The 72,089-nt window shown below is 41.2% G+C and overlaps 1 protein-coding gene and 1 pseudogene across 1 annotated transcript; one reads left to right on the top strand and one right to left on the bottom strand.

Annotated features, from left to right (window-relative positions):
• Window positions 1-3,743: 3,743 nt before the first annotated feature.
• Window positions 3,744-6,429, bottom strand: LOC137231177 (nucleus accumbens-associated protein 1 pseudogene; annotated as a pseudogene).
• Window positions 6,430-26,696: 20,267 nt separating this feature from the next.
• On the top strand, window positions 26,697-37,313 carry REXO2 (RNA exonuclease 2). Its single transcript, XM_067751087.1, has 7 exons — window positions 26,697-26,898; window positions 27,859-27,942; window positions 31,554-31,631; window positions 32,148-32,259; window positions 33,590-33,698; window positions 34,919-34,972; window positions 36,874-37,313. Exons 1-7 carry the CDS (start codon window positions 26,752-26,754, stop codon window positions 37,001-37,003), a joined length of 714 nt encoding a protein of 237 aa, XP_067607188.1. The 5' UTR covers window positions 26,697-26,751; the 3' UTR covers window positions 37,004-37,313.
• The last annotated feature ends 34,776 nt before the right edge of the window (window positions 37,314-72,089 follow it).

A 72,089-nucleotide genomic window follows, 5' to 3' on the forward strand; every position in this document is an offset into this window, starting at 1 on the left:
CAGATCTGTTCCTGTTGATTCACAGGTGACCCTGGTCCAGAATAATTTTTTTCTTTTTTAATGGTTTTTGGGACACCCTTCTGAGGTTCCAGTGAATCTTTCACTTCACCCTCATCCAGTTGAAAGTAACCAGACTAAGTATATGTACTGTGTAAAGAGAGAGAACAAGACAGCCACAAAGAATTGAATATAGCTGGTGAGACAATTCACCGAGGTATTGAGAGCTGCAGGAGTAGAAAGGAAGAGATTGTTTTTATGGAAAGCAGTTTCTCCCAGAGTGTGTTCCATGAAACAGTACTCTCACAAGGTGTTCTGCAAAAATAACAGGGTTCTGAAGTCAAATGTATGGTGAACATTATGTACTATCTAACACCGTGACTCTCAATGAGAAAATGCCAGAAAGCTGACAAGTGCTGCAGCAATGTTTATACCTAACAGTATTTTTTGAACTTACTTGACCCTTTCTTTACCCTTTTATACATAATACATTAAGATCCCCCCAAAGAATCTCTGACTCCACCCTTTTCCATCTAGTCAATCATCAGAAAATTTTATACCACTTTCTGATTACGTTGTGTAGGCCCATCTTATCTGTATCCACGGCCACCATCCTAGAATGGGCAATCACCATTGCAACAGGGTTATTCCAACAGCACCCTAATGTTTGCGTGCTAATTTATGTATTCCTATAGTATTCCCTGTATTTCTCTTACAGCCTTTTTATTGTATTAAAATTTTATTTTTATTTGTATCTCTCTAGATGTCTCCATGAAGTCCAGGACCTCATTTTTTCACCACTGAATTCCTATACATAGGAATATGTAGGAATATATATAATACATGGTAAATTTTTGCTGAATAAATGAAGGAACGTTTGTCAAATAATTGAAAAAAGGAGGCTTCAACACTGAAAACGTCTTTGGTATAGATTTCCGAACCCTGAACCATCATTGCATCCTATTATAAAAATTGTATCACAACATACTGTGCCTCTAATACCCTCTAGAATTCTATTTGTTTTTCAGGTTGTTAAGAAGTTATTGGATCTGTATTCATTAAGGTTTTCTTAAAATAATTGTTTACCTTAGTTGGGTTTTGGAATTGTGGTTCTGTTAGTTTTGTAGAATGAATTTATATCTTTTTTTGTTTTTTTGTTACAAAGGCATTTAGTTTATTCTCATCAGTATCACTGATATTCTCATGGTTCACATTTCCCAGGGCGGCTCCTCTTCTTACAGTAGTTAATGTTTAATCTCACTTATGGGCCGGAGGAGGGGCTGGGCCCAGGGCAGGGAGGGTGTTGGCACTCCCCGCGGACGAGGCGGGTGATCTGTGCTTCGTGAAAGAGACATGGGTGAACGGGCGGCTGGGGGACGTGGAGGGGGGCCCCCAGAGTCTTTTTTGCGTTGGTCAGTGATTCTCCATTCATGTTCCATCCTGGCTGCCCGGGGGTGGGGGTCCATGCAGCTCAGGGCAGGGCAGGGCCAGGGGAAGGGAAAGCAGGAAAAGCAGCAGGCCGCCCAAGAGCGAGGAGGGCAGGGCGGGAGGGCACAGGGGTGGCTCCTGGGGTAAGGCACAACCCTGTCTTTGGCTCTCCTGGTGAGGAGTTTCCTCCCCTGCGCCCCTGCCCCGCCCCTCTCCCCCGCCCCCTCCCCAGACCTATACACACAGTCCAGGTAGCCAGGGGCACCTTCTGGAGTCCCTGAAACAAGAGCGCTCTGCCACCCAACCCCGTGCTGCAGGGGCTCGGAGGAGGGACGGGGCAAGCCCCACCCGAGGACAAGGCCAGGAGGGGCTGGACAGGGGCCTGCCCAGGACAAGGGGGTGGGGAGGGAGAAGACCTCAGTCCCACACAGCTGGCCCCCGCTGAGGCCTGGAAGGAGGGGAGCGCCTGGGGACTCCTGCTTCCTTTGGGGGTCTGGCTGGAGCCCCAGCCCACCCCTCGGCCTTGGTCGGCCCGGCAGCTTGCCAAGTGACCAGGATGTTGTGCTTTGGGATCTACGCTGGGGTGCGGTGTCAAGGCCAGGATGAGGGGGCAGGGGAGGTGCGACTAAGGTGCTCGTGCTTTAGCTGGGGCTGTCGACCCCCACCCCCCCGCCCCACGCCCTCGGGCCGGCTGAGGGCTAAGGCACTGGGGCTGGGCCAGGAAAGCAGAGCGCCAGGGCCCCCCGCTGTACTGACCCTGCCCCTTGCAGCAAGCAGATGTCAGGAAGGACCCGCTCCCCGCAGGCTGGCAGGGGCTCCTGGGGGGGGGGGCACAGGCCTCCAGGTCAGATCCCAGTGGTCCAGCTGGCCCCCACCCCACCTCCTGTAATCCCCTTGCCTTTGGAGAGAGAGAGGCTGCTGGGAGCAATGGGCTAGTCAGACTGCTCGGAGACAGAGGCCTTGAGAACCAGGGCTGGAGACAAAAATGTGAACTGCAAAGAAATGACATCCACCGTGTGTGGGGAGGGGTGCGGGGGGGGCGGTTAAAAAACAAAAAGAACCCTCCAAGTTTACACAAAGAACTCAAAAAATCCACAAAACCACTCGCGGAGCTAGGCAAGGATAGAAAGAGAGGAATGGTAAAAGAAGATTCGGCAAACGATCTGTAACCATGAAGCGGACCCGGCCCTGCCAGGAGCTGGACTCAGCCAACCGGACCTTGCAATGTAGCCCTTGGGGGGAGGCCCTGGGGTTGAGTGGAAGCCGGCCAGACCCACGGGAGCCCAGGCAGAGCGGGGCCTGGGGGGCCCCCCTCGTCAACGCGCGCCCCCACTCCACACACACGCGCACATTCAGCCTGCCCCCGGCTCCCCACTCCGTCCTGCCTTCCACAGCCCCGAGGACCGAAGGGGACATCAGACACGGTCCCGTTGGTTTGAAAAATAATAGGAATCTTACACTTCAATATTTCATTAGCTAAAAACATGTTTTAAAAAGTACGTACAGGGGCTGGGGGCTGGGAGCCCTGCCTTGGGGGGTCGGGGGTGGGGTGGGGAAGGAAGGGAAAGGCAGCAGCTCCCCAGCCTGCTCCCCTGGGTTCCACCCCTGGTCCTACTGCCTCTCACGTCTTCATCTGTTTAAAAGCAAAACTTCCACACACGCACGCCCGCGCACACACACACACGCACACCCACACGCTTCTGCGAGCCCCGGAAACCTCTCCTTCTATCCTCAGAGACTCTCGGTCTGACCCCAAGGGCCCCCCTCTCAGGACCTGCCCCTCTCAGGCCCCAGGGGGCTGGTGGCGGCAAGAGAGGCTGAGCACAGGTGGGGGAAGAGAAGGGCGCTGGGCCTGCCACCGCCCGCCACCTTAGGTCGGTTATGGAGTTTCTCTGAGCCCGAGTTTCCTCAGCTGTAAAACGGGCAGTCCTCATGGCCGCGCCTACCCCAGCCCCCAGGCGCAGGGCCAGACGAGGGAGACAGGAAGGTGCTTTTGGAACGTGGAAGCACTGGGAGGTGGTGGCGGGAGGGGTCCTGAGAACCCGGGGCCCCTGTGAGTCCCAAGGGGCTGCAGGGGGGCAGAGGCTGAGGAATGCTCTGGCTAGGTGGCCCAGCGTCTGGGAAGGGGGTCTTCCCAAGCCCCCCAGGCCAACCCCTCCCTGTGCCTGGCCTGGTGAGTGGGGAGACAGTTGCTCGGGGTTAGAAGAGGGGGAGCAAGAGCCCCCCGACTGTGCACGAGTGTGTGTGCTAGAGAAGGCAACGCAGATCTCGCACCACCTGCCGTCCTCTCCCAGCCCGGATCCCTGATCGGACTGGAGTCAGGGGGTGGGACGGGGGGTGGGGGGTGGGCAGAGGGGCCGGAGCATGCAGTGCCCCCCGCGGGTCCTGGGGAAGGACAGACAGTAGCTCGTGCCCAAGATGGCGGGCGGGTGTGACAGGAGGGGGAGTGTGACGGCCCCGAGGGAGAGTCCGGTGGGGGGGTACTGGACGGCTTCCTCGGCCGAGGGGCCAGCCTCGCCGTCATGGCTGGCCGTCTCGAAGCCGTGCTCCACACCCCTCATGTCCGGCTCTGTCTTGCCTGTGTAGCTGACGAAGGTGGTGTAGGCGTCACCCTCGGCCATAAGCAGCTTGACCTTGGGGGTCCAGCTCTTCCTCACACTCGGCGGGCGTTGGTGCACATGTCGGCTGCGATGGCGTTCATCTCGCTCTCGTTGAAGCTGGGAGCAAAGTTCTGGCAGTAGTACTTGACAGCGTGGAGGACGCGACCATCCAGTGGTTTGCTGCTAGAGCTGTTCCTGGAAGAGCGGACGCCGGTGCCACAGCTGTTGGCCAGCGTGTTCCGGTCAAAGAAGGAGGCCAGGAGGCGCCACAGCAGCACCTTGTGCCGCGTGCCCGCGCTGACGTGGCAGTTCATGAGCTGCGCCCGGGTGACGTACACGCTGGTGCCTGTTACCAGCTCCAGCTTCTCAGAGGGGTCACCCTCATCATAGAGCCTGGGGTGTGGCAGCGGCTACCGAACTGGTTGATGAGCTCAGCAGGGAGAGACGCCAGGTCTTGCCGCACTCGGATGTGATTCCGGGACTCGGTGGGCTACCTGCTCAGGGAGGGCCTCCTCCACCTTCTCGGCGGTCTGGCCTACATTCATCATGCGGTACGTGGCGGACATATAGCACATCTGCCGGTACTGCTCCTCTGTGCCCTCCTCGCCCGCGTCCTCCTCCTCCTCCTCGTGGTAAGAGCCGCGGCTGTCGCTGGTGTAAGCGCTTGAGATGCCCGGGCTGGTCCGCTCCGACGTGCTGGAACCACTCACCACTCCGCCTGCCGCTGCCGCCACGGCCCCCGCCGGCTTCCCGCCCCCAGCCACTCTGGCGCGCTGTGCCGCCGCCACCGCCTGGGCCTGCTGGGGCGGCCGGTTGGCGACCAGGTCCGGCGCGGAGAACTTGGCCATCTTGCGGCTGCCGTTGCCACTGCAGCCACCGCCGGCCTCCTTCTGGCTGCTGTCCCACAGCCGCTTGGCCACGGGCGTGCACTGCACAGAGTCCGACTCCTGCTGCTCCGTCTTGACGCGAGACACGAGGGGCAGTGGGGTGCCGCAGGCCGGCCAGCTCGACGTCTGCGCCACAGGGCTCTGGGGCTCGGACGAGGGGCCCTCCTCGGCGTGCAGGCCCTGGGAGTCACAGCAGGGTGAGCTCACTTTGAGGAAGAACTCTGTGCCCTGCTCCATGATCTCCTGGATCTGCAGGAAGCCCGATGTGTACATGAGCAGAAACTGGTCGCCCATGTTAATGCTCAGCCGGCCCGTGTAGCGGAAGCTGAGGCTCTGCTGGAAGGACTGGGGCTGCGCAGCCGCCGGCAGCTCCACCGCCGCACTCCGGCTGCTGTAGGACAGGCCCAGGAAGTAGGAGCTGCTGGCGGCCAGCACGGCCCGGTGGACCTTGAAGGCAGGGCCCTTGACCACCAACGAGACATCACAGTATGGGCCCTGCAGCCGCTGCTCCTTGAGGCACTCCAGAATGCTGTGGCCGAAGTTCGGGATCTGCATCTGCAGCGTCTGGGCTATGGAGGCGGCGGCTAAGCCGTGGCCGCGCTCCGGGGACACCCGGCCAGCTCCGCAGCGGCGGCTGGGGCCGGGCCTGGGCCCGGGGCGCGGCCTCCTGCGCCGGAGCTACGGCCCCCACGGCCTCCGCTTCAGCAGCAGCGGCAGCCGCGGCGGCCATTCATTGTGGGCCAGCTGAATTTATATCTTTATTAAAAATCAACATTTCCTCTGTCTTTCCAAATTAATGGATATAGAGTTTTACCTAGTATTTCTCATAATTTTTGTAAACCTCTCTCTCGAGTTATAGTCCAGTTTTAGCGCCTGATATATTTTACCTTCCCTCCCACACCCTGTTCAAGCTTGCTAGACTGTACTGTTATACACTTTATATTTGTGTGTGTGTGAGTGTGTGTGTGTGTGCTAATCATCTGAGCCTTCAGCGATTTATAATCTTTTTGCAGGTGGAGGGTCTTGCTTCGATGCTGATGGCTGCTGACTGATCAGGGTGGTGGTTGCTGAAGGTTGGAATGGCTGTGACAGTTTCTAAAAATAAGACAACAATGAAGTTTTGCTGCACTGATTGACTCTTCCTTTCACGAATGATTTTTCTGCAGCGTGCAATGCTGTTTGATAGCATTTTTACCCACAGTGAAATTTCTTTCAGAATTGGAGCCAATCCTTTGAAGCCCTGCTCCTGCTTTATCAAATAATTTTATGTAATATTCTAAATCCTTTGTTGTCATTTCATTAATCTTCACAGCATCTTCACCTGGAGTAGATTCCATCTCAAGAAACCACTTTCTTTGCTCATCCATAAGAAGCAACTCCTGATCTGTGGAAGTTTTATCATGAGATCACAGCAATGTCGTCACATCTTCAGGCTCCACTTCTAATTCTAGTTCTCTTCCTATTTCTACCACATCTGCAGTTACTTCCTGCACCGAAGTCTTGAACCCCTCATTCATTCAGGTTGGAATCAGCTTCTTCCAAACTCCTGTTAATGTTGATATTTTGACCTCTTCCTCTGAATCATGAATGTTCTTAATGGCATCTAGAATGATGAAGCTTTTCCAGGTTTTCAATTTACTTTGCCCAGATCCATCTGAGGAATCACGGTGTCTATGGCAGCTATAACCTTATGAAATGTATTTCTTTTTTATTTGTTTGTTGTTGTTTTTTTGGCCGTGCCCCATGGCATGCGGGATCTTAGTTCCCCCACCAGGGATCGAAGTGGTGTCCCCTGCAGTGGAAGCATGGAGTCTTAACCACTGGACCGCCAGGGAAGTCCCGAAATGTAGTTCTTAAATAATAAGACTTGAAAGTCATAATTACTCCTTGATCCATGGGCTGCAGAATGGATATTGTGTTAAATGGATGTTGTGTTAGCAGGCATGAAAACAACATTAATCTTGTCCATCTCCATCAGAGCTCTTGGGTGACCAGTTGCGTTGTCAATGAGCAGTAACCTTTTGAAAGAAATCTTTTTTTCCTGAACAGTAGGTCTCAACAGTGGACTTAAAATACTCAGTAAGACGTGTTGTAAATAGGTGAGCTGTCATCCAGGCTTTGTTGTTCCACTTATAGAGCACAGGCAGAGTAGATTTAGCATAATTCTTAAGGCCCTTAGGATTTTCAGAATGGTGAATGAGTATTGGCTTCAATTTCAGGTCACCAACTGCATTATTCCCTAACAAGAGAGTCAGCCTGTGTTTTCAAGTTTCAAAGCCAGGCATTGACATCTCTCTAGTTATGAAAGTCCTAGATGGCATCTTCTTCCAATATAAGGCTGTTTCATCTACATTGAAAATCTGCTGTTTCATGTAGACACCTTTATTAATTAACTTAGCTGGATCCTCTGGATAACTTGCTGTAGCTTCCACATCAGCACTTGCTGCTTCACCTTGCACTTTGATGTTATGAAGAGGCTTCTTTCCTTAAACCTCATGAACCAACCTCTTCTGGCTTCAAACTTTTCTTCTGTAGCTTCCTCACCTCTCTCAGCCTTCACAGAATTGAAGAGAGTTAGGGCCTTGCTCTGGATTAGGCTTTGACTTAAGGGAATGTTGTGGCTGGTTTGACTCTTCGATCCAGACCACTAAAACTTTCTCCATATCAGCAATAAGGCTGTTTTGCTTTCTTGTCATTCATGTTTTCAGTGGAGTTCGTTTAAGAACTTTTCCTTTGTATTCACAACTTGTTTAACTGTTTGGCGCAAGAGGCCTTGCTTTCAGCCTATCTCAGCTTTAGACATGCCTTCCTCACTAAGCTTAATCATTTGTAGCTTTTGATTTAAAGTGAGAGATGTTTGACTCTTCCTTTCACTTGAACACTTAGAGGCCATCGTAGGGTTATAAATTGACCTAATTTCAATATTGTTATGTCTTGGGGAATAGGGAAGCCTGACGGGGGAGAGAGAGAGAGAGGTTAGGGGACATTTGGAACCCACACACTTATTGGTTAAGTTTGCCATTTTATATAGGCACAATTTGTGGCACCCCAAAACAATGACAATAGTAACATCAAAGATCACTAATTACAAATATAATAGTCATTTAAAAGTTTGAAGTCTTGCGGGAATTACCAAAATTTGACACAGAGTCATATGAAGTGAGCAACTGTTGGAAAAATGGTGCCAATAGACTTGCTTGACACAGGGTTGCCAGAAACCTTCTGTTTGTAAAAAAAAAAGCAATATCTTTAAAGGGCAATAAAGTGAAGTGCAATAAAATGAAGTATGCCTATATTTTTAAAATGTCCTCTTGCATTTTTTCCTATAAGAAATCTGCTGTCATATATGAAAGAAGGACTCTTTCATAAGGGACTACTATGAACAACTGCATGCCAACAAATTAGATAACTTAGATGATGGGACAAGTTTTTAGAAAGATGCAAACTACTGAAACTGACTCAAGAGGAAATAGAAAATCCGAATAGACATAACAAAGAAATTGAATTAGTACTCAAAAACTACCCCAAAAAGAAAACCCAGACCCAGCTGGCTTCACTGATAAATTCTACCAAATATTTAATGAAGAATACTAATTTTTCTGAAACTCTTCCAAAGAATAGAAGAGTAGGAAACACTTCACAACTCATTCTATGAGGCCAGTATTACTCTCATCACAAGAACCAGAAAAACATATAATAAGAAAATCAAACCACAGAGCAATATATCTTATAAATATAGACACAAAAATCCTTAATAAAATAGCAAACAAAACAACCAGAGGTATATAAATGGATTATATAACATGGCCTAGAAGGATTTATCTTAGCAATGTAAGATTGGATTAGCATCCTAAAATCAATTAATATACCACACCCTATCAACAGAATAAAAGATAAATAAAAAACTCAGAATCATCTCAATAGACACAAAAAAAGCATTTAAAGAAATTCAGCACACTTCATGATAAAACAGTTAAGGTAATAATGAAAAGGAACTTTCTCAAACTGATAAATGTCATCTATAAAACACTCAAAAAAGGATTTGCCTATTCTGGACATCTAAGCAGATTCATATTTGTCCTTTTGTGTCTGGCTTCTCACAGTTATCATGTTTTCAAGATTCATCCATATTGTAGCATTTCAATCCTTTTTATGGCCAAATGATATTCCATTGTATTGCTATACACTAGATTTTCATTACTTGCGGCTTTATTTGTGAATTCCCCTACTCACTGAATTATATTTGTAACCCCAAAATCAAAAGACTGGTGGTGCTTTTGGAGTCATTTGTGAACATGCACACATTATATATACATAATGTGTCAATTTTCTCTAGCTGGTTTTGAGCCATTTGATTATAATGTGCCTTAATGTTGTTTTTTTCATGTTTCTTTTGCTTTGGGGTTCATTGAGCTGCATAGATCTGTGGGTTTACAGTTTTCATTAAATTTGGAAAAATTTTGGCCATTATTTAAAAAAATTCTTTTGTGTCCCCATTTTTTTCTTCTTTGGAAACTCTAATTAGGCTGCTTGATATAGTCCCATAGCTCACTGATATGCTGCTTCTTTTTTAGATTATTTTTTCTCTGTGTGTTTCATGTTGGATAGTTTCTGTTGCTATGTCTTCAAGTCCACTAATCTTTTTTTCTTCAGTGTCTAATCAGCAATTAGTTCAAATATACTCTTCATCTTAGACATTGTAGTTTTTCTCTCTAGAAGTTTTATTTGGATCTCTATTTTTCTCATTTTTTTGGTAAGCTTTATTGAGGTACAATTGATAAAACTATAAGATATTTAAAATGTACAACATGGTTATACACACACACACACACACACACACACACACACACACATTGTGAAAGGATTCCCCCCATGGAGTTAGTTAACACATGATTTGGATCTTTTAATATCTTCACTGCTTTTACTTAAAATTTTCAACATATGGAATAAAGTTATAGCAATTTTTAATATTCTTGTCTGCTAATTCTAATACCTTTTGATATACTGTCTCCTTATTGGATGTATTTTCCTGCTTCTTTGCTTGCCTTGTAATTTTGATTGAATGCTAGGCATTGGTGAAATTTACCATATTGCATGCTTGGTATTTCGTATTTCTATAAATATTCTTGAGTTTTATTCTGGGACACAGTTACTTGTTAACAGTTGCATCACTTCAGGACTTGCTTTTAAGATTTGTTAGGCAGGATTTGAGAAATATTATGTCTAGGGTTAATTCACCCCATCACTGAGGCAAGACGCTTTTTAATGCTCTACTAGGTACCTCATGAATTAGGAAGTTTTTCAGTCTGGCCAGTGATAACAGATACCGTTCCTGGTCTTATGTGAGTGTTGGGTAGTATTACTTATACTTCTGTGGGACAATTCTTTCCCCAGGCTTGGGTACTTTCTTCAAACCTGTATGCTGGTCAGTACTCCCATGAATACTGGAGGAAACTTTCTGCAGATCACTAGTTTTCTCTCAGTACAACTTAATCCTCTTCAGTACTGTGTAATGGACATTCTAGTGACCTTAGTTTCCCTGAACACTCAGCTTTACCTCCTCAACTTGGAGTTTGCCAAGCTCTGCCTGTCTGCCCCCCTACTACACTGCAGCCCGAAAATTTTCTCAAGGCAGTAAGCTGCAGCCATCATAGAGCTCACCCCACTCATCTCCTGTTTCTCAGGGATCTCTGTCCTTTGTACCTGACGTCCATTGTCTTTGCTTGTCTATTGATTGTTTCAGGCAGAAAGGTAATTCTAATCTTTGTTACTCCCTCTTGACTGGAAGTGTAAGTTAATCCATGGGATTTGATATATAGTGCAGTGACCATTCTTCATTTTAAATGGTCTGTATTTTTATGTTTGATTTTTTTTTTCCCCTCTAACTTGAATTACTTAGATTCTATTTAGTTATTTCTAAATGACTTTTTTCTCCATGCTTCTATTGTGACCTCTAATTTTATAGCCTTGTGAACAGAAAATGTGGCCTGTGTGATAAAAACTTGTAGAGAGACAAACCAGTTCACTAGCTGGATGATCACAGGATTTTTCTAGGTTGCCTGGCAGTGAGCTAGCAGGACTGAACCCACAGCCCAGGCCCAGCTCTCCAGGGGCTGCTGAGAGAATCTGAAACCACATCCATCATTCCTGGCTGACCCTCCTGCCTGTCAGTTTCATCCTGCTCAAAGTGATGCCTGCTTGATGTTTCTTTTCCCAGCTCTCATGATGGTTCCATAGATGTCTGAAAGACACTTGTGAAGTATTCAAGTTTTCTAGAATTCACATCCTTTTTTTTTTGTTTTTTTTACAGTTGTCTTGCACACACTTAATCTGACAGGAAGTTTTTATAATGATATATCCTTACTGGATCTTTTCAAAGTATTCAACTTAGTTTTCTAGAAACAACTACTATTTTTCACATTCATATTTTATTGGTTTATATAATATTTAAATTAAGAACATATATTAATAAGAACTAGCATAGGACTTCCCTGGTGGTGCAGTGGTTAAGAATCCACCTGCCAATGCAGGGGACATGGGTTTGGGCCCTGGTCCAGGAAGATCCCACATGCCGAGGAGCAACTAAGCCCGTGAGCAACAGCTACTGAGCCTGAGCTCTAGAGGCCATGAGCCACAACTACTGAGCCCATGAGCCACAACTACTGAAGCCCGTGCGCCTAGAGCCCATGCTCCACAAGAGAAGCTACTGCAATGAGGAGCCTGCCACTGCAACGAAGAATAGCCTGTGCTCACCGCAACCAGAAGAAGCCCATGCACAGCAACGAAGACCCAACGCAGACAAAAAAAAAAAAAAAAAAGCTAGCATAAGCAGGATTGGAACAACTCAACAGATTGGAAGAGCTCAATGCTGGAGAGGGTGTGGAGAAAAGGGAACCCTCTTGCACTGTTGGTGGGAATGTAAATTGATACAGCCACTATGGAGAACAGTATGGAGGTTCCTTAAAAAACTAAAAATAGAACTACTACATGATCCAGCAATCCCACTACTGGGCATATACCCAGAGAAAACCATAATTCAAAAAGACACATGCACCCTAATGTTCATTGCAGCACTATTTACAATAGCCAGGTTATGGAAGCAACCTAAATGCCCATCGACAGACGAATGGATGAAGAAGATGTGGTACATATATACAATGGAATATTACTCAGCCATAAAAAAGAACGAAATTGGTTCATTTGTTGAGACGTGGATGCATCTAGAGACTGTCGTACAGAGTGAAGTAAGTCAGAAAGAAAAAAATACCATATATTAACACATATATGTGGAATCTAGAAAAATGCTACAGATGAACCGGTTTGCAGGGCAGAAATTGAGACACAGATGTAGAGAACAAACGTATGGACACCAAGGGGGGAAAGCGGCAGGGGTGTGGGGATGGTGGTGTGATGAATTGGGCGATTGGGATTGACATGTATACACTGATGTGTATAAAATTGATGACTAATAAGAACCTGCTGTATAAAGAAATAAATAAAATTCAAAAATTCAAAAAAAAAAAAAAAAAAAAAAGAATACCAGACAGTGATGAAGTACCAGAGAGCAGGGAGGTAACACGATCTGATAAAAAAAAAGAACAAGCATGGGTGGACATACAGGAGTAGCTTACTAGCCTCCAGCCTTCAGCATGTCAGGGACTTTGATGTTTATTACAGGAAGAATAGAGAACATCAGTTGTGTAGGGTTAAAGTTAAACATGCTTCTAATATGGTAGGTAAGTCCTGTTAATTATGTTTTTCAAACCTTGTATGTTTTTTTTCTTCTTGATCTTTAAATTCTAAAAGAGATGATTTTAATTTGTTATTTTCTCTGAGTAGGTCTCCCAGTTTTTGTTTTATGTACCCTGAAGCTATGCCAGATAGAAAGAGAAACACGACATTTCTTTACACGTACTATAACTTTTATCAATGTAAATATCCTTGATCCATTTTCATGCTATTAACTATGAATTCTATCTATTATATTACTATATCACATCTTTATTTTTATTAATATTTGCCTGCTATGTCAGTCTATTAGTTAATTTTTAATACTTCTTTATTTTAGGAGTGACTCTCGTATTAAGATATGTTTTGATTTATTTCTGTTATACTTCCTTGTGTGTGTGTAAGATTGATTACCTTTCCTTTGCTTTTTTTCTTCCTTCTAGTGCAGCATTTCATAACCCTGGATGCATACTAGGATCACCTAGGAACCTTTCAGAAAACAATTTAACATCTAAACTTTACCCCAGAATCTCCGGGGAGGAGAGTGGTATCAGCATTTTTTTTTTAAAGCTTGTAGCATGAAGTCAGGATTGACAACACTAGTGTTTCTATTCCTGTAGTGCTTCTTCTTAAGTTCTCAACAATCACATTTAAAATTATAATTTTCTATCAGTGGATAGACTGAAACAGCTGTGGCAGTCAAGGTAAAATCAGAGAGGCAGAAGTAAGAGCATTAATGAATAAGGAACTTATTATAGGGATTCAAGTTGACGCAATTGTGATTGCTGGTGGAACAATTTGTTGCCTGCCTCTGGTATTGGCCTGAAGTCATTATAAGTTAGCCAGCCCAGCAGTTGGGAAGGAAAGCTGAACAAGAACAGGAGCAGGGACAAACTGGAAACTGCTGGGGGGAAAAATAATGGAGCCTGTATCTGTCTGTCTTTCTCTACCTTAGATGACTTGTATGACCTGAAGCCTGCAGGCTGGGTGCTGCCCCACACCAACAAGGTGAGCCAGGAGATCAGCAACAACATGCATGAGGTACCACAGTGCCCGGCACCCTCCACCAAGCTTCCACAGTGTGGAATATATGGCTGCTGCTTCCCTTATGACTTCTGGATCTCCAGCACATTTCTCTTGTTGTGAACTGCATTGTAATTCTGAGACTAACTGCTTGGAGTTAGGCTAACCTTCACAGGTTGAGGGCTTAGTCCTCTGTGAGACTGCCCTCACTTCAGACACAAGCTGCGACTCCTGGATTCCCAGGCCACCTGCACTTCTGAACAACTGGCTACAAATTTGGGGGTTCCCACTACCCCCTCAGGTTTGATAAGTCACTAGAATGACTCACAGAACTCAAGAAAGAGCTATACTTATGGCCACAGTGATAGCAAAAGGCTGCAAATCAAAACCAGACAAAAAAGGAGAGACACATAGGGTAGGCCTTGGGAGGGTCTCAAATGGGAAGTTTCTGTGTCCTCTCCCCAGGCAGTCAGGAAGCGTCACACTCCTGGCATATCAATGTGTATTACCAGCCAGGAGGCTTAGCCAAGCTTCGAGTCCAGAGTTTTATTGGGATTCTATTACCCGAGCATGATGGCTTGAATTCTTGGCCATGTGATCGAAGTCAATCTCCAACCCCCAACCTTCGCCCCCCACCCCATGGAGGTTGAATTGGTAGAATTGGTATGACTTGGCTCAGAGCCCTAACCCTCTAACCACATGGTTGATCTTTCCAGTAATGGCCAGCCCCATCCGGGAACTATCTAGGGGCTCGACAGCCATGAATAACAAAGACACACCTATCCCTTGGGAAATTCTGAGAATCTAGATTCCCTCCCAGAAACCAGGACCAAAGGCCAGTCAAATTCTTGACTATACAATGCGAAAGCTAAATGGAAACTAGACATGTACCGGAATTCTGGGGACCATAGTTCCAGCTTAGATGACCCTGTGCAACACCACCACAACAGTATTATCTCTGACTCCCCTGCACCCCACCAAGAAAACACCCTTAATATACTGCCACTCTCCTTGGTGCTTCTCTCTCACTACCAGCATACAGACCAACTCCAATGCTTTATCACAATCACGTGGATTTTAGTTTTGGATTGCCATTAATATTTTAAAATATTATCCCTTCTCTTTTTAAGGAGTTACTTCTTTTTCTTTTTTCATAAATTTATATATTTTATTTATTTATTTTTGGCTGTGTTGGGTCTTCATTGCTGCACATGGGCTTTCTCTAATTGCAGTAAGAGGGGGCTCTTCTTCATTGTAGTGCGCGGGCTTCTTATTGTGGTGGCTTCTCTTGTTGTGCAGCATGGGCTCTAGGCACGCGGGCTTCAGTAGTTGCAGCACATGGGCTCAGTAGTTGCGGCTCGCAGGCTCTAGAGCACAGGCTCAGTAGTTGTGGCACATGGGCTTAGTTGCTCCGCGGCATGTGGGATCTTCCCAGATCAGGGCTCGAACCTGTGTCCCCTGCGTTGGCAGGCGGATTCTCAACGAAAAGCAAAGGTTAAAGTCAAAGAAACAGATCGAGCATGGAGTCCGATTTAGCTCTTCCCTGTTACAGAAACAACAGTTTAGATGTGGCCAATACAAGTGAAAATAATATATTAATTTTTTAGTCTATTTCTTTTCCCTTTAGAATGGAATGCAAAGGCTAGTTTAGGGTCAGTGCAAAATTAGTTGCTAGGAAATGGAAGATGTCTTTCTGTTTAAGATATTTGGGATTAGTAATCAAAGTGTTCTCTAATGTGAAGTACATACAGTACATATGTCTTATTGTTTTTATAGGAAGCAAAATAGATACAATAAATGCCAAGAACAAGATAGTACTGAGGAATTTGTAGAGATTGCAGTTAAAGTGTTTCAGAAAGAGGGATCCCTTCCACAGCCCAAGAGTGGGCTTTTGTCCAACACTCAGAAATGAATTGTCCAAGGAGACACATGTGCTGACAAAGCAAGAGGCTTTATTGGAAAGGGGCACCCGGGCGGAGAGCAGCAGGGTCAGGGAACCCAGGAGAACTGCTCTGCCACGTTGCTCTCAGTCTCGGGTTTTATGGTAATGGGATTCGTTTCCGGGCTGTCTCTGGCCAATCATTCCACCTCAGGATCCTTCCTGGTGGTGCGCACATGGCTTAATCAAGATAGATTCCAGTGAGAAGGATTCTGGGAGGATGGTAGGACATACGGACTGGCGTCTCCTCTCTCTTTTTGACCTTTCCTGAATTCTTCTGGTTGGTGGTAGCTTGTTAGTTCCTCATTCCTCACCAGGACATCCTGTTGTAAGATGACTCATGCAAGTGTACTATTGTGCCTGGCCAGGGCAGGCGGTTTCAGTCAATGGTTCCCCTAACAAAAGCAATGCATAAATTTAGCAGTATCACTTTGATAATTTTTGTAAAAGAAAATCAAATGTGTGCAATTAGATGAAACAAATAGGTCATTAAAATTTTTAGTTGTGGTACAAGATGACTAAAATTCAAAAGTAAATGATAAGCTCTGAAGAGGGTCTGATTTCATGAACATACTTCTGATATATTAGTTTATTTGTTGTTAATGACAATTTTAAAAAATGGAAGGGCCATTTGATTTAAGCTAATGATACAATATTCCCAACAATTATATTTCCACATGAAGTTTTGTTGTTGTTGCTATTGTTATTGCAAGATTTCTCCCCTTTCAAAATTAAATACTGTGTTGTTATGGGTATTTAAAATTCAATGCAAGGGTTTGAAGATGGTACTTAATTTACCATGTAGAAATAAAATTACTGTTGTCAGCACTTGTGTTTGAAAAATCTTGTCAGGACAATTGAATTATTTTGAAAAACAGTGTTCATTCAAAGGAGAGGATTTCATTTGTTAAAATGATCATTCTAAGGCTCATCTCAACAACTGTGCTTTTATGTTTTGTTCTCCCAGAATCTTTTGCCTGTATCCTTTTCTCAGCTTCACCTCTTTCTCCACCTCCTTCCCTTTAACTTCTTGACCTTTTTCCTATCAGCTTGTACTCTTTAAACAAACCCATTTTCTCTGTTACTACTTCTCTTCCATTCTCTACAAGATATCAAGAAAGGGCCTTTATTACCTACTTTCTCAACTTTCAGATTCTCTTATTTGTTTCTCAAGTTTGCAGCAGAATTTTGTGCTCTAATGACCAAATACAATGACATCTTGCAGACCTCATCCCGAGATTGATACCAATGGCTTCACACCTTCATTCAAAATTTTCTTCCTTTATTTTCTGTGTCAATGAAAAAAATTAATCGAGTCATTCTAAGAAAGAAATAGTTTTATTTGAGCCAACCTGAGGATTATAACCCAGGATACAGTCTTTCAGAAAGCTCTGAGGACTGTTCCACCTGTTAGAGGTCAAAGCATAGTCATATAAGTTTTTGAGACAAACGGATATACATCAAAGGACTATATGTCAAAGTAATATATTGACAGTTTACATAGTCCAAAAAGGTGAGTAGTGATCATTGTGATCCCTTATAGGATTAAGGAAGGAATGTTATCACCTAAGGAGTTACTGTAACAGGGAAGAACAAAATCTGACTCCATGTTGGATCCGTTTCTTTTACTTTGACCTTTGCTTTCCATTGCTTTTATTCTGTCTATATCTATAGGCATACATAATGGCCTGCCTCAGGGAACCCTGCCCCTCTGCCTGAATGTTAAACTAAAGTGCCTTTGTTCAGCTCACAGAGAAACACCCTGACCCTGCTCACCTGTAAATGGCTGCAGAAAAGAAGAAATAACACATGCTCTCCCTGAGGCTGGCCAAAACCAGGAGTATTTTGCAAGACTTATGGCCTTTTTACTTTACTTCCTCACCTCCTCCCCATCTCTGCTCTATAAAAGAAACTAACATCCAGACCCTGATAAGATGGTGCTCTAGGACACTAGTCCACCATCTTCTTGGATGCCCGACTTTCCGAATAAAGTCGCTATTCCTCGCCTCAACAAGCTTCGATTTGGTAACATTACCTTGCTGGCACTAATGAAACAGGAGGGAAGGGGGCAGGGCACAACCTTTGAAAGAATGACATAGTCTGAGGACATGACATAAACTGCTTAGAACCAAATGGGTCCAAGATGACAGACAAGTCAACTTCAACTAGACCTGGAGCCTCAGTACATGCTCATTGTAACACATCAGCAAGCTAAATGACACACCCACATGTCCCATGACAGTTCTAAGGCCCACCATAAGGATAAAAAAGTGGGCGGTGGCTCAATTCCTGGAAATCCCCGCCCCTTCCTGAAATAGCTGGAATACTCCTCCCACTCATTAGCCTATGAAATTACCCACCCCTATGAAAACTGACAACCCCATACCCTGATGCCACTCTCGCCTTCTGAGATGGACTACACTCTGTCTGTGGAGTGTTTCTCTCTAAATAAATTCACTTCTCACCTATCACTTTGTCTCTCACTGAATTCCTTCTGCGATGAGACATCAGGAACCTGAGCTTCATTAAGTCCTGAAACCAAGTGTATGATCTCAGTTGGAAGACCATGGGGTTTTGGCCGGGTTCAAGTCCTGGCCTCATCGGTTCAAGTCCCAGTCTGAGGTGCATGGTTTCACTAGGAGAAAATTGCTTCTTTCTTTTTTTTTTTTTTGGCTAGTAGACATTCCTGTGTCTTCTAAGGAGATCTGGTTAATGTATAATGCAGATGCATAGTGCACACTAAAGGGGCAGGGGTAATGGCTCAAATGGCAGAGAAAATTTTACATTAATCTTCTTTTTTGGTCCTATCTTAAAATAATTTTATTCAGCATCTGTAATGCTGCATTTTCTTGAACCTCTTCCTATCATTTTGACCAACAGTTATCTGTCTTTCTAAATTCCTTTCTTTACCCACCACTTCTTCTGTAAGAGTCGGGGATTACATTAGGTTACAAAAAAACAAAGGTTCAAAAATAGTGGCTTAACATAATAGGGGTTTTTCTTTCACCTATACCAAGTTTCTAGTTAGTATGGAAGTTCCCTTAAGTCACCATGCATAGAGAGACCAAGGTGGCTCCCATCTTTCTATTTCACCATCCTCACCACTAGTTCCATGCTCAAGATCACATCATGTTCCAAGAGAGAACCTGGGCCTTCACCACCACATCAAAATTCCAGGTAACCAGGAAGGGTAAAATAACACCTCCAACTCATATCAATTCCCTTAAGAAATCTTTTGGAAATTCCATAATATCATTTGCCAGAACTTAGTCACATGTCTATACCCAGCCACAAGGACGGCAAAGTGCCCTGTTAAAACCAAGAAACGTGTTATTAATGGAGATGCTTCTAAAGATAGCTGCATATTTGCTAGATAACGATCAGTCTCTGCCACAATCTGTTTTCTCAAACACTGCCTACATGATCAGAAATGATCCATGCTTATAAATGGTGAGTGGAGTGGGCTTATTAAGTAATAATAACAATGATTTATTTATACTATTTATTAAGCACCCACCATGGGCAAGGCATTGTGCTGACTTTATGCATGTTACCTCAAACTTTTGTAGTAATTCTTTAATGAAGTCCTGCTATTACTATTTTAAGGAGGAAAATGAATCTCAGAGAGATTAGAGTCAACTTGTTTAAGGATGTATGGATAGAAGTGAGCTGAGGTTGGGTTTGAATTCAGCTAGTATGGTTCCAAAGCCTATTCTCTTTTTCATTATACATGGCCCACACTGAATATTCATATTCATAGTCTTTTGTCCAGTCATGTGGCATTGACATTGGACTATTCAAAATTATAGAATTGTTTGTTTGGCTGCAATGACAATTACTACTTGATTTAAGCTTTTTATCAAGACAGAGATCACCAGGTCAACTGGTACCACAGGGAGGCGGTTAAATCTCAACTGTTGTATGGGTGCAAATGAGGTCACACTGACAGAAGGAAACAACTTTCTGTTGCTCTCTGCCTGAGAAACACGGGACCTCAGCTCTCTGCAAAATCTCCTACCTAGGTATTTCAAGGCTTCCTAAACAGGTCCACCCACTCCCAAAATACTGCCTTTGTTGTGCTGGGCTGTGCATGTCTAACATCTGTCCTAAATCTTGAAATTTTACCCCACTTTTTATGGAGAAATAAGAGAGGCCGGGTACAAGAGGCCAGAACTGTTATGCCAGTGGTACTTCCTCCACATGGAAGGAAATATCAGGAGTGAGAAGAAACATTCCTCTCTGCTCCCCATCTCTATAACTGTCTTGCTTCAGTTTTGCTTTTTGTGTGTGTGTGTGTGCTAGCAGAGAGCTCAAGTAGGGTTGTGTGATACCATTATTAATGTGCTTTTCATTGAAAAAGCTATTTTAGAATACCTCTCTGTTCTTTAGACATGAGTCAAGTAGGGAATAAGCCAGGAGACAAATCTACTACTGATAGTTGCTGTTCTGTCAGAATTCTTCTTTTTCTTCCTCTTACTTTGTCAGCTTTTGTGCTGCACTGTGCTCTTTGTTTCTGGTTGCTTTTTCTGTTAGCTGATTTCTCTCCCAGGATACTCCTTACCCTTCCAAGAAACAAACTTCTGGTAGGTTTGCTACACCAGTTTATTCAATAGGTGCCAACATACACAAATCAAGCTGAGGATCCTCTTTACATGCTAATTAGATTCTTAAATTTGCAAAAACTTAAAATCCTCAAGGTTGGCATGGGCCTAAGGTATTTTGCAGACAACTTGCAATCTCCTCTCCCCTAGCCTTCAGCTACTCCCTCTATGTAGATGACCTCCAAGTGCAGGTCTCTATCCCTGCCCTTGTCCCAGCAGCCTGCTAGATATCTCTACTTAGTTGTATCCCTTGAATTGCAACTTGAACCTGTCCAAAGTGAAACTTCAACCTTTCCAGAATGGAGCTCATCAACTCTTACTTGTTCTTTCTGTAATTTGTTCTCTTCAACTGGTTTCTCTCTCACTATAAGGGCTAACCATTCTAGTTGCTTAGATCCAAGATGTTCTATCTCTCTGGGATTTTCTTACCCATAATATGTGTTGTCAAAGTTCTCTTCTTTCAGGATCTAATCCAATTTCCATCCTGCACCTCTTTGGTCAAAATGAATCCTTTTCCCCTATATCCCAGTATGACTCTCTAATTCTTTAAAGCATTGGCATGATCTCCCTTGTATCAAATTTTGTATCTCCTGATTTTTGTACAAAAATACATTAAATGAGCACCTACTGTATAATGTATTAGATATTCTCTATGTGTTTATTTAGTCTTCATACCATCCATTTTACAGATGGAAAAATTAAAGCTGTTTCCTTATCTGCAAAAACAACAACAACAAAAACTAAAAAACAGGGACTTCCCTGGTGATGCAGCGGTTAAGAATCCACCTGCCAATGCAGGGGACACGGGTTCGAGTCCTGGTCCAGGAAGATCCCACAAGCCACGGAGCAACTAAGCCCGTGCACCACAACTACTGAGCCTGTGCTCTAGAGCCCGCAAGCCACAACTACTGAGCCCACGTGCCACAACTACTGAAGCCCACTCACCTAGAGCCCATGATCTGCAACAAGAGAAGCCACTGCAGTGAGAAGCCCGTGCACCATAACGAAGAGTAGCCCCTGCTCGCTGCAACTAGAGAAAGCCCATGCACAGCAACGAAGACCCAATGCAGCCAAAAATAAATAAATAAATAAATTTATTAAAACAACAACAAGAAAAATACAACTCTAAACCTAAAATGAACCATTAATATTTTAAATACTTCTAGTGTCTGGTATAATGTCAGCTTAATAAATGTATTTTTCCTCTGGCATTCTAGCACAGTGTTTGATACATACTAAGTATTCAGTAGTAAATATCATGTATCATACAAAATGTTTATTGGACTACATTGAGGTAAGATGAACATCAAATTTCACGAAAACCTATAGTGTGTCCATTTTGTACAAGGCGTAATTTTTTTTTTTATGAATTAATTTATTTTTGGCTGCGTTGGGTCTTTGTTGCTATGCGGGGGCTTTCTCTAGTTGCGGCGAGCGGGGGCTACTCTTCGTTGCGGTGCTTGGGCTTCTCATTGCGGTGGCTTCTCTTGTTGCGGAGCATGGCTGTAGGCACGCGGGCTTCAGTAGTTGTGGCTCGCGGGCTCTAGAGCACAGGCTCAGTAGTTGTGACGCATGGGCTTAGTTGCTCCACGGAATGTGGGAGCTTCCCGGACCAGGGCTCGAACCCGTGTCCCCTGTATTGGCGGGCGGATTCTTAACCACTGTGCCACCAGGGAAGACCTACAAGGCATATTTTATATTTGGCTTGAACTTTTTACAGTGATAGAGTGTAAAAGGCAAAAGATTTAGCATCCTTTATTCCTCCCCAATATCACCAGAAGGAAGTAAACAACAGTTATCAGTTATCAGCAGTGAACATGATGTCAACATTTCTCAAGACAAAGTATCACAAAGCAGGAAAAGAAGAGATACTATCACCAAACAGGTGTTCATGAGGTATTTACTGCCTATTTAAAAATGCTTTATAGGACATTTAAAAACTGTAGGACAGTTTGCAGGTTTGTTCTTTTTTTTTAAGAGTTCAAGATATCTATGAAAAATCTATTAACTTTTATGGCACTTGGGAGGATAAGGCCAAAACATCTCAGAAGGTACTTTTCAGGGAGTGTGAGGAAACCCTAGATAACCAGCAAGGATCAGATTATTCATGCTAATCAGGAAGGGCTGGCTCAGGAGCAGGGTGAGGAGACTGGCCTTGGTGGGGGGACCACAGAGCACCCTCTTTGGTCCCCAGTTGCACTGCTGCTGGGCAACCAGCCAGGGCTGCCCCTAAGGATACCAGACCTTCCCTCACCAAAGAGTCTCTGTTGTCCAATAGCCTCCAGGACCCACTGCCTACAAAGCTCATGGAGAAAACCAACCCCAAACCTGGAGAAACTGATAACATGAAATAGGAAGGGAGAAAGGCAAAAAGAAATAATGGTGGTGATGGTGGGTTTTGTTTAACCTTTGCTCGGATGCAAAGAGAAACAGCCAGAATGACTACTAACTAGTATTACTACCATTACTATATGGCTCTGTGCTAGTCCTCTACAAGTATAAAAATTATTGTATTCTGGAAATTAAAGTCAAGTTTAATAGGATGGTGATAAAGCATATCAGATAAAGCTCACTGGGGACAAGGTTGTAACAACATTAGGTTTATGAACTTGCTGTAACAATCAACATGAGGAACCAGGGGTCTCTCCTAAGAGGGAGTAGGGAAAGACTTTTAAAAATAGGGCTTGGGGATTCCCTGGTGGCGCAGTGGTTAAGAATCCGCCTGCCAATGCAGGGGACACAGGTTCGAGCCCTGGTCTGGGAAGATCCCACATCCCGCGGAGCAACTAAGCCCGTGCACCACAACTACAGTGCCTGTGTTCTAGAGCCCATGCGCCACAACTACTGAGCTCACCGCCACAACTACCGAAGCCCATGCGCCTAGAGCCCGTGATCCACAACAAGAGAAGCCACCACAGTGAGAAGCCCATGCACCGCAACAAAGAGCAGCCCCCGCTCGCTGCAACTAGAAGAAAGCCCGCGCACAGCAACGAAGACCCAACGCAGCCAAAAATAAATAAAATAAAATAAATAAAACATTAATAAATAAATAAATGAAAATAGGCCTTGGATGATTCTAAAGAAGAACCAGGGGAAGTAGGGGTTACCTCTGGTTTGATTATCACAGTAATCTCTGCCCAGGAGGTGAGAGAATCAAAGCAGGGCTGGGGAAGTCCGGGTAAGAAAGCAGCAATAAAAAAATAAAATTAAAATCCATGTAAATATTCACAGTAGTCGAAGGGTGGAAGCAACCCAAGTGTCCATTGAGTGATGAGTGGATAAACAAGATGTGGTAAATATATACAATGGAATGTTATTTGATCTTAGAAAGGAAGGACATTGTGACACATGCTACAACTTGGATGAATTTTCAGGACATTATGATAAGTGAAATAAGCCAGACACAAAAGGACAAATATTGTATGATACCCCTTATATGAGGTACCTAGAATAGTCAAATTAACAGAGGCAGAAAGTGAAATGGTGGTGGCCTGTGGCTGAGAGGGGCATGGGTGGAAACAGGGAATTAGTATTTAATGGCATGGAATTTTCAGTTTGGGAAGATGAAAAAGTTCTGGAGAAGGATGGTGGTGATGGTTGCACAACAATATGAAGGCATTTAATGCCACTGAACTGCAGACTTAAATATGGCTAAAATGGGAAATTTTATGTATGTATATTTTACCACACACACACAAAAAGTAAAAAAAAACAACACAAACGCTTAAAAAAGAAGTAGTGATCTTTAAATAAGGGGAGGGTTTATGTAGCCTTGGCCATGTCTTGTTAGAAACAGATCAGAACTGAGTTGTAGTCCCAACTCAGATCCTTACTAACAGCATGACCTTGAATGAGCTGAATCCTCTCTCACCCTGAGCCTCAGTTTTCTCCTTTATGGAATGTGGGGTAAGGCTGAATCATCCTCAGAGTCCCATCTAGCTCTAACAACCTGGGGCCCTTGAGGCTGGGCAAGTGGGGGTCTAGCGGAGCTGCTGTGCTCACCTCCACCCTTGTGACCTTAAGCCCAGAGGGACCAGAAACATCACAGTCTGACTACCAGCAGTGTTGAAAAGCTGACTCAGGTCCTGTTTCCTTAGAAACTATAAATTTAAGATAAATGTGGAATGCTGTGTCTGGAAACCTCTTATCTGAATCTCTGCCCCTGGGTTGGAAATCGAGGTAGTTTCTCTGTATCAAAGTGACACACATGGCCCAGATTCTTTAAGAGGAGCTGTTCTCTCTGAAATGACTTCAAACAGCAAAGTTTCTCATAGCCTATGATTTTAGAGAACAAAATTTATCGGCATTTTACCCTTGTAAATTAACAAAAGCAGTTTTTATAGGTTCATGACAGAATTGAAAAAGCAAAGTCTCTGAGCAGAGTGGTGTGGTTTTAAGATAAATTCTGTTGTGAAAGGAAAAGGGAACGAAATGAGTCCACTGTGGGACAAGGCTGCTTTCAGATTCTAGAGCCCCATGTTCTTCTGTCTGCCCTCCCTCTTTTCCTTTTGGCCACGCGGCTTGCAGGATCTCAGTTCCCTGCCCAGGGATTGAAACAGGGCCATGGCAGTGAGAGCTCAGAAACCTAACCAGGGAACTCCCTGTCCTCCCTTTTATTTACATGGTTTCGATTTGTGAATTTGATGCGTACATTGTTCTGCTTTGGGACAATAACCTTTAAGATTACCAATCAAATGTTATTATACACAAAATCCAATAAACTATAAATCTCCTTACATTATAATACCATTCATTTAAAGTGTGTCTTTATGTTAAAATGAAAGTACATTACTATGAAAACTTGTTTCAAAGAAGTCCACACATAATTTTAACTCCCCAATATTTTTAAATTACGAGCATGTTTTCAGGATACAAGTTCTTTAATGTAAATAGCATTTCCTAAGTTGTAAATTGTGATAAAACTGATCCATGTTCCAGTAGTAACTTTGAAAACAAAAGGTGTTCTTTGAAAATTTATCAATGCTTCCAGAGGATAAAAAGCACAATTGATAAAAGTTTATATACTTCAACTGATTCTACTTTCTATGAATCAAGTTTAAAACAAAGAAAAAACTACAGAAGAAATGTAGACTACTTCTTTTTTTATTTTATTTTTTATTAAATTTTTATTAATTTTTTTTTTTTTTTTTACTTTTTGTAGACTATTTCTTATAAAGTAGGCCACAAGTGAGTAAAAAGCTAAAGCAAAACAATGTGACTCATCAGGCAGTGCAGTTAGAATATATACCATTGTGTGTGTGTGTGTGTGTGTGTGTGTGTGTGTGTGTGTGTGTACATAAAACTGCACACGATTTGATGACACTTAGAAGAGATTTCCTCTGTGACCTGGAAGGTGGTGGGCTGGGTATACCTGAGAAGTTGAAGGTGAAATCCAGGACACTGCATTATTCTTACAGCTCTTACTAGGCAACAAAGTTTCTCTCTCACAAAACCAGCTCACGAGGTGTGAATTACTATACGATGGACCACCAGCTCTGTAATTAGTGGCAATACGGCTTTCAGAAAAATACACAGAGGGTATAATTCCAGGCTGAGACCAAATGTTTGTGACAATGTCGCACTCAGCACCCCGACTTGCCACTGAATAGCCAAAGATTTAAGAGACTCAATGCAATTTGATACTCCAGGGTCGAAAGATCTTGTTGGTGGCCATCTCTACTCGTGGAAATAATGGAAACTATAGCTGTTAGTGGAGGATTAAAAATACTTTGATCAAAACCAAAGCAGATTGCAGAGCGAGCAAAGCTGTTTTTAGTTCATTTTAATTTAATTTGCTGCATAGATTCGTTATACACGGACGAGATTTAACCTTGAAAACTTGTAAGGGTGGACTAGGAAGTCATTACCACTGACATCTAACAGCTGAACTGAAACACTGACCACGGCAAGCCCCTGTGTAAGGAATAAGAAGTAACCCTTTGCCTATGAAGGAAAGGGACTTTTTAGTCAGCACCTACAGCGTGCTAAGTGATCTCTTGGATAAGATCTCATTTAAGGATTTCTAAAGGACTTGTTGATAGTGGAAATGGTCTTCTGGACTGAAAAAAAGCACACCACCCTGCTGTTTCATGTAAATGAGAAAAATACCCAGTGTGTGGAGTTGCAAGTAATTAAAAAGAATGGGGAAAAAAAGAAAAAAAGATACATTAAAAAAAAGGTAACCAGGTCTCTTTCGACTTAACAAACTAAGAGAGTTCTTCCTCAACTAGGCGATTTACAACTAATCCAAATTCAGGAAACAACTCCTAAAAACGAATAAACTTAGTTCTGAAAAACATGCGCGTCCAGTAACATCCGAAAACACGTGGCGGGGGCGGGGATATCAGGCGCAACAGCAGGCAAGACTCTAAGTCCCATCATCCCATTCGGCAGCTAAGCCGGACTGTTCAGGGCCAGCCGGCGCACTGGATGCTGGGACTTGAGGTTTTTGCTCCTGCACCTCCTCGCGGGTTTGCGACGTTTAGTGACCATCGCGCCTGCGCCAGCGCCGGCTGAGAGGCTGGGGCCGTGGCGGCTTGTGCCGGGTGATGCTAGGCGGCTCCCTGGGTTCCAGGCTGTTGCGAGGTGTGGGTGGGACTCGAGGGCCGTTCGGGGCGTGGGGTGTCCGTGAAGCTGGCGCAGCCATGGCGGTGGGGGAGAGCATGGCTCAGCGGATGGTCTGGGTAGACCTGGAGGTAAGTCAGGGCGGTGGGGCGTGAGGGGAGGCGAGTGAGGTTTCGCGCGTGGGACAGAGTAGCCGAGCCTGTCCGGGGAGAGTGGCAGTGTCTGGGTCTCAGGTGTGGCAGGTGAGCGCCTCCCGGCTGTGGACGGCGCGGGGCAGGTCGGGGGGGGCAGGAGTCCTGCGGGTGTTGGGGACTGTGCCGGACTGTTGGGTTTCTTTTCCAGAGGGTGGAGTCATCCATATGGCTTGCCCTAGCTCCCAATTCCGCCCAGATGTGGACCTCCCTAACCCTCTGATGGACTCAGGGTCACGGGGGCAGGGGTGCGCACAGCGGCTGTGCTAGACCCCAGTTCCCCAGTCTCCCAGAACCCTAGGTTGTTAGAGCTAGACGGGACCCCGGGGATGACTCAGCCTTACCCCACGTTCCCTAAAGGAGAAAACTGAGGCCCAGAGAGAGGACTCAGCTCATTCAAGGTCGCGCAGTTAGTGAAGGTCGGGGTTGGGACTACAACCCAGTTCTGATCCCTTTAGGTTTTCCATAGTCAGCCAAGGACTCCCCTCTCCCTTGAGCCTCAGTTTTCTCATATATGAAATGGGGATCATAACACTAGATTGTGATGAAGATCAAGTGGTGCAATTAACATAAAAACTTTGTAAACTCTGCAGAGATGTAGTGATGTTAGTTATCTAACTCTTCCAAAATTGAACGCTGTCAGCACTCAATTTTGCTTACTTTGCATCGGCCCCAGAGTAGGACTGTGATGCCTGGCATGTAGCAGGCCCTTGGTAAATGTTTATTGAATAAATAACTCATAATGAGTGCCTTGAGGACTTGCTCAAGGAGCATTATTGTCTCTTTTATCCTGGCTGTGGGATATAAATTGAATGTGATTGAGGGATGCCCTGTTAAATAAACTTGGATACAGTAGGCCAGAAAGACGGTTTTGTGTGTGTGATGTATTTTTTATTGCAGATGACAGGATTGGACATTGAGAAGGACCAGATTATTGAGATGGCCTGTCTGATAACTGACTCTGATCTCAACATTTTGGCTGAAGTAGGTTATGCCTTGTAATACAACCATACTGTTTAGAGTGTACTTTGGAAATCTAAAGATTGGTGCACCCCCCCCCCATCTCTTTATTTAAAATATAAGAAAACTGAGGTCCCTGTAGATTAAGGTCCAAAATAATGTTCTAGGTCATGGTGGGCTTGGTACTAGAACCAGAGTAATCCATCTCAGAGCCTAGTATTTTTCTATAGTACTGCCCAAAATTAGGAACTATAAATGCTATCATTTGCTAAGAGCTTACTGTGTGCCAGGCACAGTTCTAAGTGCTTTACATGTATTCACTGTTAATCCTCACAGCACCTATAAGGTAGGTACTGTTATACTCACTATGTATAGAGAGACGCTTTGGCATTCAGTTGTTGGGTAATTTGCCCAAGGCCACCTGGCTAGTGATTGGGAGAGCCAGGAGTTCGACCCAAGCAGTCTGAGCAAAGTGCTCCCAACCAATAAGACACTCGACTGTGGTCCCACCAGGATTGGTGACTCATGCCAAAGTTGACTTCTTTATATTATCATCTTAGCTTATATATAGCTTAGCTTATAACTCCATATATCCAGTTTCTACGTTTTCAGCTAGGACCTGTGATTCGTCTAGATCTATATTAAGATTTTAGAATTTCTGTTGATACAGAATCATAAACTATCCTCCTGTTGACATATTGGGCATGATTAAGGTTTTAACATGCTGCTTTTAACTGAAACATTAAGCAGAACAAATAAAACACACCTGTTGCCTTTTGGCCACTCACAAAGCATTTAATAAGCATATGAGAACATCTGATTGGTAGAGGGTGAAATCCTGGGCCCTGACTAACTGTCAGCAGTATTTGGAGGTGGTGAGAAACTCTAGAATAGGAACACAGCAGGGATGTTTTGGGGAAAGACAGTTTTGTTAAAATAAGTTTCCAGAGGGTCGGATTGATGTGCTACTGGCACTGGATAAATTTCACAAGTCTACAGTTAAGACTTCTACTTATTTTCCTGGTTAGGTAAGAGAGGGGAGGAACCATTTTAGATGAATTGCTACTTTCATGGAGTACCAGGCATACATCTTGGAGTACCTCCTGATACATCAGCTGGAGGGGAATCGTGAGACTTTGTATCTCACTGTAGCAACTACCTCTTTTTTTTCCAAAACAAAACAAACAAAATAACTTTTATATAAACCTTGAGTTTTAGGTTTGGTTGTTTTTTCCTGTCACTTGGAATTTCCTAGATATGAATAGTGAAGAGAAGTGTGTTTATTTACCAGCCCTGCTTACCCTTGTCTGAAGAAGAGTTTTTCCCTTAGACTGTTGATACAATGTGAAATACTGACAGTTTAATGGACCAGTTAGTTGATATGTACCCTGGAGGAAATTGGGGTCTGTAGTCACACAGCTGCACATGAGGGTGGCATTTGTAAATAGACCCAGTCTAATGAGGATAAGGATTTTTTTTTAACATCTTTATTGGAGAATAATTGCTTTACAATGGTGTGTTAGTTTCTGCTTTATAACAAAGTGAATCAGCTATACATATATCCCCATATCTCCTCCCTCTTGCGTCTCCCTCCCACCCTCCCTATCCCACCCCTCTAGATGGTCACAAAGCACCCAGCTGATCTCCCTGTGCTATGCGGCTGCTTCCCACTAGCTATCGATTTTACATTTGGTGGTGTATATATGTCCATGCCACTCTCTCAGTTCATCCCAGTTTATCCTTCCCCCTCCCCATGTCCTCAAGTCCATTCTCTGTGTCTGCATCTTTATTCTTTTGAGGATAAGGATGTTTAAAAAGAAAAAATTGCTTAGGGGCAGTTAGCACTGAAGTGTCAGTTCTGTGGAATATATGTTTTATTCTTGTATACGAGTCTGAGGAAAATGTTTTATGCTAGAAGAACAGACATCCCACCTGGAAATTTTTCTGTAAGTAGCTTAGTGTGCCAAACTGGAATCTAGAGTAAGTTAAATAGCCTTAAGTTGATAGTCGTTGGCTTTTTCCATCATGGTTTGTTAGAATTGTGTTTTGCAATATGAGGTTTTCGGTTTTTTAAAAAATATGTTATCAAAACAGCAAGGTCCTACTGTATTGCACGGGGAACTATATTCAATGTCCTGAGATCAACCAGAATGGGAAAGAATATAAAAAAGAATGTATATGTATGTAAAACTGAATCACTCTGCTGTACAGCGGAAATTAACACAACATTGGAAATCAACTATACTTCAGTAAAAAAAAAAACCCAAACAACATAGGTTATCAGAGCAAATTTTTTCTTCTTCATGGAGATTGCTGTCACCAGTTTTCTTGTTTGGCTAAAACTCCTTGTTAGTTGTAGTTGTCAGGCATATTTTAGTCAAATTCTTGCCATTCCTCTCACTAATTGCAAGGTACTTTTACCGCTTTAGTAGTAACCATACCTTGAATTTAGAGAATCTTTTTTCCCCAGAGAGTTCAAAGAACTTTCATATCTGTAATTTCTTTTATCCTGTTAACATCCCTGTGAGGGAAGGGGTTGCGGGGGCTGTTATCTCCATGGTACAGAAGGTAAAACTAAGCCAAAGGTGACTTGCTTTAATGCCACAAGTTGAGCTTCTGCTACTGCTGGGATTCTGTCTGACTCACAGTTGAATGTTCTATTAAGTGGAGCTGAGAATTCCAGCATCACTTTTTTTTTTCAATCTTTCACATGTCACCAATTACTTTTTGAACTTTTTAATGTGAAAATACTGTTAAAAGTAAACAGTATAGCTTTATGCAAAATATTATGTATAGTAAGTTGGTTTTTTTGTGCTGTTCTTCTCCTGTCTCATCCCACTTCCCAACTTTTATGTATTTTCTATGCATATACAAATGTGGTTTTTTTTTTTTTTTTTTTTTTTTTTTTTTTGCGGTACGCGGGCCCCTCACTGTTGTGGCCTCTCCCGTTGTGGAGCACAGGCTCCGGACGCGCAGGCTCAGCGGCCATGGCTCACGGGCCCAGCCGCTCCGCGGCATGTGGGATCTTCCCGGACCGGGGCACGAACCCGTGGCCCCTGCATTGGCAGGCGGACTCTCAACCACTGCGCCACCAGGGAAGCCCAATGTGTGTTGTTTTTAAAACAAGTATAAGTGAACTCATAAGCATGCATACACTGTTCTGCAATTTGCTTTTTTCACTTGGCAGTATAGACACTTTTCATAGGGGTTGGCAAACCTTTTCTAAAAAACACCAAATATTAAATATTGTAGGCTTAGAGTGCCACGTACCTCTCTGCCCCATATTTGTTTGTTTTACAACCATTTACAAATGTAAAAATCATTCTTAGCTTGCTGGCAATTAAAAGAAAAAAAAAGCCACAGGCTGGGGCTGTAGTTTGCTGACCCTTGGTGGATACCTGTGTCCTCTGTTGATAGGCATTTCAGTTTTCGGCTGTGTTATGTGTGTGTTTGTTCATTATTTTTTGCTCTCATAAATAGTGCTGGAATGAATGAGGACCACTTTTAGAGTTAACAAAGTCCCTCACCTTTCTTCCCTTTTCTAGTATATATATGTAATTCTTAAAGCAGTTAAACTCAGAAACCAAGCTTATCCCCATTGATTCTGGATGACTAACAGCTTTTCCTATCCACAGGGTCCTAACCTGATTATAAAACAGCCAGATGAGTTACTGGACAGCATGTCAGACTGGTGTAAGGAGCATCATGGGAAGGTAACATTACCATAAAAGGGGTAGAGGAAGATTGCTTGGCAAGCCTGGGAAACTGCTTGCTTGTTCACTTTTCATCTTTGGGACCTCTCGAGACCATCTTCTCCTGAATGTCCTCTTTTTTCCTCTTCTGCATTCAGTCTGTCACGAGCACATTGCGGATTATCAAGTATTGCTCAAGTCAGTCTTTTGGATAAGGTTAGACATCAACTTTCAGAGAAGGGAGAATGCCGCTCTCCTGTTAAGTTGTTTCTTCCCAGAGGTTATATCCTTGGACTTTGAGCACCATCTTTTCTGACTGTGTGGAAATGCTATTAACAATCAGGAACATAGCTTATTTGACTTGGATTCTTTAAGAAAAAAATCGGTGCCACGATGGCAGTTTCAGTGTGAACTTGAGCTCTGTAAATGGTCCATCTGTGGTTATATTTGCCCATTTTAGAAGTGAAGTTTCCTATCTGGATGCCTTTGAAAACTGACTTCATGTGTCTTGGTGGGGCTGGGGATTCTCTCTTGCAGTCTGGTCTAACCAAAGCAGTGAAGGAGAGTACAATGACACTGCAGCAGGCAGAGTATGAATTTCTGTCCTTTGTACGACAGCAGACTCCTCCGGGGCTCTGTCCACTTGCAGGTAAAATCCAGTCCTATGTCTGCCTTGTAGATAGTCTTCCATCGTAGTGGTTCAAGAGACTGCGGTTCCAGAACGATCAGCCAGGATCATCGTGCCTTCCACTTAACCCTGATTGGGATTATCCATCTTACTTTTGTTGCTCAAATTTCCTTGGATAATTTATACATGAATATCGGGGAAAATGCCCCGAAACCTGACATGAGATCTGGGATGCCCAGATTAACTCAATAAAAAATTTCCACCTATTTTTATTATGGAAAAATTTCAGATATACAGAAAAGTTGGATCTAGTAGTTGTTCACCTCGTGCCATGTTTATCTGTCTATTTTTTTGGATATTTGACAGTAAATTGCAGGCATCATGACACTTCATCCCTAAATAGATCACCCAGCATTTCCTAAGAATAAGGACATTTTCTTAAGTAACCACAATATCATTGTCACATTTAAGACGATTAAAAACAATTCAGTAACATCATCTGATACCTAGTCCACATCCGAAATGTCTATTTGTTTTTTAACCAGGATTCAGTCAAGACTCACGCATTTCATTTGGTTATTATGTCGCTTTAGTCTCTTAATCTAAAATGCGCACCTATCTTTTTTTCCCCTTGTGACATTGACTTTTTAAAGAAACTAGGCCAGTTCTGCTAGGATTTTGAAAGGACTGCCATTGTCAAAGGGAGGCTAATGTCCTGTGGTCGTGTGTTTGTATTTGTATATGTAAGCTGGTATAATAACTAACATTTTCCTTAAATAGTCATTAAAAAGTTTTGACTTTAAGTACTATAGCATGTATTGTATAAATTTTCCCCCTAGCCAATGCAGCTGGTGTCTGTTTTAAAGTTCTTATCTAAAATTTAGTGTTTTTAATATAAATTACTGTGTGGAAACATGAATGTGGTCATGGTTGATTGAAATTGAAATGTAAATAAATGCTTATCTACTTATGAGTTTATCTACAGTTAAACTTTTAGTGTTAGTGGTGTAGATTTTGTGATACTGGGAGAAAATTTGTGCATGTGGTATTATCTAAAGAAGTTACAGATTTGAGCGTTATTTTAAGTATGTGGAATGCTAGATTCATCCTTTTGTCCATAAAGAGGCCATTTACAAATTTATTATGAGTTAAACTGTCTAAATACTCTGAAATCTGCACTTGTAATCTAATCAGATACCCTCAAACCTAATTTCGAAGTTTTGAGATGCTTTGAGGAATTGTTTGAATTCTTTAAAACAATCACCTCCAATTAAATACAGTTTATGAATTTTTATGTCCTTTTGTATACTACTAGAAATACACAGATGCGGTATGCTTCGTGTCTTTCTAGGAAATTCAGTTCATGCAGATAAGAAGTTTCTTGACAAATACATGCCCCAGTTCATGAAACATCTTCATTATAGAATAATTGACGTGAGCACTGTTAAAGAGCTGTGCAGGTAAGGGCTGTATTTAGGATCCATTCAACTGCCTCATTTAGCATGTCTTCCTTGAGAATTTGTAGAGTAATTGAATGAAGGTGTAGAACTGAGGGGGCCAGGTGGGTGTATAACTTCCTCATCCCATTGTCTCTTGAACTGGTGAGAATTGGGAGAAAGAACATCACAAATCTTCCGTATAAATTTCACTAATCTGGAAAATTTATTGAGCTCCCAGTTTCTGCGCCACGTATTGGCCTATGTGCTGGGAACATACAGATGCAGAGCCCTCAAGTGCTTAGAGTCCAGTGAATTGACAGATGTGTAAAAAACACACCTGAGAAGCGTACTGTGTGATGACGTCTCTTAGGGAAAAGTGCGGGTAGAATATTGCGGGCACGAGTGAAGGAGCAGAGACAGCTGGAGTGAGGGAGATAGGGAGTTAGCAAAAACGTCCCGGAGAAAATAGCTTTCAAGTTGAGATTTAAGGAAGAGTGGCCGTTTTCCAGGTATTTAGGGTGAGGAGTGAGCTTTCCAGAGAATGGGCAGAGGTATGAAGATAGGCGGGAGCTGGAAGGTAAAGGTGATGTGATTAGATCATTCTGATTAGAAGGTGGTAAGAAAAGAGGTGGGAGATGAGCAAGACCCCTGCACCATCTTGGAGAGAGAAGAAGGAGCTATAGGGAAATGGCAGTGGGCGGCAGAGAGCAGAGGCCGAGCATTTGAGAGGGTCAGTAGCACGGCATTGAGCGCTTGAATGGGGGCATGAGGAAAAGGAGGGAGGTATAAAGTGATTCCTCGCCTTTCTAGTTTGGGTGGTTAGGTGGATGATGGAACTGATCAGAGATAAAGGGGAAAATAAGAGGAAGAGTAGATTTGGCCGATGGGGGAAGGGAGATGTTGAGGACGATGAGTATGACCGTATGTGTGTGTAGAGGTGGAAGTGTCTGGAATTTTAGGTGGAGATGTCCAGTCGGCAGTTGGATATCCATGACAGAAGCGCAGGAGAGGGCTGGGCTGGAGTGCGCAGATTTAGTTATCTTATACATTGTTGATCTTGCCCAAAGAGAACCTATAGTATGAAGAGAGGAAAGGGAGGAAGGTGGAGTCCCAGACAGGGAGGTAACTCGATAGTCACAACCCAAATGCCTTTTACAAAGTTATTAAACTACTTGAAGGACGTAATTATTCAGTGTGTTTGAGACAGTTTCCTTTGAGAGTTCCATTTTTGCTGTATGTAGACGCTGGTATCCAGAAGAATATGAATTTGCACCAAAGAAGGCTGCTTCTCACAGGTAAGTTTGGGTCCTTCCAAGTGCTTGGCCGTCTGACACGCACATAACTCCCGAATTCCTGACTGCTTGAAATAATGTCTCTGTTCCCTTGGGGGAAAAGTAAAGGACAACTACATAAAGATAACCTTCTCTTGCTAAGATTATCAGGAATTCTGGTCAGTGTTCTAACATGCCATTGTGAGATATGTATGGTCTTAATGTCTTTAGTGCTGATTTGAAACTTGTAGATAACTTAGTTTGTAGGTATGTGAAGTGGTCTAATTTTTCTAGTAATGAGCAGTATAAGTTTCTTCCCATCAAGCGTATGGATTTGTAGTCGTTAAAAATTAGAACACTTTGTGTACAGTTGTGCAACACAGTTAGCCTCACTTAGACACTTTGTAGTTTTTCAGATTGTTTCTTTCTACGTCTGCAACCTTAGGCTGAAGTACACAAGGAATTTAAAGAACTTGTGTATCTAGAGTCCTCTTTCACGTTTTGGTGTTGTAGTCTCTGAGGAAGGACATAAAACCTGGTGGGAGATGTAGCAGCTGGCATTTGTTTCAGCCATGTACCGAGCCCCTACTGTGTACCGTGTACAGTTCTAGCCAAACAGGAAGACCAAGTCCCTGCTCTAAAGAGCCTGGCATTAATGTTTTTCATAGGGCTTTCATGGACTACAGCACAAGTTAACACAGGTCTGGGATACCTCTTGTGAAACAGTTGGGGCTTGATGTGTTTTGGATTTCAGGATTTTTCTGGGTTTAGAAAGGTAGTAATACCCCTAGCAAGGCCTGAGGAAGCACCTCATAATCGAACACATTGCTGTTTCTACAGTGAAATGTACAGATATTCACACCAAATGGCATAACTAATGACTATAAATAGCCTCACATCAAGGTTGGTCGGGTTTTGCCACATAGTGGGCTATAGAAGAACCTTGGGTTTTCAAGTCTTTTTTTGGATTTCAGTATTGTGGCTAAGATGTGGTGTACCTTGATTTAGCCAGAGGCTGTATTTTTGACAGCTTCAGCTCTCCGCCGGTTATTCGAGACCTGGGAAGAAAGCAAAATTGTTGCCTTAACCACAGAAATAACTGTCTTAAAGCTCTTGCACTAAAGTTTGTGCAGTTTGGTCTCTGGAAGAGGCCCTTGACAATCAGAGCAGATTGATTTACTTGCACACTGTTCTAATAATCTTGGTTACCTGATTTCTCAGACTACGACAGATGAGAAACAGTGTGTTGGAGGAGAAGAAAGGCTGTTAGATGGAGGCAGGCTGCCACTGATTATAGCACAAATCACCACGAGAGAGGAGGTAGATCCTCTTTTGTGGTTAGATACTGTCTGATAATTGATGTTCATTATGATGCTGGAGTCACGAGTTACGTTCGAGTACGTGATTATATTTTGTGCAGGACGTCATTAAGTATTGTGCAGTGTTTCCCAAACTCCATGCCATGAGCTGTTAATATGCATTCCACACAGGTGGTCGATTAAGTTTTAGAAATACTGTGTATATAGTACAACCTCCTCTGGGGAATTCACAACACATCAGTACATTAAATGCTTTGCAAAAAACTTCAAAAGAAGAAATGTTTAATCTAGGTTTTCCTAAATTGATTTGACCCCGGAATTCTTTTTTTTTTTTTCCCTGTGGAACACCTCACTATCTTATGGAACAGTTTGGTAAACTTTAATCTGTTATAGTTTAGAATTTTTTTTTTTAAATCATATTTTAAAAAACAAAGCACTTAAGTTTGCTATGCTGAAATGTTCCACTTCTTGATGATGTCAGATAGTTGCATTTACAGTAGCTCTTATTGTTCTTAAGTTATTTATAAAAAGTTACGCTTTGCCAAATGGTGACCATCTCCTCTGGGTTTCGGACGTTTCAACTCTGCGTGGTATGTTTGCTTGTAGGGCACTTGATGACATTAGTGAAAGCATCAGAGAACTTCAGTTTTACCGAAATAACATCTTCAAGAAAAAAACAGATGAGAAGAAGAGGAAAATTATAGAAAATGGGGAAAATGAGAAGACTGTGAGTTGATGCCAGTTCTCATGCTGCCACCATGTAGTTCTCTGGAAGGACCTCTGGTGGTTTTTCTTTTCCTTCCCCTGGGCTCACGCTGACTGCTTGGGCAGAGCACCTTCCTTCAGTGCACTTGCATCTCCCGATTATTCAAGCACACAGCACCTGGAAATTATTTTTCTCCTAACATGCTGTTTTCATTTATGACACAGCAGCTCCTTTGTAAGTACCAGATCACATCCATCCCTTGGTACATATCTGTATTTGCTTTTAGACCATTTCTTTTGTTTTAAAAAAAAAAAATAAAGCTAGTTCTATTGAAATGCAACCCTTTTTGTACCATCTGTTCTTTAGTAGTTTAATGACTGGAAGATGATGTTTTTTAATTTTTCTTTTGTAGGTGGTATGCCTAATGTTTAAATGCTCATAATGCCATTAGGAGTGGGTTACGTTCCTTATGTTAAATAGGAAGCGAACTTATTCTGTTTTGCTTTACAAGTCAAGAATAGAATAACTGGAGATAGGCTCAGAGAAGCAAATTGGGCTCATTGTTAGTTATAGTTACTGAACTATCAGAGCTCTGGAATAGCTACTCTTTGCTATATTCAAGAAATTCAAGTAAGCCACCAGACAGTGATTCTGTAGTAATAACTTAAGGCTTATTGAATAGATATTATCCGCAAGGCAGCCACGGTGCTAGGTTTGTAGAATGTAAATAGTTGGCTGCCCTAGGTCTAATGGTCAGCAATTATTTGAGAAAGGATTTTGGTTTGAATATCTTAACTCCTAAGTTTATGTACTTTAGAGCACAGTAGATAGTTTAGTCCTCAACCAGAGGGTCCATTAGGATCATCTGTCTCTACAACAAATCTCCTTCAGAGATGCCCCCTAAAACAAGGAATCAGAATGGGGCAGGGCCTGCAGGTGACCCACGTCTCCTAGAGAACCACTGGACTAAAAGACTTCTGTGCTGATCTCAGATTCCATCCTAACTCGATCATATGGCCATTATATCAACATAGCAGTGTGATCCTAATGTGAGAGTTACAGACAGAAATCACTGGACTGTAGATTAGAATTACCTCATAATTTCGTTGACTACGTTGTTTAACCTTATACAACAACCTATGAGTGGAGAGAGGCTTTAGTGGTACTTCTCTAAATGAGTAAATGAAGGCTCAAATTCACAAGTGTAGGAAGCGTGAGCTGATGAAAAAAGTTAAGTCTGTTGACTTTTCTGACCAGTGCTTTTTCGACTTCTCAGAGTGGCATGGGTTTTAGCTCAGGTACCAACTACAGCGGGTTGGAAGACAGGATTTTATAGTAGTTAAGAACAGGGCTCTTGAGTCAAACTCTGGGTCCATATCTGAGCTCCGTGACATACTGAGTGACTTTGGCAAGTTCACTTTTCGAAGCCTCGCTTTCCTCATCTCTAAAGTGAGAATGGCACTACCTAACTCAAAGAATTGTCAGGATTAAATTACATACTACACATAGTTCTGAGCTCAGTGCTTGGTACACAGTGGGTACCTTGTCATGATGGCTGATGCATGATGGTGATGGGTTGACTCAGGCCAGGATCTCTGGGAAGGGCTGCTCTGATCCATAGCTATGGTGCCTGGGCCTCTATCTTAAATCAGTGTTCACTTAATGCCCATGACTGTGATGCTGAGGACTGTTACAAACCTCACCAACAGCGTGACTTTGACCTGTCTTAGTGCTTCTAACTAGAATTTGACAAGATGGTCTCTGTCCTCACTTGGCTCTGAGGAATGTTATCAATTCTAATGTAAGAAGAGATATGAAAACTCTAGGCTTGAGAAAGCGGTTCAGAGGAAGCAGATACTACTATTAATGTCATGGGACTTCTCCCACCCGGCTGTCCTGTTTATTCACCAGGTTCACTGTTTGAGCCCTACCATTTAGTTCTCTCGAGAATCTTAACTCCTGGTGTTCATTTTGAATCTTGTGTCACAGGAACGGCCAGCTTGCTTTTTTAATCCTCTGTTCTGTAGCTTCGTTACGTAGCAGAATTCTCTGTTATCCCCTAATGGGGCATGTGTTAATTTTTAGTAAAATAATTGGCAACCTGTGAGATAAGCCAGTCTGGTTTGATGTAGGTCTGTATGAAGACATGATGGTTCAGTGATTAGTTGATTATTTATTGGTCTGCTTCAAAATAAGAAATTTAAATTTGTAGTGCTGGTAACTATTTCACAAGGGAGTCCTGAGTCTAGGAAGTAATTTCTGTGAAATGAACTGTAATGCAAATGGGTTTAAATATAACTACAGCCTTAAAAATGCTCAGTATGTTTGTTTAGCAGAGCTTGCCACTCCCGCGCTGCTGGGGCTCTTCATTTGGTGGTTCTTCTGTCTGTGCTGTAATTATCCTGCAAGCTGTGTTCTTAGGATCATCCAGATGTACTTCCCCTGCATGAAACTCGGGAGGTGAATGAACCAGGACCGTGATGATAATCTCCAGTCAGTAGTCCTTGAGTGTTCATGATAATCTAGCCGTTGTACTGAGCGTGTGGGCAAGAGAGACCCTCTTTGGCAGCTTAGCCATGGGAGATAAGAATGGAACTTGAGACACCTGTGTTTCCTCATTTACAAAACAATATATCCCTTTATTAATAAACCAGCTGACAAGTTCATGGGGAAACTGACAGTTTCCTTTGGCACAACTGGTGTTCTTAACATGTATAGGCCTTAAAGAAAAAATAAGGAATAGCTAGTTATAGTGGTCAAGTGCAGTTTTGTCATTAAATAAAATTTGACATATTGATTGCCTTGTGATAGTCTATGGAAGTCCTAGGTACACTTGAATGCTTATCTTGAACAATTAATAAGCGGCAAGGATGGTGAAAAGTTGGTGGTTTCAAGGATAAGCCGTATGTAGCAAGTTCATGCAAAAGCTGTTACGTTCTGTATCTGTTGATGAAGCAAAAGCTATTATGCTATATATCTATTGATAGATGCTGTATATCTACTGTGAAAATTAATTGAGTTTTAGTTATTTGAGCGAAGTCTTTAATTTTATATGGCTCCTTTTGTTTTTTCTTTTTACCTTTTGACCCCTCCCTCCCCCTGCCTTATATGGCTGCCGATAGAACCATAGCGATGGTGGTGATATAAATGAAGAGTTCCTCCCTAGTTGAGTATTTTCTATTGAGTAGAGGAATACTTGAAATTTTCTAAGAGAATAGGTCTTAAATCAACATACATACACACAAGGGTAACTATGTAGAGGTATATAGAGGTGATGGATAAGTTACTTAGTTTGATGGTGATTTTTCCACTATATATATGTAAAACATTAAGTTGTGCACCTTAAATATATCATTTCTGTATGTCACCAGTATCTCAATAAAGTTGTTAATATATACGTTAAAAAGTCTGCAGAAAAGAAGGGATTTTAAGTCTTCATTCCACTAGAAGGCAGGCAGATGCAATAGTTGCTTTCAGCTTGCCAAGTTGAATGCATAGGGCCTGAGACTTAACTTGGTCTTCAAGGATAATTTAATCGGTTAAGTTTTGCACCTGGGTTATAATGGAATTCACTGGCATTCTATGGTTTGGAAAATACGAGTCTCTCATTAGGAATGAGCCCTAGAAAATGGGAAGGTTGTGGAGTGTGGAGCAAAACTATATTCTTGTGCAAATGAAAACATACAGCCTAAAGAATCCTTGGGGACCCCGGATAAGTTGCAGAATTTGGGTTGCACAATGATGTGAATGTACTTAATGCCACGGAACTCTACACTTAAAAATGGCAGAAATGGTACGTTTTATGTAATGTATATTTTACCACAAAAAAGGATGCGTAATTGACCATGACTCATTTTCAGAATGATCCTGTCTTAGGACGAAGGAGTAACGGGAGCCGGCTTGGAGGAGCTGAATCTGGGACCCTTGTTTGTGCCCTTGGGAGAAGTGAGTTACTTTGTTTCTCTGATTTGGAATAGCAGGAAGCCAGTAATTTAGGGTGGTGTTTTCTGTTATGTCGGCATCAGAGTGGTATGAGGAATTGCTGGTTTTGTTTACAGACAAGGGAAATTTAACAAATTAATATCCCTGAGGGGCGTCTAGCCGCCTGCTGCTTCTCTCCAAATTTAGCCATGTGGGTTGGGGGAGAGATGTTTCTGAATTCTGAGTTAAGGGTACTTTCTTGGTTAATCTAGGTTCATGGCCAATCTAGGCTGTCCTGGAACCCAGTCCTATTTTGTTTTTGTGGAAGAACTTTTTCCACTTTGCATTCCATCTCACCAGCTCACAATTCATATTGAGCAGTGGAATTCATTACTAGAGACTGTGTATAGTTTTATATTTTCACTCATCTTGGTTGTGTTCTCTCTGTTCTAAATCATTCATTTATTTTTCATATACACACTCTCATCTCTACTATTCTAGGAGTTCTAAAGTACCTTGTTATATTCTTCTGCCTTCTTATTCTTTTACAGTCTTCCGTGAAATAGGTTGACATGATAGCCCAGTCATTTTTTTTTTTCTTTTGCGGTAAGCGGGCCTCTCACTGTTGTGGCCTCTCCTGTTGCGGAGCACAGGCTCTGGACGCGCAGGCTCAGCGGCCATGGCTCACGGGCCCAGCCGCTCCGCGGCATGTGGGATCTTCCTGGACCGGGGCACGAACCCGAGTCCCCTGCATCGGCAGGCGGACTCTCAACCACTGCGCCACCAGGGAAGCCCCTTGTATTTTTTAATAATGTGAGAAAAGCAATCAGAATGCAAATAAGTCAAATGGAGATACAAAGTAATCTGTTTAATAATGTAAATGGTTCTCATTGAGGGAGGGTACATCTCAGCAGAAATTTATTTAAATTTTTTATAGAAAATTTAAGACATAATACAAGTTAAAAGACTAGTAAAATGAACCCCCATAGACTTTCATCCAGCTTGAACAGTTTGCTCTACTCTTATGTCATCAGTACCCCCATCTGATCTCTTCCCTCACAGATTATTCTGTAGTAGTCCCCAAACAGTGTGTCATTTCTTTTGTAAATATTTCAGTATGTAGCTCTGTAATGACTCTTAAAAAAATTAAAACAATAACCATGATATGATACTATACCTAAAAATTTCAACAGTGATTTCTTAATAGCATATAGCAAGTGTATGCTTCCCCATCTGTATTTCCCATTTAATTTGCATTTGTATCTATTAAAAAATTAAAACAATAACCATGATATGATTATTATACCTAAAAATTTCAACAGTGATTTCTTAATATCATATAGCAAGTGTATGCTTCCCCATCTGTGTTTCCCATGTAATTTTGCATTTGTTATCTAGTGGGTGCATGAGACTTAGATTTGAGTTTTTACTCTTTCCCTTTCCATACTCAAAATTCTTTGAAGATAGTTGCTGAGTGCAGCCCACATTCCAGGAGGGAGAGGATGAAGCTCCACCTTCTGGAGAAGGGGGGTGGAATTCAGAGAATTATTTTGAAGTCAAATAATTTATTTTTTCCTGGTAGTCTCCTTGGGTCTGGTAAAGAGTTAGAAGACAAAAGAAAGGACTCAGCTGAATAGATGTTCCAGGAGAATGTAAGGGAAAAAAAAATGGCCAAAGGGAGCTCCCTTGGCTGATGAACTGACGGAGCTCTGATGATGAATCTATAATTTCAGGTTTTCTTCTTGTGTGTTGTAATTTATACTTTCCATGAAATTTGTTAAAAGCCTTCTGTCTGGCATGAACATTAGTTAGCAAAGGAAAATTGAGAGAAGTGAGCAGGTAAAGCTGCAGCAATAAGCTGGTCAGTGGTTCTCAGAGAGCAGCTGTAGAACAGCAGTCACCAGTGAGAGGTGACACATGACAATAACCAAAACGTAGAAGTCCCTCACGGGAATCCTCAAACATACAGGAGGGACTTGAACTTCCTATCATAAAAGAAGGGGCTTGATTTCCTTTCATTGGATCTTAAGGAAAATATGACCTCAGAAGGCTAGAAGGTTACTCATGATACATATATGTTTTCATAAAGCGAAATGGATATAACATGATGAATTGATTAGGGATTACAGTGTGGAAGTCTTATTACATGGACCTCTCTTTGTTACAAAGTGATAGCGTTTTGGATATAACATAGAACCTAATAGGAAAATAGCTGTTGAGTAACTCATAGGAACACATTACTGTTTATTTGAATGGCTGACCACTTAGGTTTTTTTTAAATTAAATTTAATTTTTTATTCTTCTTTTGCTTATTCTTAGTGGCAGTGAATTGCTACCAAAATTGCTAGTTCAAGGCCAATAGTAATAGAATTTTATTTTATTTATTTTCTTAAATTTTAATTTAATTTAAGTTTTATTTATTTTTGGCTGCGTTGGGTGTTCGTTGCTGCGCGCGGGCTTTCTCTAGTTGGCGGTGAGTGGGGGCTGCTCTTCGTTGTGGTGCGTGGGCTTCTCAGTGCGGTGGCTTCTCTTGTTGTGGAGTATGGGCTCTAGGCACGTGGGCTTCAGTAGTTGTGGCACGTGGGCTCAGTAGTGGTGGCTTGTGAGCTCTAGAGCACAGGCTCAGTAGTTGTGGTGCATGGGCTTAGTTGCTTTGCGGCATGTGGGATCTTCCCGGACCGGGCCTCAAACCCATGTCCCCTGCATTGGCAGGAGGATTCTTAACCACTGCGCCACGAGGGAAGCCTCCCAACCTTATTATTTTGTAGACCTTTGATAAAATGATTCTCAAATTTATGCCGAGGTTCAAAGGCTTAAGTACTGGCCCACTCTTTTTTTTTTTTTTTTTTTTTTGGTGCGCGGACCTCTCACTGTTGTGGCCTCTCCCATTGCGGAGCACAGGCTCCGGACATACAGGCCCAGCGGCCATGGCTCACGGGCCCAGCTGCTCCGCGGCATGTGGGATCTTCCCGGACCGGGGCATGAACCCGTGTCCCCTGCATCGGCAGACTGACTCTCAACCACTGCGCCACCAGGGAGGCCCCTGGCCCACTCTTGAAGAAGAATGATAAGGTGGGGGAGTTAGCCCTCTTAGATATAATGACTGATAAAGCTACTGAGTTTAGTTGAGTGTGGTATTGTTGCAGGGATAGACAAATAGACCAAAAGAGCAGAATAGAGAATCCAGAAGCAGAACCACACTTTAAAAGACCCTTGATATATAACAAGATGGTTTTCAAATCAGTTTGAAAGGATAGTTTTTTTCCTTCAATAAATATTAATGGGACAATTGGGTACCCATATTCTAATAAATGGAACAGGACCCCTACTTTATACCATACACAAATGAATTCCAGAAAAAATATCTTTGTATTTTCCACATAAGGAAGAATTTCCTAAATAAGACTACCCTCACGCATGCATGCCAAAAGCAAAATAAAATAACGTGCAGTCATGTGTGTGTGTGTGTGTGTGTACGTGTGTGTACAGAAACACACATACACATAGCGTACAAGAAAAGATTGTTAAAATGAATTTCTTTTCGTGAAAGCTACCATAAAGACAGTAAAGATACAAGTCGCAAACTGGGTGAAGATAATTACAAATCATATAATTGACAAAAACTGATATCCAGTATATATAGAGAATTCCTACCAAATAAACAAAAATGAAAGAATCTAATAGAAAAATGAGAAAAACATGAGAAAAGGTACTTCACAAAAGAGGAAATCTGAATGTCAATAAACATATGTTCAACTTCCTTATTAATTAGGAAATTCAAATTAAAAGTACAATAAAAAACATTCCTATGAGATTGGTAGTATTATAAAGTCTGATAATACCTGGGATTAAGAATGTGGTGCAGCTGTAGGGATGTATACATGAAACATATAATGTTATAAACCAATGTTACCCCAATAAAAATGCATTTTATTATTTTTTTAAATTTAATTTTATTTTTTTGCCTGCACCGCACGGCATTCGGCATTTGGAACTTCCTGGACCAGGGACTGAACCCGTGCCACCTGCAGTGGAAGCATGGAGTCTTAACCAGTGGACCACCAGGAAGTCCCAAAAATGCATTTTAAATAAATAAAACTGGGAAAAAAAGAATATGGTGCAATAGGAACTCTCAGGCACTATTGGTGAGAATGTAAATTGGTTCAACTACTTTGGAGACTCATTTGGCATTACTTAGTAAATTTAAATATGTGCAAATCCTAAAATCCAGTGGTTCTACTTCTAGATTTTTAACCTAGAGAAAATCTTGCACGTATGCACCAGAAGACAAGTATAAGTGGTGTTCATAAAAGCCCTAAAGTGGAAACGATCCAAGTGTTTATTGTCAGTAGAATGTATAATTAATTGCGGTGTGTTTATGTGATACTGCAGTGAAAATAAGATCTATAGCTACATGCAGCAATATGGATGGGCTGAAAGAGAGTGATGAGCAAAATATTCAGGCTACAAAAGAATACATGCAATATGATTCCATTTAGGTAAAGTTAAAAGAACAGCCAAGATTAAGCAGTGTAATATATACATACGTGGAACAACTATGAAGTCGGACTCAAGACAGTGGGCTACTTTCATAGGGGAGGGAGAGGATGTGATTGGAAGAGGGGCACACAGGAAGCTTCTAAGGTTTTGGCAATATTTTCTTTCTATAAGTTGTGTGTTTTGCCTAGGCGTTTGCATTCTAAAAATGAATATTCTTTGAAAAATATGTATGTTTTATTTTCACCAGTATATATTTTACAATCAAAATACAATTAGAAAGTTAAATAGGAAAACTTTAACAAATGCATCGTGTATAGAAAGTACTCTACATTTTTTATTTATTATTGTTTTATTAGTTATTAATATCAAAATGTTCCCTTCTAAATATAGCTGTAGCTGCATCTCACAAATTTTTCATGTAGTGCTTTTATCTAGCTTGAAGTCTTTTTAAAATTCGCTCATAATGTTCTCTTTAAAACAAATATTATTTAGTAGATTATAGTTTTTGGGTACATTGGATTGTTCAGTCTTTCAGTGCTGCATTATAGAAAACAGTCTATGAAGGTAGTTTTTATTTTATTTTTTGACATTTATTGAATAAATTTATTTGTAGCTTGAAATAACAAATTGTACTTGGGTGAATAAAAATATCTTTTGAAGTTTCATGCAGTGAAAATAATTTTGGTATTGCAGTTCTGAAACTCTCCAGCCCATTCCCCTCTTTCCCCATTATAGCCTTGATTTTAATATCTCTATTTTTGTTAAGCTGAGGTTTCTTAGTACTGTAACCATAATGATATTACAGAATAGACTATGATATTTTGTGTTTTAACTTATTGTTTAGTGTCAATTTAGACTACCTTCAGCAATGTATGGGAGTGCCCATTTCCTTGTCCCTTGGTGAGTGGTATTGAATAATATCTTTCAAAAATAATTTTTGGCAATTTGAATTATATATATCCTTCACTTATATTTTATTCTTTTTTTTTTTTTTTTTTTTTTTTTTTTGCGGTACGCGGGCTTCTCACTGTTGTGGCCTCTCCCGTTGTGGAGCACAGGCTCCGGATGCGCAGGCCCAGCAGCCATGGCTCACGGGCCCAGCCGCTCCATGGCATGTGGGATCTTCCCGGACTGGGGCACGAACCCGTGTCCCCTGCATCGGCAGGTGGACTCTCAACCACTGCACCACCAGGGAAGCCCTATTTTATTCTTTATATATCTTTCACTTATATTTTTTCTTTATAATTAACGTTTAACTTTTTTATCCATACATTATCTGATTGTCATTCTGTGTGAATTGTTCATGTAATTTTGTATTGTAGAAGCAATGTTTTTCTTTTAATTAATTTTAAAAACCTATTTATGTATTTAGGATGATATCATCCCTTGTTGCAATCCCCCCCCACCCCATTTGCTATTTACTTTTTAATTTCAACTTATTCTTTTTACCTTTCTTTTCTTCCTCTTCTTCAGGAAGAAATATCCCCACATTTTTCATCTTATTTCATGTAGAGCAGTTTAGTCTTTTATTGCAGGGAGAAGATGATCATTTGGCAGAGATAATGTAGCCCAGATTGCAGAATTGAGTTGAAGGTTAAAGAATGTGAGCACTGATCCTCTCCAATTCTGTAAGTAAGTGAATATCACATCTATTCAGACAGCTTTCAGATAATAGATAACTGAAATATAATCTTCCTTATGATACAGTAGTGACCTCAAATTTAAGCATGTCAAGAAAATATGACCTTCTGACTCCTTGACAAAATTTTATCTTAGGTGACTTCATAAATACACTGTGCACATTTTATCAAACAATCCTAGGGAAAACATCTCTGCTATCTATAGCGAAAGAATAACATTGACATTTGGCAAAGGTCAGAGCTTCAGAAATTTAACTTATTAATAAATCTGTGAACTGCTAGTATTTTTATATTGTTGTAAAAGAAAACTGCAGGATTCTTTTTAAACATGTTTAATTCCTACCAAGAGTTTCTAAGCACATTGTTTTTCTACTAAAATCCAATCTGTTCCACATTTTTGACTGGGAAAAGCTAAATCTTTTCTCTTTGGAAAATAGAAAAGAGGCTTTTTTTTTGGGGGGGGGGGGAGATCTATGTAGGATAGAGGTCTAGGAAATATGTAAACTCTTCCACAGGCTTCCCCACATTCCCAAAACTGACTTAAGATGACCCCAAAAGAGGACAAATCCGAGAGAGCCCTGGAAGTAGGGAAGAAAGCCACATACCCCGATACTAGAGACCATCTGCTGTAATACAGGAGGAACTATGTTGAAAGAAAACATTAGAAATGGCCTGTAATATTGCTTTTTAAAAAATCATCAGTATCACATGAAATGAAGGGAGATTATGGGAGAACCCTACTGAGAGCCCTCATTTAGAGGCGTGAGAGCTAGAGGTGAGGGCTAGAGGTGAGGGCTGTGGGACAAAAAGTAAACACTGTGATATGAATCAACAGCATCTAAAGCAGTTAAACCAAGAGGCCCCAGGATAAACATGGCAACATCAACATAGTAGTATGTGGGCAATGGGCTGCTTATTGATACAGCTGGGCTTTTCCAGAGTGCAGTGCCCCGTGGCCTTAGGAGGAAGGCCACAGCCAAAGCCACAGAACAATTATGTAACAAATACTTACATAGCCTTTATTATATTCCAGGCATTGTTTTAAATTAGTGGTTCTCAGCTGGGGGTGATTTTGTCCCCCAGGGGACATTTGGAAATCTCCTGAGATAGTTTTGGTTGTCACAGCTGGGAAGAGGCTGCTACTAGCATCTAGTGGTAGACACCAAGGCTTCTGCCCAACATGCTAAAATGCACAGGACAGCCCTCACAGCAGAAAATTATCAGGACCAAAATGTCGATAGTGCCAAGATTGAAAAATCCTGGAAAATTTTAAATAATTGAACAAATATTAACTCATTTAATCCTCATGGCAACCGTTAAGGCAGATAAGTAACTTGCCCAATGTCATCTATCTAATGGAGAGACCAGGCCAAAGGGAGATAAGTGCAAGCATTAAAGAGAGGAGCAATTATATTAGTACTAGCCTAAATAAAATTTAAGGTAAGAAGATTTATAGAGAGGATAATTTATTTTTAAAGGAAAGGTATAATTCCCAAGAAAATATTTTAGTCATGAAACTTTGAACACTAAGTAATATGACCCTGAAATATATAAAGCAAAAACTGCTGGACATGTAGGAAGTAATTGAAATATAGTAGTAGTTTTTTTTTTTTGTAAACAGGCTTATTGAAGTATAATCGACATACAGTAAACTGCACAAATTTAAAGCATGTAATTTCATAAATTTTGATATATGTCTATACCTGTGAAATCTTTATCACAATCAAGATAATAAACATGTCTATCGCTCCAAGTTTTCTCCTTCCTTTATAATGTGTAATCCTTCCTTCCGCTCACTTTCTGGTCCTTCCTCCAATCCTTATCTACCTTTGATCTGCTTTCTGTCACCATAGATTAGTTTGCATATTCTGGAGTTTTATGTAAATGAACTCATACAATATATACTTTTTTGGGGGTTATGTTTTCTTTCACTCAGGATGTTTATTTCGTGACTTATCCATGTCGTTGCATGTATCAACAGTTCATTCTTTTTACTGATAGATGGTATTCCATTGTGTGGATATAATACAATTTGTTTATCCCATTCACCTTTTGATGGACATTTGGTTGTTTCCAGTTTTTGGCTGTTACAAATAAAGTTGCTATAAACATTCATGAACAAGTCTTTGTATGGACAGATGCTTTTGTTTCTCTTGGGTAAATATCTGAGAGTGAAATGGCTGGATCATATGGTAAGGATATGTTTAATATTCAAGAACTGCCAAGCTGTTTTTCAAAGTTATTGTTCCACATAACATTCCCACCAGCTGTGTAAGAGAGTTCCAGTTGCTCCACATCCTCTCCAATATTTGTTATGGTGAGTCTTTATAATTTTAGACATTCTAATAGGTGTGTTTGGGCTGCTATACAAAATACCATAGACGGGGTAGCTTATAAACAAAAGAAACTTACTTCTCACAGTTCTGGAGGCTGGAAAGTCTAAGATCAAGTCTCCAGCAACGTTGGGTTCCAGTGAGGACTTGCTTCCTGGTTCATAGATGACGGTATTTTCACCTGTAATTTCATGTGGTAGAAGGGGCGAGGGAGTTCTCTGGGGTCTCAGAGCCCTATTCCCATTCATGAAAACTTTACCCTCATGACCTGAGCATGACCAAAGGCCCTACCTTCTAATACCATCACCTGGGGGTTAGGATTTCAATATATGAATATTGAGGGGACACAAACATTCAGAGCATAGCAGTAGTAGTATCTTGTATTCTCTAATGTAAGTAATTAATGATGTTGAATATCTTTCCCTGTGCTTATTTATCATCCATATATCTTCTTTTATGAAATGTCTGTTCAAATCTTTTATTGATGATATATATGAGAGATTGAGATTGATATAAGGAACTGGCTCAAGCAACTATGGAGAATGAGAAATCCTGTGAGTGAAAGCTGGAGACCCAGGAAAGCCTGTGGTGTAGTTCCAGTCCAGACCCAAAGTCTTGAGAACCAGGGAGCCAGTGTTGTTACGTTCCAGTCAGAGTTTGTAGGCCCAAGAACCAGGGAAGTGATGATGTAAGTCCCAGTAAGTTCTGAGTGCAGAGAAGACCAATGTCCCAGCTCAACAGTCAGGCAGAGAGCCAATTGTATCTTCCTATGACTTTTCATTTTATTCAGGTCCTCAATGGATTGGATGATGCCTGCACACATTGGAAAGGGCAACTTGCTTTACTCAGGCTGCTAATTCAAATGCTAATCTCGTCTAGGGACACCCAGAAATAATGGGACAGTGATTAAATCAGATTAGATTAGATCAAGTGTTTCTAGTTTTCTTGCCTCCTTACTGAGCAATTTTAGCTTTTCATTTTCTCAATATTTCCTTTTCCAGAATAGGGTCTTTGCCCCATCTTTGCAAAACCAAAGAGTGTTTTTGTCAAAACAGTCAGTGTGTTAAAAGTGAAGTAATCCTCTATTTCTGGAGAAATGGAAAAAGTTCTTACAGTTTTAAAATGGCAGATTTTCTTATTCCTAGTCCTTAGGGTTCCCTAAAAAATTGAAGTTTAATTTTATTGAGGGCACTCTATTACAGTGGGTAAGACATTATGATACATTTGAATTAAAAAAAAACAAATTTAAAAAACAAAAAAGTTCCAATTTTTAAAAATTGTATATACAAACACAAAGGTTAGAAAACTGCAAGGGAAATTTCGTTACAGACTGTTAGAGCTATGTTTTGGTTTACAAAGCTTTGTTTTGTGTTAGGTGTACATTTCCTTTCTGAATTGTCTAGTTGGAGGAAACTGTTAGAAAATGATTATTTTTGTCTTTATCGAAAGCACTCTTGAAATTAGACCTCAGTTTTTTGGGAAACCTTGATGTCTAGAATTGAGGAAATTTCCCATTTAAAAACTCTTAAAGCTGGTCTACCTGGGTACAAATCCCATTTCTGCAGCTAATTAATTGCATGACTTGGGACAAGTGCATAATTCTCTGTGGCTCAGTTTCTTCATCTATAAAATAGGGATAATTCTAATGACTAGAAAGTACCAGGCTGACAGAATATGCTGATGACTTTGTTGAGTGTGTGTGTGTGTGTGTGTGTGTGTGTGTGTGTGTGTGTGTGAGAGAGAGAGAGAGAGAGAGAGAGAGAGAGAGAAAACACTAGCAAAGGAAATTGAAAAGGGTCAGCCTACATGGTAGGAGGAAACCAGGAAAGTGTCTTTAGAAACCAAACTAGTTTGTGATTAACTGAATTAAATTCCGCTGTCTAGTATATTAAGTAAGATTTACAGCTACTGTTGGATTTAGCCATTCAGCAGTGATTGGTGACTTTGAGGGGAGCAGATTTGGTGGAGGAGTGGACAAAAGCTTGATTGGAATGGTTTCAAGAGAGAATGGAAGGAGAGAAATAGGAGCAAGAAGCATAGACATTAAAAAAATAAAGTTTTACATTCAAAGTGATAAACAGTATGTAATGTCTTTGAAATAATAGGTGACGTTTATTGAGCACTTACTGTGTGACAGACACTGTTTTAGGCACTTGTATTAACTTGTTTAATGAGGAATAAGAAATACAGCTGGTCCTTGGTTTGCATGATAGTGTAAGACCACATTCACTAAAGCCATGGAAAGCAATCTTGAAGATCAGTGAGAAAGATTAAGATGTGACCTTCAACATTTTCGTCAAAACATTCTGTATTTTTTTTTTTTTTTTTTTTTTGCGATATGCGGCCCTCTCACTGTTGTGGCCTCTCCCGTTGCGGAGCACAGGCTCCGGACGCGCAGGCTCAGCAGCCATGGCTCACGGGCCCAGCCACTCCGCGGCATGTGGGATCTTCCCGGACCGGGGCACGAACCCGTGTCCCCTGCATCAGCAGGCGGACTCTCAACCACTGTGCCACCAGGGAAGCCCAAAACATTCTCTATTTTAACTAGCTCTGTTGTTTATTAATGTATTGGGAAGTGAAAAAAGTTAGTAAAACTAATATTTATAGTACATTGTAATTTAAAACATTAAAAACATTAAAGACAAAAGTGTTTGTTTCACTGTAACATACCAAGATTAGTTTGAACAGTGCTTGCCTTCTCATCTGTGTTTGTACATCAGCTTCCAACATTTTAGCTTTTCCTCTTTCAGTGTTGTGAAATATTTCCGAGAGTCGATTTAACGTGACGTTTTTGCGGGTATTACTCCCTCTGGGAAGTCTCCTCCTTTTCATCATAACCACTTCCTCATTTATGTTTATAAATCCTCCTTCTCTAAGTCCCTTAGGCTGCATATCTGCCCCTCTGTGGGTCTGGGTCCGAGTGTGCCCTGCCTGAGCCTTCTATTGCTAATATGCCAAAGTTAAAAAAAAAAAAAGGATACTGAGACCAGGAGGGAGAAGTCAGTGGAGACAGGAGTACAGTGGGCAAGTATTGTACAAGTGGAAAAGACTGTTGTTGTTTTTTAAATTTTATTTATTTATTTATTTTTGGCCGTGTTGGGTCTTCGTTGCTGCGTGCAGGTTTTCTCTAGCTGCGGCGAGCGGGGGCTGCTCTTCGTTGTGGTGCGCGGGCTTCTCATTGCGATGGCTTCTCTTGTTGTGGAGCCTGGGCTCTAGGCACGTGGGCTTCAGTAGTTGTGGCATGTGGTCTCAGTTGCTGTGGCTCGTAGGTTCTAGAGAGCAGGCTCAGTAGTTGTGGTGCACGGGCTTAGTTGCTCCGTGGCACGTGGGATCTTCCCAGCCCAGGGCTCGAACCCGTGTCCCCTGCACTGGCAGACAGATTCTCACCCACTGCACTATCAGGGAAGCCCGGAAAGACTGGTTTTTAAGGGCAGGATATCTCACCCAAACTCAGCTGTGCAGGGTCCTCCAGGTGAATAGGATCTGATGAAATGTTCAAGCAGCTTTAGCTGTTTTTTCTGCTGGTAAACAACTTTTTGGACACAAATTCCCTACCTTTCATTTGGTCAGTCTTGCTGGTGATCGGTGCTGTTGGGGAAATAGAATTGAAAACAGCATCTCTTGACACTGAAGGAAACTGCTCCATAAAGGTTGAAGACGAAACAGTTTTATTACTGAATGAGGGTTTGAGCAGAACGGGATGCACATCACAGGCAGTCAGCTAAAGAGAATGTAAAGGCAGAAGGAAATCTCACCCTCTCATATAGCCAGGCAGATAAAACGTACCTCTACACCATGTTCTCGAGATAAATGGTAACCAGTCCTCAGGTAAGAGGACATGACAGCACCGTTTGTCACAAATAGTCCCTCATAGATTCACTTGGTAATTGGGGTGACCATCTGTGTTTGTTAACTGTCTTCATCTGGAAGAATAATGAAGCTTCTCTTCTCTCTATGACAGTAGGTAGTTAGAATTTGGAGCCAGAGGACTAAGTTAAACTCTCATAGAGACTGCGAGAGTGGGCTGTTCTTTCCGTTGATGTTTACATTTCAAAGAGGTGGCTCCTAGGTCCTTGAGAAAGACATTCCGGCGTTGTAAACCTGGCGAGAAGCTTATTTAGCTTTTAAAAAGATTTACATACCTCTCAAAAGGACAGAGAATTTATAATTACAAGTTTTCTAAAGGGAAATGGAGGGGGGAGGTGTCTTTCCCTATGTGCCATTACAGTACTTAGGATCAGAAAGTCTTTGAACATAGTCCAAAGCTTATTTCTGTTCATATGGTCTCATTGGAGACAGGAGAAGAGCTTGTTGTCAACCTCCAAATAATTACTTTGATTTTGAAGATTATCCTCTCTCCTTTAGGCCACTAATTAATTACTCCAGTCATTGTTATCTGAGCCCTTTCTTTTCTTGGCCTGTGAACTATATCAACAAATGAACATGTTTTCAGGCATGTTCAACTAACCATGCTAAAGAGAAAGTCCTTTACATTAAATTCTCTTTGGTTTTGAGTGGCAATGAATATTAAACAGCAGATGTGCCCCACTGTCCTGCGCACTAGGGATAAGTGCTAAACACGGTGGCTGCGGTGCTTTCCCTCCTGGATCTTACTCTCTGGCAGGGAATCAGTTTAACACATAGGAATCAATGCCCTGAGTACACCTCCAGGGGAGGTACAGAGTGGATAGTGAATAAAGTGTCTGCCTTAGCCCGGGATCTCAAGAAGTCAGATTATGGAGGTCCTGTAAACTTTAGTGAGGATTTGGGATTAAGAATTCAGTGTCTTGGGACTATCCCTAGGGATTTTGATTCTTTGGTTTGGTACAACTTCAGAGCCAATGGTTTTAAGGAGCTCTTCTGTAGGACTCTGGAGCAGTTAGTCCCAACATATCCCTTTGAGAGTCTCTGGACTTCATCGCCTTTGAAAATTTTAAAAGGCAGAGGTTGACATAATTGGATTTGAATGGATTGGTGGAGGGAGGGGACAAGAATGGTAGGATAGTTAGGAGGCTACTGCAGTAGTCAAGGAAAGAATGATGGTGGCTTGGATTAGTGGGCATTTAGAGAAGTGGACAGTTTTGAGACATTTAGGAGGTAGAATAGGATTTTGTGATTGTTTAAATGTGAAAGGAGATTCTGAAGGAGAGGGAGGTATCAAGGATGACTCCCAGATTTCATATTCGAGAAATGGGCAGGATGGTGATATCATTTCCTGAGATAATGAACATTGGAGGAAAAGCATTGGGACTGAGGGGTAGGGATGAGAAGTTCATTTTTTAGACACAGGGACAGCCACAGGGAGATGTTTAGGAGGCAGCTGAATGCAGCAGTCTGGAGCTCAGAGCTCTGGGTGGTTCTATACTAGAGATGGGGATTTGAGAGCAGTCAGCCGATAGATGGTAACTGAATGGAACAGATGAAATCCCCCAAAGAAAGGCTGTAGATGAGAAGGGAAGAAGGTCTGGAACAAAGCATGAGCCATATCAGGATATATTTTGGTAGGAAGAGGATCCAGCAGTCGATGTTGAAAGGAATGGCTAAAGTGATGGGAGGGAAACTGGGAGAGTGTGGTATCCATCTATGGAGAGTGGCCCTTGGTGATTTTTCTATATTTGTAATTTGGCAAAAGCAAGTTAAAAAACATTTCAGTCTCATTTCCAATCACACGATCCGGAGGGTGGATATTCTCAGTGCCACATGCAATGGTTTTATCCCAGGCATCAGTCACATTCACAATGAGATCTTAAAACATACCTTTCAGGATAAGTGAGTTAATACAGCCTCAAAAGTCACAAGTCTCTCTCCTTCCATATGCACATCATTGATGTTTTCCATCCCACTTTGGTGTCTGGACTTCTCAGGAGCAGACATTCAATGGCTTTTTTTTTCAATAAATTAATTTTATTTATTTTTCGCTGCATTGGGTCTTCGTTGCTGCACATGGGCTTTCTCTAGTTGCAGTGAGTGAGGGCTACTCTTTGGTGCGGTGCATGGGCTTCTTATTGCAGTGGATTCTCTTGTTGTGGAGCATGGGCTCTAGGTGTGCGGGCTCAGTAGTTGTGGCTCGCAGGCTCTGGGGCGCAGGCTCAGTAGTTTTGGCACGTGTGCTCCGCGGCACGTGGGATCTTCGCAGACCCCGTCTCGAGCCCGTGTCCCCTGCATTGGCAGGCGGATTCTTAACCACTGCGCCACCAGGGAAGCCCTCAATGGCTTTTTGACCCTGTGAATGAAAACACTGATAGGAAATGATCTGGAGTTCCGGCCAAGGGGGATGAGGATGACTGCATTGTTTGCTGCTCTCAGGTCAGTTTCTGGGTGATGTGTTTATCTTACACTGAGAAAAAATTCAGCGTGATAAAGTCCTTGTCTTTTCCACGAATGTGAATGTTTTTTCTGCATCTAGAAGTACATATTTCTCTTCTTTTTTAAAAAAATTATTTTTTATAAGTCTGCCTGACCCAAAGCTCTCAACCAGGCCCACCACTTGCTCTGGTACAGCCCACCAGCTAGGAATGGTTTTTATATTTTTGAATTGTTTTGTTTTAAGGGATTACATAAATACCTACATAACCTTGATTTTGCCTCTTGGCCCACAAAACCTAATATGTTAACTATTTAGCCTTTTATGGAAACATTTTGCAATCCCTGATCTTAACTACCAAAGATTGAAAAAAAATCTTTTCACTCAAATGGGAAAGGCAACTAGGCCAGTGGTTCTCAAACTAGCATAGGTCAGAATCACCTGGAAGCCTTGTTCTGGTACAGATTGCTGGGCTCCATCCCCAGGGTCTGGAGTGGGACCAGAGAAAGGGCATTTCTTTCTTTCTTTTTTAAATTAATTTTTAAATTGTGTTATATTTGACATATAACATTATATTAGTTTTAGGTGTGCAATGTAATGATTTGATATTTGTATATATGGCAAAATGATCACTACAATAAGTCTAGTTAACATCTGTACCGATACACAGTTACAAAATTTTTTTTCTTATGATGAGAACTTTTAAGATCTATTCTCTTAGCAACTTTCAAATATGCAATATATCAATAGTATTACTATTAACCATAGTCACTGTGGTATGCATTATACCCCCATGACTTATTTACTGTATAACTGGAAGTTTGTACCTTTTGACCCCCTTCACCCATTTTTCCCAACCCCTCCCCCCTCCCCCCACTTCTGGCAACTACCAGTCTGCTCTCTCTATATCTATAAATGAGCTCAGGTTTTTTTTTTTTTCTTGTTTTGCTTTTGTATTATACATATAAGTGAGATCATACAGTATTTGTCTTTCTCTGTCTCACTTATTTCACTTAGCATAATACCCTCAAGTTCCATTTATGTTGTCACAAATGGCAAGATTTCATTCTTTTTTATGGCTGAAAAATATTCCATTTTATATATACCACATCTTTATCCATTCATTTGTTGGTGGACACTTTGGTTGTTTCCATGTCTTGGCTATTGTAAATAATGCTGCAGTGAACATAGAGGTGCATACATCTCGAATTAGTGTTTTTGTTTTCTTTGCATAAATACCCGGAAGTGGAAATGATGGATGATATGGTGGTTCTACTGGTTTTTTTTTTTGGCCGCACCATGCGGCATGTGGGATCTTAGTTCCCTGACCAGGGATTGAACAGGGATTGAACCCAGGCCCCCTGCAGTGGAAGTGCAGAGACTTAACAGCTGGACCACCAGGGAAGTACCCTGTAGTTCTATTTTTATTTTATTTTATTTTTTTTTGGCCACGTTGCACGGCTTGTGGGATCCTAGTTCCCCTACCAGGGATCGGACCCATGCCCTCGACAGTGAAAGAGCAGAGTCCTAACCACTGGACTGCCAGGGAGTTCCCCATTTTTAATTTTTTGAGGAACCTCCAGCTACATTCCCACCAACAGTGCACAAGTGTTCCCTTTTCTCCATATCCTTGCCAATGTTTGTTATTTCTTGTCTTCTTGATAATAGCTATTCTAATAGGTGTGAGGTGGTATCTTATGGTGGTTTTGATTTGCATTTTCCTGATCATTAGTGCTGTTCAGCACCTGTAGGCCATCTCTGAGTTGTCTTTGGGAAAATGTCTATTCAGATTCTCTGCCCATTTTCTAACCAGGTTGTTTCTTTTTTTTTCTTTTCCTTTTTTCTTTTTGCTGTTGAGTTGTATGAGTTCTTTATGTATTTTGGTATTAGCCCCTTATCAGAAGTACACGCTTCTTTTATTTTTTAAAATAAATTTATTTATTTATTTTTGGCTGCGTTGGGTCTTCGTTGCTGTGCACGGGCTGTCTCTAGTTGCAGTGAGTGGGGGCTACTCTTCTTTGTGGTGCGTAGGCTTCTCATTGCGGTGGCTTCTCCTGTTGCGGAGCATGGGCTCTAGGTGCGTGGGCTTCAGTAGTTATGGCACACAGGCTTCAATAGTTGTGGCTCGCGGGCTCTAGAGCGCAGGCTCAGTACTTGTGGCTCACAGGTTTAGTTGCTCTGTGGCATGTGAGATCTTCCCGGACCAGGGCTCAAACCCATGTCCCCTGCATTGGCAGGTGGAGTCATAACCACTGCACCACCAGGGAAGTCCCTACACGTTTCTTAAGTAATCCACTTCCATGACGGTAGAAACACACACACACACCTGTTACTGATGGTAAATAAACCATATATATATTTTTTTATTTTAAAGAAAAGAATAGAATTTGTCACTTTAAAACGTTTGACTGTAGTAGCCATATATCTGCCAAGTTTAACTTTCTCGAGCAACTAGTCCCCCCCTCATCCCACCAGGTGAGCTGTCATTCTGTCAACCTGTCAGGCCTGGTGCCCTGTCTTTCCACCACATGGGTTGTGGACACATGGCTAGGGGTCCCCTGGGCCAAGTGATTGGTTTGGGGATAGGCACATTGCCCATACGGATTTCTGCCCGGAATAGGTACCTGGATGTTAGAGGAGGAAAATCCTTTGTTCCTGTAGCAGTGGATGAGCTGGAAGGATGTGCCTCTGGGTCTTTGGGCAGCCTCCTTTCTTTCTGCATGGTGAAGGGCTTCTCTGAAGAAGGAAACCAGCCCATAACCAGAAGCAAAGTCGAGAGATGAGCTCTGGTGACACAGTGTGAGTGGTGGATCCAGCTCTCACTTTGAATCCTTGTATCCCACTTAATACCCTTTCTTACTTAAACTGATTAGCGGTAGACTGTTGTCATTAACAACTGAGAGTCATAATTAATCCAATGACCCAGTGGTTAAAGTATTCGCTCTAATGTTTTCAGAGATATTTATTAAACATCATTTGTGGGCCTGAAGCCCACTACCCTATTCCTCTATACTTAACATAACAACAACAAAAAAGGGGTCATCAAATTGTGACTTGTTAATTTTAAGTCAGTTAAGAACAGTATTCTCCCTTTCAGGAAAATAAATGATATTTATTATAACAAGAGAAGAGAATATACAATAGTTGCTAATTTTTTTGAGAAATCTCTCTCTAGAAATGATGCTTGCTTGCTATTTTAATGTTTAAGTAGAGGATCAGTGAGGGACTGATGTGAGGCAATGAGGGACTCTGCCTCAAACGAGGTTCTGGAGTTATGATTGGATTCACCAAGGACCATTTATTTCTACCCCAGGGCCTAAGCAAAAATAGTCAGAAACTTCACCCTATTGTGTGCACAGAACTTGGTTGTTCAACCCTTGGTACTAAGTGAGTTCCCAGCTTACAGTGGGGGTGGGATGATGGTGTCACACTGTGGCAGATGGCTGAAAACTGCAAAGTAATATTTAATGTTGCGTAGTCCTGCCTTGGAAATGAGTGAACCTTTGATTGGTGTCCTGAAATTTCCGTCTCATTGCCTAACAAATTTCAAAGTTAGCCCAGCACAGAAAAGGAACTCATCCCAGATTTTGGTAAGGTTTTAAAACACATGACAAGATAATCAAATTTTGAGCATGTTGCCTAAAAAGGGCAGATCTCTAGCTCAGATGAATTAAAACTGCAATGACAGAACTTTTTATTAGAACATGTGAAGAGGAAGAATATTTTTAATATTCCTTGTGACAGGAGAAGTGAAATTTTAAAAGTAACTCACAAGTTGAAAAGGCGGATGAGCCCAAATAAGACCATTAGCATAGGAAGATCACATTTAAAGAGATTCAAAAAATGATGCTTGAATTTTAAAATTAAGATAGAAGAAACGTACTTTCAGAAACTGTTGGAAAGTAGTCAATCCTGTGGTGTAGAGGTATAAGTCAGTTTTCCTTTCAAAGAGTCATTGATGACATTTAATTTTCTGTTAGCAAATTTCTGCAATCCGTCCTCCTTCCAAAGGGCAACCACTGGGAGGTGAGAACTTATCTCAATCTTTTGTTTCCCCCCATCTTTTCACTCTCTGGTAAAACAATACCCCTCGTAAGCAATGTTCAGCCCTGCTTTTTTTTTTTGCGTTACGCGGGCCTCTCACTGCTGTGGCCTCTCCCGTTGCGGAGCACAGGCTCCGGACGCGCAGGCTCAGCGGCCATGGCTCACGGGCCCAGCCGCTCCGCGGCATGTGGGATCTTCTCGGACCGGGGCACGAACCCGCGTCCCCTGCATCGGCAGGCGGACTCTCCACCACTGCGCCACCAGGGAAGCCAAGCCCTGCTGTTTTTTTTGTTACAGACCTTCCTGTACACTTGCAAGTATCAGAAACATCAGCCATACATTTCTCCTACCTCGGCACGTGGAGGAACGTAGCACAGCTACTTTGTTAAGGATGGCTATGTGCAGGTTTCAGCTGAAAGACATTAAAGAGTCTCTCAATTTGTGCTCATTGGCAAGTGGTGGCTGCATGCCTGCTCTTTCCTCACCCATTTATCAAGGGCCTGCACCATAGTTCTGCAAGGCTCAGAGATGAAAACAGTATCTCCTGCTCTTAAGTAGCCTACAGCCTAGTGTGAATCCAAGTATGAAAGGCAATACTATACAGACTCTTCACCATTGACTCTGAGGTTAGGAGAGCAGCCTTTAGCTCTGAAACAAGGCAGTTAACTGACCTGGACACTCAAGACACTTGTCTTGTCAATATTGTGATTTAATGAACTGAGTTAAGCAACTAGAGTTGTCTCTGAAGTGTGGACATTACCTAAGTTCTAATGAAAAGATTTCAGACAATAACTCCCAGGAAATCTCCTCCTTACAAACAAAGGAGTCAACACATGCTGATTATTTGGGATGTTGGAGCATTTTCCATTAGTTTTAACTGTACTTTGAACATTTACAAATCTTCTTTCTCCCTTCCATCCTCCCTACATAACAGCAAATTACATTTCTTTAGTTATTCATCCCTGTTGAAAGCAGGTGCAAGGTGCCTTAGCTAATAGTCTACAACTACAAAGGTCTTGCACAGCTATCTTCCCCCCATAATGCATACCAGATACTCTCATGTTGTCCAGTCTATCATTCCCATACCTTCCACCCTTGTACTTTGAATCCTTGAACACTTAGACATGGGCTGTCCAGCACTCCTCTGCATGTGTGTCATTTTTTAAGAAGCTTCTTTCAGATGTGGTACATATATACAATGGAATACTACTCAGCCATAAAAATGAATGAAATAACGCCATTTGTGGCAACATGGATGGAACTAGAGATTATTATACTAAGTAAAGTAAGTCAGAAAGAGAAGACAGATACCATATGATATCACTTATATGTGGAATCTAAAATATGACACAAATGAACTTCTATGAAATAGAAACAGACTCACAGACATAGACAATAGACTTGTTGTTGCCAAGGGGAGGGGTTGGGGAAGGGATGGAGTGGGAGTTTGGGATTAGCAGATGCAAACTATTATATATAGAATGGATAAACAACAAGGTGCTACTGTATTGCCCAGGGAACTATTGATATATTCAATATCCTGTGAGAAACCATAATGGAAAAGAATATAAAAAATGTGTATATATGTATAACCAAATCACTTTGCTGTACAGCAGAAGTTAACACAACATTGTAAGTCAACTATATTTCAATAAAAAAAACAAATAAGAAGCTTCTTTCCAGTAGGAAGTGTGGTTGTCTTGTGAGAACTGAGCATGTACAATCCACAAGGACTTTTCAGCATTCTTTCTTGGGCTCCTACCCATTCACTGAGCCAGTTGTTAGTTGTAATCTCGCATTGCTAGATTATAATAGTTAGGTTCCTCTCACTATTCCCAATGTCCAGCTACCAGTAATTTTACTCCTTCCTATAGTTTGTCTTTCTTTCACCAAGTTTCTATTCATAAAACCTTGCTGAACTTACTTATATTCTGTTACCTTTTTATTCTTTCATTTCCCACTACCCTAATCTATGTATTCCCTAATTGGTATATTCCCTGTTTTCCATAGTAATACAAGCAAGAGTAAAGTTTACATTTTCAATAAGTAGATTTGTTAAAATGGTTTGAAAATTATTCAAGAAATAGAAACTGGCGTATCTTGAGGCAGACTGCGTTGGTTCAAACCCCAGTTCTGCCTCTTGCTGGTTGGGTTAGTCATTTATTCTGTTTCTTTAAGCATCCAGAGAGTGAGTGTAATAGTGGTACACAGGTTGTATTGAGAGGGTTCTGGCATTGGGTTCAAATCTTCACTGTCACTTATTTGCGGTCTAATGTTGGTCAAATTTACTTAACCTTTCTAAGTCACAGTGTGCTCTTCTGCAGTTCAAGGATAATGATAGCACCTGCCTCTTGGGATTATTGTATGGAATATGATATGCATGTAAAGCAGTTAGCACAGTGCCTGGCACACTTTAAGTGCAGAAAAACATGTTAGATATTCTTAGGAAAAACGCACAGCAGGGCCAAAGCTGATAAACTAAAACTCAGATATGTAAAATAGTATATAGCTTTCTAACTTTTTTATGACTGGATGAATATTGCTTCTGCTATTGAGGGGACAAAAGTGAAATTTCCCATCACAGGTCAATGTCTCTTCTAGTATCTTTCAGATAAATGGTATCTTTCAGATTATTTCCCCATTTTGCTGATAAATGGACAATCTTGGAGGATTCCTCTCCCTGCCATATTCCTCTTGATTGCCCTGTCTTCCTCATTCTTTACCTCTCTCTGGGCACAGAGACACTTACATGACCTCCTGGTAGAAGGAAAGATTTCTATCCTAAGAAAGGGCTTTCTCGGCTGGCTCCCACTGAACTCTGATCCATGTGTAATTTGTGCCACTTTATCTCTGAGAGTCGTCTTCTGTCTTTTCTGCAGCTGTTGTTGATGTCTTTGTGGCCGATGCAGCTTGTGTTTTCTAGTCAAGGGAAGTGCAAGATGACCCACTGATTCCTGAGCTCCCACTTAACTCCTACTGATGCTGATGCCCTTATGTGACCCAGCAACATTGCTCCCTTCTCCCCTCCCCTTTCATTTTCATTCTATTATATGTTGGCACAAGGTACCTGCAAGCCATTCTTTTATCAAAGTTCCAAATGGAAAAGGAAATTCAAGTCTCCTCTTTGCTTTTGGCATGACCTCAAACTATCTGGAGTATTTTTATTGCAAACCTTACCCAAGGTTTGACAGTGGGAGATATGGGAGGCAGGGGAACAGAATTGAGGACTCTCCTTGATAACCTCTCTCTCTCCTCTCCCAGCTTCTTTTCCCAGTGGCCAGAGGGCTTTCTACTTTTCCTTTCTATGTGATGTGAATGCCATATCTTCTTTTTTGCCTGTTCTATGGGTTTTGTAAGACTCTGATCAAGTTGGCCAGATTTGACTCTCTTGATATATGAAAGATATTAAATACACTTTTGAGGTATTGTCCCCTCAAAAAACAAACAACCAGACCTAGCTTTCAGATCTTTTCTTGTTCCTATGTGCTAGAATTCTGGTTTGAAGATCAAACCTGAGCAATACTTCTCTCTCTCCCCAAAATGTTGAATGAATGCTGTTGATTAGGCAGGATAACACAACATATGGGAAATGAAACTTACATCAGTTTAATATTTCAAAAATATCATCCTTATTATTTCTGTTCGTTATAGAAGGGGATCATCACAAAGTAGAAAAAAATAATTTGTAATCCCATCTCCAGGAAGTAATCACAGTTAATGTTTTCTAGCTGGGTGCTAACTGGGTGACTTAGAGCAAGTTACTTTACTATCTGATGCTCAGTTTTCTCCTTTGCTAAATGGGAATAACTCCTTTTCTTCCTCCCACAGAGGGTTGTTTTGATTCAAGATGGCATTTTTATCACAGAGGGAAATTATTATATATAATTGGTTCTGATTCTTCCTTTCTGTTCCTGTTGTAATACTCTATTATTGTAATTTATGTATCTTTATAGTACATTTTAATACTTGGTAAAACAAATATTGTACATCTTTTATTATCTTATTATACATCTTTTAAAATAATTTCTGCCAATTATAACTTGTTTATTCTTTTAAATGAACATTGCAATTATTGTGTTAACTTCTTAAACACTTTATTGGTATTTTCATTAAGATTACCTTAATGTTTATGATATTAAACATTCAAATAAACAGATTTTCTTTTCTGGACCTTGGTAAAGTTTGGTAGTTTTCGTCATATAAGGTGTTTCACATTTCTTATTAGAAGTTTCCTAGGCCTTTTATATTTCTGATGGTTGTTTAAAATGTGACATTTTTCCTGTTAAATTTCTTAACTGATTACTGGTGGTATATAGAAAAAAATATTGTTGATTTTTGTATATATGTATATATTTTTAACATCTTTATTGGAGTATAATTGCTTTACAATAGTGTGTTAGTTTCTGCTATATAAGAAAGTGAATCAGCTATACATACACATATGTCCCCATTTCTCCTCCCTCTTGCGTCTCCCTCCCACTCTCCCTATCCCACCCCTCTAGGTGGACACAAAGCACCTAGCTGATCTCCCTGTGCTATGCAGCTGCTTCCCACTAGCTATCTGTTTTACATTTGGTAATGTATATATGTGCATGCCACTCTCTCACTTCATCCCAGCTTACCATTCGCCCTCCCTGTGTCCTCAAGTCCATTCTCTACATATGCATCTTCATTCCTGTCCTACACCTAGGTTCACCAGAACCTTTTTTTTTTTTTTTTAAGATTCCATATATATGTGTTAGCATATGGTATTTGTTTTTCTCTTTCTGACTTCCTTCTGTATGACTGTCTCCAGGTCCATCCACCTCACTATAAATAACTCAATTTCATTTCTTTCTTTGACTAATATTCCATTGTATATATGTGCCACATCTTCTTTATCCATTCATCTGTTGATGGACACTTAGGTTGCTTCCATGTCCTGGCTATTGTAAATAGTGCTGCAATGAACATTGGGGTACATGACTCTTTTGGAATTATGATTTTCTCAGGGTACATGCCCAGTAGTGGGATTGCTGGGTCGTATGCTAATTCTATTTTTATTTTTTTAAGGAACTTCCATACTGTTCTCCGTAGTGGCTGTATCAATTTACATTCCCACCAACAGTGCAAGAGGGTTCCCTTTTCTCCACACCTTCTCCAGCATTTATTGTTTGTAGATTCTTTGATGATGGCCATTCTGACTCGTGTGAGATGATATCTCATTGTAGCTTTGATTTGCATTTCTCTAATGATTAGTGATGTTGAGCAAATTTTCATGTGCCTCTTGGCCATCTGTATGTCTTCTTGGGAGAAATGTATATTTAGGTCTTCTGCCCATTTTTGGATTGGGTTGTCTTTTTGATATTGAGCTGCATGAGCTGCTTGTATATTTTGGAGATTAATCCTTTGTCAGTTGCTTCCTTTCAAATATTTTCTCCCATTCTCAGGATTGTCTTTTTGTCTTGTTTATGGTTTCCTTTGCTGTGCAAAAGCTTTTAAGTTCCATTAGGTCCCATTTGTTTACTCTTGATTTTATTTCCATTACTCTAGGAGGTGGGTCAAAAAGGATCTTGCTGTGATTTGTGTCATAGAGTGTTCTGCCTATGTTTTTCTCTAAGAGTTTTATAGTATCTGGCCTTACATTTAGGTCTTTAATCCATTTTGAATTTATTTTTGTGTATGATGTTAGGGAGTGTTCTAATTTCATTCTTTTACATGTAGCTGTCCAGTTCTCCCAGCACCACTTATTGAAGAGTCTGTCTTTTCTCCATTGTATACTCTTGCCTCCTTTATCAAAGATAAGGTGACCATATGTGTGTAGGTTTATCTCTGGGCTTTCTATCCTGTTCCATTGATCTATATTTCTGTTTGTGTGCCAGTATCATACTGTCTTGATTACTGTAGCTTTGTAGTATAGTCTGAAGTCAGAGAGCCTGATTCCTCCAGCTCCGTTTTTCTTTCTCAAGATTGCTTTGGCTATTCGGGGTCTTTTGTGTTTTCATACAAATTGTGAAATATTTTGTTCAAGTTCTGTGAAAAATGCCATTGGTAGTTTAATAGGGATTGCATTGAATCTGTAGATTGCTTTCAGTAGTATAGTCATTTTCAAAATGTTGATTCTTCCAGTCCAAGAACATGGTATACTTCTCCATCTGTTTGTATCATCTTTAATTTCTTTCATCAGTGTGTTATAGTTTTCTGCATACAGGTCTTTTGTCTCCTTAGGTAGGTTTATTCCTAGGTATTTTATTCTTTTTGTTGCAGTGATAAATGGGAGTGTTTCCTTAATTTCTTTTTCATATTTTTCATCATTATTGTATAGGTATGCAAGAGATTTCTGTGCATTAATTTTGTATCCTGCTACTTTACCAAATTCATTGATCACCTGTAGTTTTCTGGTAGCATCTTTAGGATTCTCTATGTATAGTATCATGTCATGTGCAAACAGTGACAGTTTTATTTCTTCTTTTCTGATCTGGGTTCCTTTTATTTCTTTTTCTTCTCTGATTGAGATGGCTAAAACTTCCAAAATTATGTTGAATAATAGTGGTGAGAGTGGGCAACCTTGTCTTGTTCCTGATCTTAGTGGAAATGGTTTCATTTTTTCACCATTGAGAACAATGTTGGCTGTGGGTTTGTCATAAATGGCCTTTATTATGTTGAGGTAAGTTCCCTCTATGCCTACTTTCTGGAGGGTGTTGAATTTTGTCGAAAGCTTTTTCTGAATCTTTTGAGATGATCATATGGTTTTTATCCTTCAGTTTGTTAATATGGTGTATCACATTGATGGATTTGCGTGTATTGAATAATCCTTGCATTCCTGGGATAAACCCCACTTGATCATGGCGTATGATTCCTTTAATGTGTTGTTGGATTCTGTTTGCTAGTATTTTGTTGAGGATTTTTTCATCTATATTCATCAGTGATATTGGCCTGTAGCTTTCTTTTTCTGTGACATCTTTGTCTGGTTTTGGTATCAGGGTGATGGTGCCTCGTAGAATGAGTTTGGGAGTGTTCCTCCCTCTGCTATATTTTGGAAGAGCTTGAAAAGGTTAGGTGTTAGCTCTTCTCTAAATGTTTGGTAGAATTCACCTGTGAATCCATCTGGTCCTGGGCTTTTGTTTGCTGGAAAAGTTTTAATCACAGTTTCAATTTCAGTGCTTGTGATACGTCTGTTCATATTTTCTATTTCTTCCTGGTTCAGTCTTGGGAGGTTGTGCTTTTCTAAGAATTTGTCCATTTCTTGCAGGTCGTTCATTTTATTGGCATATAGTTGCTTTTAGTAATGTCTCATGAACCTTTGTATTTCTGCCGTGTCAATTGTTACTTCTCCTTTTTCATTTCTAATTCTATTGATTTGAGTCCTCTCCCTTTTTTTCTTGATGAGTCTGGCTAATGGTTTATCAATTTTGATTATCTTCTCAAAGAACCAGCTTTTAGTTTTACTGTTCTTTGCTATCGTTTCCTTCATTGCTTTTTCATTTATTTCTGATCTGATCTTTATGATTTCTTTCCTTCTGCTAACTTTGGGGTTTTTCTGTTCTTCTTTCTCTGACTGATTTAGGTGTGAGGTTAGGTTGTTTTTTTGAGATGTTTCTTTTTTTTGACGTAGGATTGTATTGCTGTAAACTTCCCTCTTAGAGCTGCTTTTGCTGCATCCTAAAGGTTTTGGATTGTTGTGCTTTCATTGTTATTTGTTTCTAGGTATTTTTTGATTTACTCTTTGACTTCTTCAGTGATCTCTTGGTAATTTAGTAGTGTATTGTTTAGCTTCCATGTGTTTGTATTTTTTACAGATTTTTTCCTGTAATTGATATCTAGTCTCATAGCGTTGTGATTGGAAAAGATACTTGATATGATTTCAATTTTCTTAAATTTACCAAGGCTTGATTTGTGACCCAAGATATGATCTATCCTGGAGAATCTTGCATGAGCACTTGAGAAGAAAGTGTATTCTGTTGTTTTTGGTTGGAATGTCCTGTAAATATCAATTAAGTCCATCTTGTTTAATGTATCATTTAAAGCTTGTGTTTCCTTATTTACTTTCATTTTTGGACCTGTCCATTGTGAAAGTGGGGTGTTAAAGTCCCCTAGTATGATTCTGTTACTGTCAATTTCCCCTTTTATGGCTGTTAGCATTTGCCTTATATATTGAGGTGCTCCTATGTTGGTGCATAAATATTTACAATGTTATATCTTCTTCTTGGATTGATCCCTTGATCAGTATATAGTGTCCTTCTTTGTCTTTTATAATAGTCTTTATTTTATTTATTTATTTTTATTTATTATTATTTTTTTGTGTGTGGTACACAGGCCTCTCACTTTTGTGGCCTCTCCCGTTGCGGAGCACAGGCTCTGGACGCGCAGGCTCAGTGGCCATGGCTCAAGGGCCTAGCCACTCCGCGGCATGTGGGATCTTCCCGGACCGGGGCACGAACCCGCATCCCCTGCATCGGCAGGCTGACTCTCAACCACTGCGCCACCAGGGAAGCCCAGTAGTCTTTATTTTAAGGTCTATTTTGTCTGATATGAGAATTGCTACTCCAGCTTTCTTTTGATTTCCATTTGCATGGAATATCTTTTTCCATCCCCTCACTTTCAGTCTGTATGTATCCCTAGGTCTGAAGTGAGTCCTTGTAGACAGCATATATATGGGTCTTGTTTTTGTATCCATTCAGCCAGTCTGTATGTCGTTTGGTTGGAGCATTTAATCCATTTACATTTAAGGTAATTATCAATATGTATGTTCCTTTTACCATTTTCTTAATTGTTTTGGGTTTGTTATTGTAGGTCTGTTCCTTCTCTTGTGTTTCCTGACTAGAGAAGTTCCTTTAGCATTTGTTGTAAAGCTGGTTTTGTGGTGCTGAATTCTCTTAGCTTTTCCTTGTCTGTAAACCTTTTAATTTCTCCGTCAAATCTGAATGAGGTCCTTGCTGGGTAGAGTAATCTTGGTTGTAGGTTTATCCCTTTCATCACTTTAAATATGTCATGCCACTCCCTTCTGGCTTGCAGAGTTTCTGCTGAAAGATCACCTGATAACCTTATGGGGATTCCCTTGTATGTTATTTGTTGCTTTTCCCTTGCTGCTTTTAATATTTTTTCTTTGAATTTAATTTTTGAAAGTTTGATTAATGTGTGTCTTGGCATGTTTCTCCTTGGATTTATCCTGTGTGGGACTCTCTGTGTTTCCTGGGCTTGATTGAATACTTCCTTTCCTATATTAGGGATGTTTTCAACTATAATCTCATCAAATATTTTCTCAGTCTCTTTCTTTTTGTCTTCTTCTTCTGGGACCCCCTATAATTCAAATGTTGGTGCATTTAATGTTGTCCCAGAGGTGTCTGTGACTGTCCTCAATTCTTTTCATTCTTTTTTCTTTATTCTGCTCTGTGGTAGTTATTTCCACTATTTTATCTTCCAGGTCACTTATCTGTTCTTCTGCCTCAGTTATTCTGCTATTGATTCCTTCTGGAGAATTTTTACTTTCATTTATTGTGTTGTTCATCATTGTTTGCTTGCTCTTTAGTTCTTCTAGGTCCTTGTTAAACGTTTCTTGTATTTTCTGTATTCTATTTCCTAGAATTTGGATCATCTTTACTATCATTACTCTGAATTCTTTTTCAGGTAGGCTGTCTATTTCCTCTTCATTTGTTTGGTCTGGTGGGTTTTTACCTCACTCTTTCATCTGCTGTGTGTTTCTCTGTCTTCTCATTTTGCTTAACTTACTGTGTTTGGGGTCTCCTTTTGTCAGGCTGCATGTTCTTAGTTCCCGTTGTTTTTGGTGTCTGCCCCTAGTGGCAAAGGTTGATTCAGTGGGATGTGTATGCTCCCTGGTGGAGGTGAGTAGTGCCTTTGTTCTGGTGGATTAGGCTGGATCTTGTCTTTCTGGTGGGCAGGACAGTGTTCAGTGGTGTGTTTTGGGGTGTTTGTGACCTTATTATGATTTTTGGTAGCCTCTCTGCTAATGGGTAGGGTTGTGTTCCTGTCTTGCTAGTTGTTTGGCATAGGGTGTCCAGCACTGTAGCTTGCTGGTTCTTGAGTAGAGCTGGGTCTTAGCGTTGAGATGGAGATCTCTGGGAGAGCTTTTGCTGTTTGATATTACATGGGGCCAGGAGGTCTCTTGTGGACCAGTGTCCTGTACTTGGCTCTCCCACCTTGGAGGCTCAGGCCTGACACCTGGCTGGAGCACCAAGACCCTGTCAGCCACTCGGCCAGGTACGTGGAGTTTCTTGCCTTTTGGGAAGTCTGAGGTTTTCTGCCAGCGTTTAGTAGGTGTCCTGTAGGAGTTGTTCCACATGTAGATGTATTTCTGATGTATTTGTGGGGAGGAAGGTGATCTCCACGTCTTACTCCTCCCCTATCTTGAAGCTCTCTAGACTTTTGTATATTTTAAAACTAATTACCTTAATGACTTCTACTAGTGAATTTTCATTTGATTTACTTAGGTTTTCCATTTAAAGAAGCATGATCTGAAAATAGAGAGTAATTTGTCCCCATGTTTCTAAAATTTACCAATTAAAAGAATTCTTCTGTCCTTTATTGCATTGGCTAGAACTTCCAGGAAAGTGCTAAATAATAACCAGCACACTGCTCTTGTTGCTAAATTTAATGGGAATGGGCTCTAGTATTTCATCATTAACTCTAATATTGGCTATCTCTATACAATAACTATACTCTAATTGATTAAGGAGGTTTTCCTCTATTGTCAGGAAGCTTTTGTATTTATTTTAATATTTCATTTATTTTTTAATCTTTGCATTTATTAAAAGAACTATTTTTAATCTTCTGAGGTACTGAAGTGACTAATTAACTGACTGGTATATTTTATATGCTACTGGATTAGCATGTTATATAGGGAGATTAGTTTGTGATTTACATTTTTGTGCTCTATTTGTTGGACTTGGGGATTAGACTATTGCTGGTTTGGGAAAATGAATTGGGCAGTGTGCCGTCTTTCTCTGTACTCTGGAACACTTTAAGTGATATGTGAATTATCTTTCCTTGAAGCTGTGCTAGAACTCACTAGTAAAGTTGTCTAGACATGGTACTGCATTTGGAGTTATTCCCTAGGCAAAATTTTCCATTTCTTCCACGGTTGTTGGTATCCACATGGACTAGTTTCTCAAATCATTTCTGGAAGGTTATGTGTTTTTTAGAAAATCCTGTGTTTCATCCTTATTTTTGGAATTTTTAGCTTAGAGTGGTGCATTTAAATTTCTTATAGCATTACAGGGTACTTGTATATCTGTGAATAAAGCCTGATTCTCATTTTTAATGATTTGAATATATTTTCTGTTGTCTAAATCTGTAAGCTTTGTCTATTTTATTGATATTTTCAAAGAAATTATTTCTCGGATTTATCTATCATATCTATTTTTGTTTTCTAATAATTTCTACATCATTATTTTTACATCATTATTAATGCATTTCTCTTTATCGCTCAGGTTTCTCTTCTTTTTTGACATTTTTTCCAATTTATTTCCATTTTCTGTTTTTAAAAATGAATATATTTAAGGCTGTGAGATTTCTTCTGAATGTAGTTGTCCTCACCATAGCAATTTTGATTTGTAGATGTTGTTGCTTTTATAGGTGTAATGTTCTATAGCTGCACTTATTTTTAACTTTTGTAAAAACTGAGTATAATTTACAAACATTGAAATGCACATATTTGAATAGTACAATTTGATAAGTTTTTTATTGAAGTAAAATTTATGTACAGTGAAATGCATTTCTTAATTGTACCGTTTGTTGAGTTTTGACAAGTCTGTGTAACCAACACACCAAGCAAGATGCAGAGTCCCTCCCTTGAGCTTTCCTTCTGCCCGCTTCCAATCAGTCCCCCACTGGGCAACCACTGTTTGGATTTCTATCACCAGAGTCATTTTTTGATTCTCGAACTTCATATGAATGAAATCATACAGTAGTACTCTCTGTGTCTGAGTACTTTCCCTCAGCATAATGACTTTTAGGTTAATCCATATTGTTGCTTGTATCAGCGGCACATTTTTTTTAAACTGCTGAGTTTTAAAAATTGTATCGTTTGTACCACAGTTTATCCTATGTCCTCTGGATGGACTTTTGAGGTGTTTCCAATGTTGGACTATAATGAATAAAACTGCCTGGACATTCCTGTAAAAGTCTTTTTGTGGATATGTTTTCATTTCTTTTGGGTAAATACTTAATGGCGTTGCTGGGCCAAGGGGTAGATGTATGCTTAATTTTAAAGAAAGTGCCAATCTTTTTCCAGTAGTTGTACCATTACAGACTCCATCCGGAAATGCATGAGACTCCAGTTGTTCACATCCTTACTAATAATTGGTATTGTCAGTCTTTCATTTTAGTCATTTTGGGGGGTATAAAATAGAATCTCATTGTGTTTTTAATTTATATTT

The sequence above is a fragment of the Pseudorca crassidens genome, chromosome 9 (assembly GCF_039906515.1).
Source record: "Pseudorca crassidens isolate mPseCra1 chromosome 9, mPseCra1.hap1, whole genome shotgun sequence".
NCBI lineage: Eukaryota > Metazoa > Chordata > Mammalia > Artiodactyla > Delphinidae > Pseudorca > Pseudorca crassidens.

What these genes read in the sequence shown, in the direction of transcription:
- REXO2 (XM_067751087.1), top strand. Translation starts at nt 26,752, where the DNA reads ATGCTAGGCGGCTCCCTGGGTTCCAGGCTGTTGCGAGGTGTGGGTGGG. An exon ending in TGGTCTGGGTAGACCTGGAG is followed by an intron (nt 26,899 to 27,858) that starts GTAAGTCAGGGC and finishes TTTTTATTGCAG; the next exon opens with ATGACAGGATTGGACATTGA. An exon ending in GTAAGGAGCATCATGGGAAG is followed by an intron (nt 31,632 to 32,147) that starts GTAACATTACCA and finishes TCTCTCTTGCAG; the next exon opens with TCTGGTCTAACCAAAGCAGT.